The 72,089-nt window shown below is 38.7% G+C and overlaps 1 protein-coding gene across 1 annotated transcript; it reads left to right on the forward strand.

Moving 5' to 3' along the window:
- The first annotated feature begins 7,046 nt into the window (after positions 1-7,046).
- LOC140237967 (uncharacterized) lies at positions 7,047-53,357 on the forward strand. Its single transcript, XM_072317898.1, has 2 exons — positions 7,047-7,596; positions 53,062-53,357. Exons 1-2 carry the CDS (start codon positions 7,047-7,049, stop codon positions 53,355-53,357), a joined length of 846 nt encoding a protein of 281 aa, XP_072173999.1.
- The last annotated feature ends 18,732 nt before the right edge of the window (positions 53,358-72,089 follow it).

The following is a 72,089-nucleotide window of genomic DNA, read 5'->3' on the forward strand; positions in this document are numbered from 1 at the left end:
TCGAACAAAAGGTTTATAAAAATGCAAAGTTTACATTTAATGATTACATTTTTGCAGCATCATAACTTTATATAATATCAAAATTAATTAATACTAAATATTTTCATTTTTTTGTTCTTTTTGTTTTCGTTTGCAATCACAGAGTAGCATGACATAGTGTTCTTTGCACAATTGAAGCAAATCAAATAAAAAATGCGTTTGCTAGACATATTCACGATTAATATTTCTTTGTTACTTTTTCCCATTTGAGTGCTGAAAATTGCTATCACATTTATCTTGGTTTTGATGTAAACATAACTTCCTAAGAAATAATGTCTGTCTTTGATAAGCAATTTTTGCACATTTTGCACATTTTGCACCAGTTTTTCGCCTCTTTATTCAATATAGACTAGAGGAACAGTGATGTATCTACGTAATATGATTGAAACGTTCTTATCTTGTTGGTATTAGTTTGGATCGCCATCCAGTCTCTCCCTGATTGCACGTTCTACTGGTCTGTTTTATCCTTGTCGCTCATGACAATGATTTCTCTGCTATGCGATATGTTATAAATTCAAGTTGAAATTCAAATTCAAATTCAAATTCAAATGATTTCATTTCCATATAAAGTAATACAAAGCAATACACATAGCGCTTTCATGAGTACATGATATTTTAAGGAACTTTGAATCACATAAGTTTCAATAAAACATAGATACAATTATAATGATATCAACTTTGATTTTAGATGAATAAATAAGAAGCAAACACAATTTCATTTTCAACTCTATATCATGGATAAGAGGAATTCATAAGAGAAGCGTAGCTTGTAGAATTTGTGAATTACTCTGGAAGATGAGGGCATCTCAAGATCCGTCAAGGACTCCATGTATGAACATTTTGATATCATGACGTCAGGCGAAACAAACAGAAAGAAAGGACTATGACAAGGACAAGAACGAAAGCAGGGACGGAACAGGCAGGAAAACAAACTAAAGCGGCAATAAGCGGCAGTATTCACTCTATTCCGACGGCAATTCAAAATATTTGTTATCTTTTCATTCTATGTATTTCATTTGTTACTGCATGTGAAAAATAGTACAGAAATAAGACCAACTCAAATCAATTAAAACCAAACCAAGACCAAAACCAAAACCAAAACAAAACCAAAACCAAAATTATACCTAGAACAAGACTGTATTGAATCAAACAAAACTAGGATAAGCCAGGTCAAATGGAACCACACCTAATCAAACCAAACAAAACCAAACTAAACTAAACCAACCAAACCAACCCAATCAAACAAAACTAGACCAAACCAACTGTACCTATCCAAGACAAGCCAACCAAAACCAAGCCAAACCCAGCTAAAGTAAGTAAGCCAAGACAAACCGACTCAACTCAACTCAAACCAAACTAAACCAAACTAAACTTATCTAAACCAAACCAATATCTTTAACGCTCTCGGCTGGCCTTGATAGCCTACATACTTTATTTTATTTGAATTCTATCTAATTATTCATTGTTCTTATCATAGAGACCAATGATGTTGTAGGTCTCTAAGATGGAATTCGTTACTCCACACAATGGATATTATTTGTTTTTTCTCGCGCCATAGGAAAACGAAGGCCTACACTCGCTATGAGTAACTATGGTAATAAGGAAACAACAAATTATTTTAACGCCCCGTTCATTGTCTTCACACGCATTATTTGCTCTTCCATTAACAAACTGGTGGAATATTTTGATCACGGCAGTGAATCGAAAGTATACAGAAAAATCTAGCAGGTAAACAGTCATATGAGTTAGAAGAACAAGCAAGGAATGTAATATTTTAATGATACGGGCTCAAATAGGGCACAGTATGATGCTTGGTATAGACGAAGACTTCCATGTATTATGACGTGTTACCTTTGTCAACATACTGTAACCTACACGCTCTATAAACCCCCACCACTTCCGTTTGGCAGATCCTACCAGTACCTTTTCCTTTTTTGTTTAAAATGCCTATTTCTGCTTGCTGTAAGCCTGCTCGGTTTCAGAAAATTGAGAAAAACAAAACCTGACAATGGCAATGGCTGAAGAAACAATGAAGAAAATGAAAGGACTGTCGAAAACAGTTGACCCTTCGCTGGGAATCTTTTAAAATAGACACAATTGATAAAAATAAACAAGTTCAGACGATGGTGAACAAAACGAAGTAATTCTGGAAGAATGCAGTAATTTCACGACTGTTGGCGCGCTATTCTTCCCCTCGTTCCGCTTTAGCTCGCAGGGATTTCCTCATTAACTTTTCGGAATGCCTTGACGTCAAAAACACTGAAAAATATGATGAATAAAGAGAAGATTGGTGGCCATGCATGAAATTGTGTTTGTACGGATGGATAGTTGATTCACCCGCTACCTATCCAGAAAAGTGTGGTTTTTAATCTTTTCCATGCAGCGTTTTTCGTTCATCAAAGGCGACTCCTTCAACGAAAAATTGCTGATTTATTTTCCGGGATTATTTGTATATTCTAACGGGGGAGCGAGGATGGGGGGTGGAGAAAAAAAGAAGACGAAACCTAGTGTACTTTTCGGTGAAGGGTTCAGGCAAGGGGATAAAGAAGGAAGAAACAAGAGATTGTTTTGATCGAGATTGGATGTGTATGAGGATAGATGGAGCCGGGTGACATCTTAGGATTCTTGCCTGTCCATCCCCATCAGGCCGGGAGGAAAAGTGCAGTTGGGGTGTCACCGCCACACGCTGGACCGTATGATGGGAAAGATGAAGGAATGAGAAGGAGGGGGGGGGGGGGGGGAGGGAGGGTACGGGATGAGGGGGGAAGCGGTTGAGGGACTTTATAGGGGCTGTCTTCCAGAATTCCTGCAGAGAGGCGGGGAGAAGCGAGGGAAAGGATGGATTTGGGCTGAGAGAAAGGAGTGCTCTGGCGAGTCTCAAGGAACGCGACTTCGCAGCTCGCTTGCCTCCTCACCTGCCTTTAGAGGGAATTCTGAACCTGGAATTGATGAAATAGAATAAAAAAAATATTTTAGCTTTATATTTACTCTCTAAACAGAGTGAAAATTTTCACACTTGAAGGAGTGAATGACAAAAAAGACTGAGCTTCGAGCGAAATTGGAGTGAATTTTGATTGAAAAATAATGTTCATTTTCAATAATGTTGGAGTGACCTCAGGGATCATTCCAAAATCTTCAAGTAATCCCTGAGGTAACTCCAAAATTCGTGAAAATAAACATTTTCACTCAAAATTCACTCCAATTTCGCTCGAAGCTCAGTCTTTTCCATTATTCACTCCTTCATGAGTGAACGTTTTCACTCTTCTTTTTTAGAGAGTAAATATAAAGCTAAAATAGGGCGAAGGGGGGGGGGGCATGATGAAGCCCCAACGCAGTCCAACTCTGTACGACTTAATTGTTCCGCAGTTTGTACCACTGATACACTATTGCATAAGAAAGGGAGAGAAATATACTCAAAAGTTATTTTTACAATTAACGCATCTCTGTCACTTTGCCGCCTTTAGAGTATACAACTAACTGCTCATTGTTTTTTTGTTTGTTTGTTTTTTTCATTTTTACATATCCTAAAAGTTGTATTGCTCTGACTTAGTTTTCAGGGTACACAAAGCTTTATCTGTTGGAACATGTACGCTTTGCAAAGCTCTACAAGTAAGCGTTTGGAATCAACGATTGTATTACACGTATGTCCCATATCAAGTAGGCCTACAGATTTTAAAGTCTTGAGCTGGAATTAATCAATTTTCGATTATTTTTTTCTCATTGTGAAACAGGTTGGGTAAAATGATAAGTATAGTCACTCGCTGCACGCTAATATTGTAATCTCTGCAGTATGGAGCTGAGAGAACTTGTGTTCTAAAAGACAACAACACGACGTTTGATCTCATGAATGATTTGAAAACATTCCTGAACATAATATTATTCAAAGAAACATGTGTAGACAATTCATGTCTGTAATCTTCTGCTTAAAGCCCTTTTCAAAGTTACCTAAATCTACCCAATTGAAAAGTTAACACATTTCTTTTTTCATCATTATTGCTGCTACAGAGATCTTAGATTCTTAGATATCTTAGATTGAAACAAAATAATGAAAGCTAGCCAAAATAAAATCTTCCAAATGTTGTATATATAATCTGACTGTCTGACTGTAGAGTTCGTTTGTACGTTTTGTGTAAGCGTACAGTAAAGATTACAGTTGTAAAAAGACGTTCACAAGAAATCGCTGGAAAATCGAAGGATTAATCTTTCATTGATTTGCCATGCTTGATTTTATGCTGATGCTGCTGCTATATGAGGAAAAAGGCATGGTGCTGACGAGCCTAATTTCATCTTCTTTAGACTTAGAGTTCAAGTACACGGAAATTTGTCTTCACAGATAATCCGATAAGATGTATATGTATGCACACATCCACAAGTACATGGCCTATGTGACATTATTGCTATAGGCTACAAATATGCATCATAATTCATGTACACATATTATAGTATGTATTATGAATGCATGTATTTATATATACATCCGAAATTCATAAATGAGTTGAATTGATCTGAAATTGTTATTGTTGCATTTCAATTTTTTCTTCATTTTTCAACCAAACATATAACAACACACACTTCACTCTATTTTTGGAATAAACGAAATGATTTAAATGATACATTGTGAAATAAACAGAGTATTCAATAATAGCGAAACATGATAGTTAAACATTCTGATAAATCATGAAATGAATTGAATTGTTTTACGTGGGCGCTATCGAAACGACGAGTGCTTTGAAAGCAAGCAACCACACAAAGCTTCATGGATCAATACTGCCTGCCATTCCACTGCAATGGCGCGCAATGCACTCCACTGTGTCGATCATCAGACGATTTAAGATCCGAAGGAATATATTACGTTCTATCACAAGCCCCCTTTCTTTACAGACTTATTGTCATTAGAAAACAACTACATAAACAAATTTTGTACTCTTGCCATTCGAATTGTAAGTTATTATCAGTTACAGTAATACTTAGCGGAATGAAGCCGTACAGGCATATGAAAGTCTTCTGTTATATCACTTGAATTTCTTACTGTTATTGAAAACATTATATTTTAGTGATTAATTAAACATCAAAGAGATAATGAGATGTACATCGTTGTTGTTGAGTCAGTCAGTAACCACGTTTTTCCACCACTTGTCAAGAATGCAAATAACTTGTATACGTTGTCACGCAGTAAATAACTTGTCATACGCTTATTCATTTTTTTCCATTTTTCCATTACATGTATTTCCATATTATTGTTCTTTTCTCGTGATATGTTTGCACATTGCCACTCCTTGTTGAAAATGAAATAAACGAAACGAAACGAAACGAAATGAGTAGACTGTGAAGAGACACCGTCGAATTGGCCGAAGTCACGTGACTGTAAATGATGCGGACACTTCGGAGGCTCATCAGAAACGCATAGTGTAGCGCAGCCTGGAACAGCCTATTCAGCTTGCCAATTTCATATGAAAATTATACATAGTCCTAACTAATTTTATTATGTTTGCACTGTAACCTTTATCTTACGTTTAAAAAATAGGATTGAAATGTCGTAGGTTTTCTGTGCACAGGGGCTGAGGTTAAATCGATCGATTACTATAAGGAATGACATAATATTCGTCGTTGTAATGACAATATTCGCAGTGATATAGAGACATACAGGCACAAACTTTCCCCCCGCCCCCCGAAGTCGGGTTGGCCTTTTCTTCAATTACAACTGCACATAAATGGGGCAATAAAGCAATGGTAATTAAAAACAAAAACAGATCAGTTTCTTAACGCTAGATGAACAACAGGTTTAATGTACAAACAAATATTTCATTAAAAAAGAATGAAAACTGTCTGCAATGGACTGTTGATAAGGTTTGAGATAATCTTCTTACACATCCTTCCAAATTATACAAACCCGACATTAAAAAAAAAAAAAATGCATACAAGCATTTGATAGCTCTGTCTCGAAGAAATTCACACCTCCTTCCATTAAAAAAAAAGTATTTAAAAAAATGACAGAAATGTAAGCATTGCTTTGCGACACAAAAACACTTCCTTTGTTTATATCTGAGGATTCTTGCCAAAGATCTCACGTTTTAGGATCGCAATCTTAATCACTGTCACGCAAAAAACAAACATAAACTCTCACATGGTTACTTACATAACAAATCATTTTCTCTGAGTTAAATGGCAAAGGAAAACAATCACAACTGTAATTAGTTAACTAGAAATAGACTGATGAATACATATCGAATGAAATATAATTCAAGAATGAAAAATGCCTTAAAGAACGAATACGTAGATATGGAATAAACATTGGTACAATTCATAGATGGAAAAAAAGTGTACATTCAAATGATAACAGAAAAGGGGCGTGTCTTAATAGCGGAAACTCACTTCTCACATGCGCGTGCGCATCTCCAATGCATTACGTATTCAAATAAGTTGCGACTTGTCTCCCAGCGATTAAGTCGCGGGACGTACGAGATACAATTATCGCTTTTTTGTAGCTTTGTTCATTTGCTCGAAGTTCGATGTCATTTCTCTCTGGCACGCACACGCACACACACGCGCACATACAAGTAGACAAGGTATGCCTTGTGTGGAATTGAGCATGCGCTCCGTTTCCGTGTATTGTCATCTCTTACTTTGGTTCCCTCCATCTCTCTCTCTCTCATTTTTCTCTTTATCTCTCTCCCCCCAGTCATACTCTCCGTTTTTATCCAAACTCACTGATGTGTGAACAAAGCTGGGTTGGTGTCTAGTAGATCACGTGGTCCATCTCACTCATAACACATTATAATATTTCTCTCTCTGACCTTAACAGCGACAGAAGTTTGCTATTCATCATACGAAGCGCATCCCTTGAGTGAGGAACGGAGAGCCTGTGTATCTGTCTATTAGTCAAACGCATCGGTGAGATAGTGCAGGGAGGAGAATCAGCCGTCAGGCAGCGGCAAAACGGAGTTACAAATCACTTGGCAGTTGCCCCCAACTCAACCAAGAAGTCAAACAAGAGGACCTCGAGACAAATGAGCTCGTATTTCCCACACCCGATGGCTGGTGCCGAATTCCACCACGGTGGTGGGTCAAATTACCCTCAGCAGTCTGTAGGGAGCTACGCTTTGACGGCCGAGGGACCCCCGCATTCCTCCCATCGGCACCAGCACTACCAGGCGGGCAACCCCGTAGCTAGCCCGCCGGCAAGCTACGCCTACCCGTACACGACGGAGGACAGTCTTCACTCGCTGCAAAACGGCTACTACACCATGGAAGGGGCAACTGGGATGGATGCTACTTCCGCCATCAACCACCACCATGCAGCATCGGTCAACTCGTCCTGCGGCTATACAGTAGACTCTTGCTACCAAACATCGCCGCCAGGTATTGGGGCACTGCCTCGAAGAAAGACCCCGACCAACACCCCTCCTATTACCCTACCGGACTGTGCTTCGAACGCCAGCCCGCCGAGTAACATTAATAACAATAACAACAACCACCATGGCACGATAAAAAGCTCGGGAAAGGGGCAAAGCAACGAACAAATTTATCCGTGGATGCGTCGGATTCATTCAACAACAGGTAGGTCAAGTGAGTCTCAATTCTATTTTCTTCCTTCCAATTAACTAATTGAACGCTATCTCCTAAATTGCACCTACGAGATTTGGACGATCATGATACAAGGAACTACAAACTTTTGTCATAACAGTAAAAAGAGCAGTACAGTCCCAGCTAGCTGTGCCATCATGCATGAACCTTTGACCCCGATTGCAGCTATTAATCAATACCATCATCTGATGGGATGCCAAGGATTACAGATAGGGGGAAAATGCCACATCAAAAAAAGTTTTGGCAATTAGCTAAAGAGCCACAAAGACTGAACTTGAGTCCCTATTCAATCTCTGTACACTCCTTACACTCTGGATCGGCCTATTCAAAGAGCACGCCGTGGCGTTTTCCATACGTATTGTATCTCGTGCCGCCATCCAGGCATAGCGGGCTTGTCGTGGGGTTGTTACTGTGTCAATATCTCGTCCATCATTTTTTCTCTTTTTTTTTTCACGACGTCTGTCTATCCCCCTCTTTTTGCGGTAAATATTGGTATCTAATTCGTACTCATCGCTCTTTAACTTTTTTTCTTTCTTTCTTGTCTCTCCTTTACGTTTGCAAATCAATGAACGTCGGATGAAGAGAGGGAGGGAGATTTGAAAAAAAAAAGTTTTGAGCGTTCTTGTCAGTAATAAAAGCAATACCGTCCTTTTTTGGGACATCGCCGCTCCAAGCTAGCCCTCGAGCGGGTATTGTCAGCGGCAAGTTCTGCACTCAAAGGCCCCTTTATGCCTACGCTAACGAATTTTCGACTTTTTGAAAAGCTTATTATACGAGACACATTAGGGGCCGGGATCTACTCCAGGGCGGTAATATCTGGCATAATTTAGAAACGCCGCACAATGGGCGGAACAATAATTATTAAATATTGACTCTGAAACCCGCACACTACCAGACACAGACACTGTGGCACACACATACACAGTTGCACGTACTTTCAAATGATACTGTGTCTAGGTGCAATTGTGAAAAGAGGAGAAAGAAATAACGAAACTTGGCATCAAGAAGTTCATCTTTGTAACCCAGGGGTTTAGGAGAATGGTGTAAACGTGACAGAGGGGCTGAAACGGATAGATAGATAGACAGAGAGAGAGAGAGAGAGAGAGAAAGAGAGAGAGATAAAGAGGGAGAGAGAGAGAGAGACTAGATATAGAACATTCTATGAATTTAGGAACGAAAAGTAACTAGGAGGCATTAGATAATTATGTGTACTATGTAGACCATCACATGAACAGCATCCCTAAACCAATTAATTAGATTTACACGGAGCACCGCAAATGACAGACTTGAGGGTAACAAAACTTATGAAACATTTAAAACATTGCATTGCTTCGAAGCTCAAAATATGGCAATTTGTTCCTTTACATTGAATGAATGTAATGACTGATATATAGGCCTATCGGTATTATGTGCAAATAAATGTGTAAGTGGTGTGCATGATACAAGTTCTTTTGAATGAATTTTATTGTAATGAATTATAAAGTGAATAATATTATGCGTCCGTTAGTTTCCGGGAACAACTGCTGAACGCAATATTGCTGGATTGTTTCTCCGACAGACAATGAAATGTATTTTTAACCTTATTCTATCAATCACGATTCCCTTTATGTGTATGACAGAGGAAAACATTAATTTCGAGTGGCATTCATGTCATGTTTTAGGTAGTTAAAGGTGTGATTACGATCTACTTAAAGGCGTATACACTTTTGTAACGATTATAACGATTTGCCCTTTAATGATTCCCAAATGTTTATGTCGAATTGTTCTGTTTCTAAACGTTCTTCTCCCTCTACCGTCGTGAAATGTGGTCATATACAGTGTAAAACGATGATGACATTAAAACTTGAGAAGATGATCAAGAAATTAATATGAGATACTGTGCAGAGTGGGTTGATTCCTAAATCAGGTACATAAACCACTCGTAGCACATTAAGCGACTTACATTCACTTCCATTTTACGGGGACAATCTCAACTACGGTCGAACACTGTGTCCTTTTGTGTGTTTTGTTTTCTTCCACGTTGTAAAGAATGCATCCTTATTGATAAACCTAGCTATCCACTGTCAAATGATATTGAATTGCAAACGTGAGAGAAATGCCTCAATTCTTCGGGGCCCCGGGCAGCAGAGAAGCTTGTATTTTGTTGTTGGATAGACAGTCAACATTCGTGTCACACGCGTTGGTTCCTTATCTCTCACACTCGTACGAATGGAGCGCGCGAATCGAATCTCGGGTTGTTTTTCATTTTCCTTTTCGTTGTGATTTCACGAACAAATGTGTTCCATTTCCCCGTGGACGGGAATAAGATTCGTGCTTCACAAATAAATAACGGCCTGACATTTGAAGAAGAAAACCGACGCTCTTGAAAACATTTTCGAAAACACTGTATGCGAAAATGTATGGCGCAGAACTGCAGAAGAAAGGCGATTCTGCATGTGTACAGTGGGAATATGGTTATCCGTGCATGCAATGCGTGTCTTCCACACTATTGTATGTATATAGGTATGGCGTCTAGTTCATTTCATTTCTTACTTTAATAGGAGCACAAGAAAGAATTATTACACCATCTTATTAATATGTTACGCTCTTTGCAGTTTAAGATATTGCTACTAATGCGTATCAGTGTAACACAATAAGAAGACGGCCTGGTCAGGTGCACTGTTGTTGTTCACTAGGAATTTGTAGTGCTGTGGACTCTCCTGTAAACGATTATTACACCCAAACAGAGAGCTTTTGGTAACTTACCTTCAATAATACGACACGAATGTCTTTACACAAAGCGAAATTCGTTTATCTTTAACGTCGCTTAATTGCTGCTACAGAAGTTTCACCAAGGTTTGCTGCGCTGCAGTCGCCAGCGGTACGCCGTGGCGTAGCACGCCGACAGTTCGGCGTAGACTGCTGCGGCGGGTACGATGCTGGCATGATGCCACGGACCGTTGTGGCAGCAATGTCGCTTGCTCTGGAGTCGCTCGTCGCGCTTCAACTAAACGGCTTTGACTCATCCGAAGCAAATTAATTGTGACGCGTATGGATGGAATGGCAATTTAATGTAGACCACGCAGGGACAAATGAAACCAATTTCGTTCTCGATTCTAAAAACCTCTAAGGAACTCCTAACAGTTTTAGTGGGATTGTGCTAGCACTGAGTGCTACGGTATCCTGTCGTTTGTTTTCATCTCAAAATCACATTGATGCGAATGATTTTTTTCATTCGTGTCAAATTAAGATTGTAAACACTGCGCCAAGGCCATTTTTTGTTCAGTTTCCGAGATGTTTGTAAAGCATTTCCTTTTCATGGCTTACGTTAACCTCAACTAGAGCTGAACCGGTTATGAAAGCGTGTCTTTTGAATCACAATTCATTCATTATAATGTGACAAGTAGACCTTATACAGACAAACCAAATTTAATATAACACTTCTAGATAAAGAGAAAAAGGAGAGAAAAACAAAAACAACAACAGAGAGTGACACAGTAAATATACATTATTGCTTCTCACCAAAGGTGTTTTTGATTATTAATTTATTCATGTACTTCTTTTAGATCTTGACAGCAGTGGGGAATATAAAAACTGGATGATTAAACGAGAGGAAACGGGCAAGTATAATAACCCACTATTAACCCACATTTTGTTGTATGGCGAGCTATCCTATCCAAGCATGCACGGCGGATGATGGGAGAGAATAGGCGAGTCAGTCCGGAGCATCGGCTAATTAAATTTGCGCGAATTACGATAGCCGTTTAGGTTATGTTCCCGGGATATTACTCCGGCTGTATCATTACCCCCGTATGTCGGTGCTCCGCTTCGGGCGGGGATCTCGTAGATCGCGCCAGGCGCTGGAGGCGAGAGAAAGCGTATCGATGGTGACCGGCCAAAATGGATTTACATTGAAAAAAGAAAAGGAAAAAAAAAGTGATGTTGAATTATTCGTTCATGTCACCTAGAAATAACACTTGCGCAAATCTATGCGCAAGCACACTCTTGCGCTTTTGTTACTAGTTACTACCCATGCAAAGCAATATAAAATAACCTTGTGTGGAATCATTACAGTTCTACAAGGTGTTGACTGTTTCCTTTTTTTGTGTGTGTAATTTTTTTTTTTTCATTTGTCTCTGTTTTGTTGTGTTCTTTCTAACGACCTCCTCCTGAAATAGTTACTACATTCATAATTGCGCTCCATTGCCTTTCTGGTTGCCGCCGCTCAATCCTGCGAAACTGGTAAATCCAGCGTGAGCCGCCAAAAGAGTGGCGCGCTCGCCCCCAATAATGGGTGTGCGCGATTAACATTTTGGACATCATTTACCGTCGGGTCGGTGAGCAGCGGGTGGATTTAGGCTGCCCAGTAGCACGTGCCGCGAGAACAATCAGAGAATTTTAACTGAAGTCACTAAGTGCTTGCCAGAACACAAAACCTAGGCAAAAAAGTCGGCAGTAAAAATGCAAACTACCTTTTTCACTATTTGTTCGACAGCATAACGGTATCTATGCAGAAACTCACCGCCATAAGTTCAGGATGCTTTTTGTCCCGTCCAATATTTCTTCCGTCTCAACTAAAATTACGCACACACAAACACACAAAGATACAAAAGCTTTCCTTAAAAGATGTGTTCAATTAATCAACACGTTGGTCGTGGAATGAACTTCCTCCTCAGGAAATGGGGGGGGGGGGGGTGGTTGTCTAGCAGTGAATACGCATCTTTCATATTATGACGTATCCATCTTGCTTTTAATTCACGTCAGACAATGAAAAAAAAATCCATGGTTTGTTGTGGTTTTTCATTTCTTATTCAATTTGAAATTCACTTGATTTCAATTGAATTTTTGAAAAGTAAACTCACATTCTCAGTTTTTACCAGACTATTTGGCCTTAGGCAGCTGAATTTTTAAGGTTGCCACTGAAACCCAATGTTACCGCTATATAAACCAAAAACATGGAGTTACGGAGTTAAAATATCAATTCTGAACTTCAACATGAAGAATTTCGTTGTGTGTGTGAAAATTTTAAACAGCATGAAATGCATTCACCGTTAATGTGTCAGATGTTCCAAAATCAATATAGCATCATTCATATCATACTTCATGGGCCCCGTGTGATTGGGATGAAGGGAAATAGACAGAAACAAAGTTGAATAAGTATTAAATGCTATACCCGGTTGTAAAGTACACATTTTAGAATAAGCAATAAAAAAGGTCTTCTTGTAACTTAATGGGGCCTACGTGTAGAATCCGACTGGTTTCTATTTCAGTACAATTGCGTACTGCCATTTCTTTTAATTATAGTGACGCAATGTCATGAATATGTATCAACAATGTTGAACTTTCAAAAATGTCTTTTTTTTTTGTTTTTGTTTAATTCCTGTTTAACAAAGATTGACAATGCAGGGAGGACAATACTAGCTTGAATCCCATAATCTGAAATGTGCATACGATAATACACTGTTGCATTTGAAGAATTTGCTTTTTCGTTTCTCGTTACTCTGTATTGTGCTTTTTGTCAATTGAAAACAACGGCTCTCTTGTGTCTAAAAAGTGCTAAAAAATTACATATTTCTTTTGTCCATTTTCCTTGATGAAAAAAATATCTAAATAATAGTTCGAACAGATGAGGATGACATATTCCTGAGGTCTGCGAATATTTTGAAACATGTGCTTGTGTGATGATGCATTCTAAATGACACCATTTCTAAGACTCCATTCAAATTTGCGTTGACGGTCATTAGCCAGCGTCGGCGCGCTTAAGGGAGACGGCCATGTTAATCGGACATGACGAAAACTGATGCATATTCAAATTAATGATAATTGATCGGACAAGACACATGGTTTTTGTACGTTCCTTTTTTTCATTCGTGGCGAAGACTAAACCTAACTAACATCACCACGCGTTATGCCGCGGTTTAATGGCTCCAGACAAGTGATTCACATTGATTTTTATATTATTGTTATCATCATTACAATGGTCATTATTATAATCGTTTGCCCGCTGTTGTTGTTATTGTTATATTTATCGTACTTATTGCTATTTGTGTCACGTCACTATATGTTTGATACTTCCCTTTTCATTGGTACTAAGTATTCTAAGTACTATATTATCTGTATTGCCATGATTATTAACGTCATGAGTAAAGTATAGTATAGTAAAGTAAATATAGTAAGTATAGTATAGTATTGTTGTCATTGTAGTCTCTTAATCATGGACATTTATCAATATCCCTATGTTGATTTTGATGTTTTAATGCTTTTGATAGTATCTCCAATTATTATTTGTTTAAGCTTTTAAAGTTATTACTTCAGTGAAGAGTCACTTTACGTATTCCTCGACACTAATCATCTCTCAACCATTAGGCCTACCGTTGAAATCAAATTTAAGAGATAACTTCAATGTGATGAACAAAAGTTCTATGATTATATTTTAAGTTCTACAGTGACAACGTAATAGTTGATCTTTCGAAGCTATTCGTAAAATGGTATCCCCTCTCTTTTTTAAGTCTACTTTAAATAGCTCTCACTTTTTTTTTCGTTCAGAGGTATATAAATTGAAGCTTAAATTATTAAATTGTGATAATTAGTATGTACTAACAAACACACAAACTATATAATCTTAGGTATACAGAGAGAGAGAGAGAGAGAGAGAGAGACTAACAGAAACAGACATGTACATTATGCAGCCAGAGAAACATACAAACCGACCGACAGACAGACACCTGACAGAGAGGACAGATGAATTTTTTTTTTTTTTATCGTATAGGCAATGGGCCATCGGAAGTTATTTATCCAAAAGAGTAAATTCCTTCTCGTTAACTAATGGTCATAGAAATGAGAGAAATAGAGCGGGAGAGGGAGGGAGAGAGAGAGAGAGAGAGATGAACGAACTAGCAAATGACTCTTGAAAGCAGTGTAATGACCAGTTGACAATGTCCAAAGCTATTGTACTCAGTTTAAGAACCAAATAGTCGACATGACAGGTCAAATCATTGGGTTTTATATTGAGAGGTGATTGAAATCATTTGCTCTTTATTCGTTTATTTATACGTTTGTATGATTTTCAAAATGTACAAGAGGCACCAGTTTGGAATTTAAAAATATATATATGTGTGATCGGAAATCAGCGAAATTAACAAAACGCTTTTGTATCAGATTGTTGAGCAGTGCAGTGCCTAAGAAGCCAATATTCAGGGATTTTTTTGATAATTCAAGATTTGTAGGTCTCTACGGATACCGAAATTATGTATTCTCATTCTATAAATCGCCAAACTGTAGGTATTGCTATATCAATATACGTCCCCCTGCGTTTCCTTGCCATTGTTTTACAGCATTTTTTCCGTAAACATTTTATGACATGTTTCAAAACTACTATTTGAATTGCAATACCCTGAGTCATTCTCTTTTATTTTGATCCAAAGTGGAATGTTTCTAGAGTTTGAACCACTGAACTGAGTTTCTATTGAACAAAACAAAATGAACTTCCTCTGTATGGTGGTTCTTCCATGTCTGGTACGGTATGAAGCAATAGTTCTGTTTATAATGGACTCCTCAACGCTCTGAATGCCACATTGATTTCTTATCCATAAATCTGTGTGTGAAATTTGTGCACATTTGACTTATTGGCACAAAAAAGGATTAATAAAGGGTCCAGTCATGTGTCCTTTTGTTATGTAACTATACCTCTCAGCAACCTATCCTACTCGAACACTTGTTGCGTACTGTTGAAATTCGCTTGACGAAAGTTGTTGTACGCATGTCAATGTATCGCCAAGTCGAATAATTCTCATAAAAATCCTGGGGCATAGCCACGGGTGACTGTTTAAAAAAAGAGAGAGAGAGAGAGAGAGAGAGAAAATAGTATGCGTGATATTTGTTATCATAATCTAGAATGAAACAAAGATTTATATGAATAGTAACAAAATTTAAATTATTTATGATATATTTATAATGGTCCATCTATGATATTATGCATTTTCAAAGTACGACAATGGCATAAGCCATCAAAGGCATCCCCAAGCTTTCATATTATGTGAGAGTAGAAATTTCTGGCATCAATCATGTAGTGATAAGAAATCACGGGTAAAGACACACATACATACACACACACACACACAAAAAAAATGATCAAGATCAAGATTCAAAAACTTTAAGACATTAAAAAAAATATGCCACTCTAGAAGATTTACAGATTTACAAAACCTCTTAGTATCAATGTTATCGCCGTCGTTAACATTATTATTATCATTTAAATATATTTTTATTCTTCTTCTTCTTAATATTGATATTATTATTATTATTATTATTATTATTATTATTATTATTATTATTATTATTATTGTTATTATTATTATCATTATTGTTATTATTATTGTTATTATTATTATTATTATTATTATTATTATTATTATTATTATTATTAATATTAATATTATTATTATTATTATTATTATCATTATTATCATCATCACCGTCATCATCATCATCACCATCATCATCAATGACCTTCATCAATGATAATATTATCGTCTATATTATCATATTCAGGTTCATCATTATCATTACATGTATTACTAAGATTCCGCTGAACAGTATACTGTGTCAATTGCAATACATTTGTCATGAACAGCTTTGCCTCAAGTTAAGAAGATTGAGAAGGGGGACAACCATATCCAGAGAATTTGGGAAATGGGGTCACTAGTGTTTGGCCAGTGACAAGATCGCACCTGTCTGGCCTCAAATCAATTTTCAATGACCAGCGAACGATGAAGCGATCACGCCATTTGATTTATGAACGACGGAGTGATCAGGACACAATTTATAAGGGAGTCGGATTCGGAAGAAAAATCGAAAAGTTGGAGCATGTGTTCCGACAACCTGGCCCTAATTGTTCGCGGAAAACCGCGAGGGAGCAATACTTGTAACCTTCGATATCTTTGGACGTGATACAATACTTAAACGCTATTCGCATAGCTTGACACAGGGATACTATTGAATCAGCTTGACAATACAGTCTGAAGAAACAAATCTGGATAAAGCATTGCCTCAAAGAAAGAACAACGAAACAGACATTTTTTTAAATGTTGTGAATTTGAAAACATGATCTTTATGAATTTGTGTTTGTGAGTGTCCCTTTGTTTGTGTGGTTTTACACCGCTACATCACCACTACATCTTGTGCCTGACAACACGTCTGAATAGGAGTATGTGGCCAGTACTATTGGTGTTTCAGTTATGCTGTTGTTCATTTTTATGTTTATTCGTGTTTCATATTTCCACTTTATTACGGTATGAAGAGGTATCCGCTGTAGTCTTACATACCTTCTCCACATTGTGTTCACTCCGGTAGTGGTGAACTTGATAATCATCAAGATACGTGCACACATAACAGCACACGCACACAATAGTCTGTAAAAGCCTGTCGTCTGTTATGGATTGGAATATCACCATTTTCTATTTTAGCATAATCATCCGATAGGCCTATATAATAATAATAATAAAAAAGAATGGTTTCAGTTGCGAATTACGTCTGCGTAATATGCCCGACACAACGGAAGGTACGTCTGTTACTGCGGGGAAAACAGTGTTCTTGAATTTGGAGGGAATCTGAACAAAAATTGAACATTTGAGAAAATTGCAATGGTTTCGTACTTCCACTTTCAACTTTTCACTATTTGAAAACCGAGGCGAGGTTACATTTAATAATAATGAACAAAAGAATGAAGGAATGAATGTGTGTGTATGCGGATGCGTAATTAGGCTATACTATGTGAATGTGTGTGAGAGAGAGTGAAGGAAAGATGAGAGAAAGATAGAGAAAGAGAGGGAGAAAAAATAAAAAAGAAGGAGTAGCAGAATCAATGTTCTGCACGGAATTGTTAGGAACAGATAACCGCCACCCCTCATCTCTCCCTGGCACTATTGTGTCTTTATACTCTACACCCACAATCTATTATATAGGTAAAGACTCACAATGTGCTTCTGGAAGTGTTTGACCTGCCTTTATTGTGATATACATTTGTCAGTGAAATAATGTCTTTCAGACGCAAGGTTTCACATTATGCTGTCGTCCGGTGACTTTTGGAAAAAAAAAAAAAAGAGAGATAATAATGCAGATGTCGATTATCTGGGGTCTTCCTCCACCTGAATCAGAATGCCGTATTGTGAGCAAAACTGCTGAATTCGCGTGGCCGTTTAATTACGATTAGAGGAAGCTTTTGCCCCCAAACTGTTAGGATACCCTTTCCCAGCGTGTTCTGTGGTTTGGTTCGTTTGGTTGTAGCTATAAATGCTTTTTTTTTTTCCATTTACGTTGCTCACTTGCAGTCTTAACAGTCTCATGCAAAGCAGAAAAGAGGGATTTCGAAAAAGGTCAGTGACTTGGCAGTAAAAATAAAATAGTATCAGACTGGGGAATAGAGAAGCATGCATTACTTTTTATTTAACAAGGAGAGAGAGAGAGAGAGGGGCAGGGGGCGGAGAAACTACAATAAATATCTCAAACATTCTATTCATCTCCGATTTCTTCAAATTTTCCACATTATCCTTAAATTCAACACAGGAATATTCTATAACCATCAAACAATTTTTCATAAACATTAAGGGAATATGGGCGCTGTATTCAGCGTATTTTGTCAAATGTCTTATACCTCGTTAGAAGGCTTAGCTGTAGCATGCTATTTTGTTTTACCTTTGATTTACTTGTGATTTAAATAAATAAAGATGAATATCATTCCGAATTTGAGTAAGGAAATCGTATGTTTAAGATATATGTTCAGTCGATTTAAGTCAGCTAAGAGCATAGTCAAGTTAAGAGCATAGACTTTCCTGCTCTTTTTTCGTCTTCTGATAACCACACCAAAAAGAAAGAAAGAAATGTGTATATACACAGATATTCCAATATACTGACCAACAGAATAAAGAGAATATCGTTTTTGGTGATAATATGGTTGGGAAAACACCAGTGTTCGAACGTGATGGTGAAATGAGGTGGAAATATCAACGCCCTTATAATGAGTTGTTTTCAATGCTCTGATTAGTACGCATAACTGAATGAGGAAATGGTTTATTGTTTCCTCCGTTTTCACCATTCTTTTAGTCAAAATTGCATCTGCAGTAAACAAAGGTGGTGCGACTATTGTTTGCGTTCTGCCCGACCCAGTAACATAATTAATTTACGCAATACGCAGATATCATTACGCCACGTAAAGCGGTCTTCTCGTCCCGTAATGTTTTGTAGCTGGCGAACTCGGTGTGTTTTACGTATACGCGTCAATAAATCGAGTGCAATATACGCACAGGCGAGTGGAAGACTTCATGTGGCCGTGTTCATCAGTTTTTCGGTTTACAGATTAGGCATTGGTCGATGTGAATGTTATCCACAGTTTGATATTACAGGTCATTATTATACGTTTACATTTGATGTCAAATACATGCCATTTGTAATGACTAGGTATTATTACATTACACACAGTCATTGCAATTGATGTGTTGCGAGAGGAACTGTTTTTCCCATGTACACTTGGCTACATTATGTAATTCCACAAATACTGCAGAAATAGTACACTTAATACTCTCTTTTTCTCTCTTTCGTTTGTTTACTGTGGGGAATTTTCGTAAGTTATAACCCTGATAACAAAGGGGTTGGGAAATTGACAATTTTGTCTTGTCAAAACCAAAACATTTGGAAGACAAATTACGGGCGCCTTTCGTTTAATCAAATTCAATGCATTAAACATCACTTATCTGGCGTACTAACCAGTGTTAACCATTTATTACCAACATTGTCATTTTCTCTCGGAACATGCATATATATGGGTGTAGGCCTATATATTCACTAGATATTTTCCCATGAAGCGCTTTCTGAGGGAGTGTGCATGTATCAGCCACTAGACCGCGAGAATTATGGGCTTATGAAAATGGGCGGGAAGTTTTAGGCATTTTAGACATTTTTACCTCCAGAGAGACCTAGCTTTATATAAAGAAGCGCTCGAATAAGAAGTTGACGGTGAGCCACAGAGTAACAAACTTCGGGTCAAACTTGCTGAATAATTTCGTCCCTCCTCCCTTTTTTTAATCACAACGATTCCCTTAATGGGTAGGTCCTACCCCTTAATATGGGTCTCTCGTGTTGCATTGTCGATTGTAACACCAGTGACTGGATCAAAACACATACCTGCAAATGTGCATTTTTGGGGGTACCAATAACAAATCGCTCGCATACTCTCTCTCTCTCTTTCATGTCTAAATGATCGTATGAATGTGAGCACGAAAAGAGAGAAAAAAAAAACTAAACTGTTTTCAGTTAAGATGTAATGATTGACACATTCACCCCTCACAGGCCCTTCCCCCCCCCATTTTTTTTTTTTTTTTATTCTCAATGAGCTGAGCATGTGGCAAAAGTGATTGCTCCTGATCACTTCAAAATAGTTTTCGTTCATCAACAGATAATGCCAAAATTGATGTTGCAATTAATCACACACACACACACACACACACCCACACACACGCACACAAACACACACACACAAACACACCACACACACAAATATACACATACATACACTTGTAATATTAAATGCACTGACGCATTGTAAAGGAATAATCATTTGTACTTGATACATATATAAGTGCATGCGTGCATACGACCTACATCGAAGCGCGTGCATTGACAGGGGATGGATAGAAGTAACGGGGCACGAAAAGGAAGAAACGAGATTTTCATGTTCATTCATTACGTGAAGATGTCTCGAGCTAGCTGTAATCAAAAGCCAAGTTTCGGGGGCGCTGATAGCAACCCGTACCAGCCGAACACTGGCTAAACGCAGGGGGTACCAAAAAAAGAAAAGGAAAAAAAAAGCAAGCAAATCCTCTGAACGAACACCAACCATAGGGCATAATCAACTTTATCAAAACCTTATTTCATTCAAATTGGCCGCAGATACGGCTATAAATCAATGTCTTCGGATAATCTTTTAATGGTATCCGCGAGGTTCGCTCCTTGTGCCATCACGTCGCCGAACGGTGCCGAGGCGCGCGGCGTTTCCCTTTAGTCCCACAGCTTCGAACGCGAGTGGTGTGGCTATACATATCACGCACATGAATGTATCAATAATGTATCGGCGGATAGGATAAATATCAGGGAAGAGAGGGGTTATTGCCATTTGTGTGAGTATGCGTCATGATGTGTCTTGTCATCCATTTGTTATTAGTTTTCTCTCTTAGCTTTCGGTGTGCTCCTTATCCCCTATGCTGCTCGATCGTTAATAATTATCATTGTTTGAGGCAATTTCTATACACAGGAGAGCGAAACAGAATGCATTTTTACCTGAAATAATAATGCATATTATTTCAAGATGTCTCATTCACTGATGTCTAGTCCAGTAAAACTATTAGTCCACTATTAATCTTAATGCTCTTTTACTACAGGGGCCGGGTGTATGAGGATGTGTGAGTATGTGTGTGTGTGTGGGGGGGGGGGGATAGACAGGGAATAGGGTAAGGTAAAGGGTCAATGCCCCCTACCCCCCCCCCCCCCCCCACACACACACACAAAGAGACACACGTCTTTCGATGCGAAGAATCTCGAGGGGAACTCTAAAAAATCATGGGTTTCCTTTGTCTATTAATATAGCTTTTTTAAAATGCGTTTGTGTGTGTGTGGGGGGGGGGGGGGTCGGTCTGCAGCTCCATGCCCCCCCCCCCTTCCACTGCCTCTGTATTACACGCCATATCATCAACATCTGTGCACTTGTAATTCTCAAACTGACACGGGGGGGGGGGGGGCAAGAGATTTGTCCTGTTAAAACATTTCTGTTTTATGGTTTCCCAATTTTTTGCTGATCGAAACAGGTAATCCTCCTTACTGACTGCTGTTACACAATCTGAGATAGTTGATAAGATGTTTCCAGAAGGTAAAAACTCAAACTATGTGGGCTTTCTGAATTGCGGGAATTGGTCGGCATTAATGCATATTGATAGTTTGCACTGTTTTTACATAATTTGTGAAGGTATACAGAAGTTTCATTTCATAATTTCATAAATTTTTGTAAGTTTGTAGATAGAAAGGCATCTGTTTACCCCACAAAAATCATCTGATATATTTTCGAAATCACACTTCGGGGGAGAAATCGACAATTCGTGACAATGGACCAGCTTGAATTCCTACAAGACGTACTAAATCAATAGGATGATTGCTGCGTCGCAGAGTCATAAATATGATTTCATAGCGAATGATTCCCTTCATTGATGGCCGCTGTTCCGTGCGCCTAACTGTTATTCTTCGGATATTGATCCGGGGCCTGCCGCTGAAAGCCCGTGAGTTTCACGCTACGCCGCGCAAGAGGAGCGCCCAACCATCCGGCGTGGTATTCACCGCACAATACGGAGATTCTCCGGCGCGAGGTCAGGTGTCAAAGCCAAGCTCGATAGGGGAAAAAAGGAGAGAGAGATGGAACCAAGAAAGACAGCGATAGAGAGACAGGGAAAGAGAGACTGAGAGGGATAGACAGAGGTAAAGAAAGAGACGGGAAAGGAAGACATGGAGAGAGAGAAGGAGAGAACGGGAGGGAAAGGTGAGACCTTTTAAACTAAACCGAAATGCAACGGACGACACTTAACTTTTGTAAGCCAATAACTATGTCTTGCCCCTGATGGCGTCAGCGCCAAATTGAATAGCAGTTGTGCGATTATGATTCCACGTTTGTTGTCACAAATAATGGAACATGTTTAGCAATGATAGTAGTAGCAAAGAGCTTGTGTCTGAAGCTACTTGGCATCTGATGGAATATCACTCGACTGTTATAATGCTTTTTTTTTTAACTAGCATCAAATCATTTGCGGGACTTGTGGAGGAAATTATGTACTTGTAAATCTCTCGTTGTCAGAGGTTTAGGAAAGATGACCAAGTGATAACAACAGAACTTAAAAGACGAGGAGCTGTGTTGCACAAATTACTTTGTGTGTATAACACCTGCGTGTGCTATTTAATGGTGAGCAATGGCTGTAATTGCGTTATTACGCTTATACGTATTGAAAATATATACATAATATTCAAGCGACAAAGGAAAGAATTACTCAACTTTTAATCTGTAACTTCGGTACTTGGCAAGGTATATGATATATTACTTATTGAGACGTAAACATCTTTTTCCACGACACAACACAATTCATTGAATTATTATAAAATAACATAGGTACATAATATGATATGGTTCATGACTTATGAATTACATGTTACTGGGAACCACCTTCAGCCCAGGTCTAAATTATTACGAGAAAATAAAGATATAAATATATGATGCATATATATATATATATATATGTATATATATATATATATATATATATATATATATATATATATACTCATTTATGACTGGCTCGGAATACCTCAAACCATTCACATTAAGGAGTACAATATTAAAAGTTAGTTTCATTTCTTTTAATAATTCAGAGCTAATTTTTCCCCAGAGCTAAGTTCTTCTCAGTGAAATATGTAGTTTGTCAAACACCGAGGTTACAGATAAAAGTTATGTAATTGTTTCATTGCCGCTTGAATAAAAAGACAGCTCGCTTTTGCCCTATCATTTGCCTACAATGTCATCCATAGGTTGAATCGTAGTGTATGTGGGTTAAGAAAGAAGAGTCATACATTACATGCAAGCACCACTGTCGGTGAATATGTAAGCATAGCATAAACAAACGCGAAGGACAGTGTCTCATACATCACCGTGTCGTGATCTTATTTGTTGCCGATCATCTCGGTACATATCAATATTTTCATGCGATTATTTGTTAAATAAATAGCGCCATAGTTTGGGAGAAATTAATCATCGGGTTTTTTTTTTTTCGGCGTAATGAGATATCGATGGCTGCACATACAAACACATGTTAGTGGACCACAATTACACCGCATCGCCCGTGCCCATTAATAACCTCTCGTGCTCAGAATATAAATGCGACATCAATATTCTAATTCACACAGAGTTGGGGTCGCCTCCGCTTTCTAGTCTGGTCCCTCACCCCACCCCTCCCCTTCCTCGCCCCTTCCTCACCCCTTCCCCACCCCTTCCACCATCCCCTTCCCGTTCTGGTGCTGAGTAATGGCTGTCTGATGTTTGTTTTGTTTGTTAGTCTGTCTCTCTTTGTGTTGTTCAGACTTCATCATGAAAATGATTTAGTATAAAGAGTAGCCACACTGCAATCTCTAGATATTATTCTTACCAGGAAATCATTAAAGTGTTCTTCAAGAATCATCAAAGTTTTTAGAATGGCTGAATATCATATGATATAATGTAAAATACATATTGCGTCACCCAATAGACGGCGAAATTTTTGAAACGTTATGCTTCACACCATAATTATTATTACAGTTTTGTGTATTGCGCAAAACAGTATAAAAAGTTCAAGTGTGCTGCTTTTGTAAAATGATATCTTGCATCAAATTGTCAAATCAGTTGACCATGAACGTAAATTCACCTCAATATCAAATAAATAGCTCACAATAATTACACTAAATGTAAGCAGCATTGCCAAGACCGTGTTTGTGTCAGTGTTATCAGATGTAATGAGCACAAGTAGCTCGGCGCCACTGGAGTCCTATTGTGTCGGGTAAAATCCTGGTTAGAAGTGAAGTGAATAAAGTTTGTTAATAGTAGGTATTTCACTTTGATTTGTCTCCCTTACAGTGTTTTTCTCGTGTAATGTTTGACAAAAAAAAAACACAACAACAACAACACTGAGAAGCGAAGGTACACATTAAAACCCTTTGGATGGTAAGGTTGCAGACCTATAATTACTGAATACAAAATTGTCATAGAAAAATACTGTGAGTATTATCCGTACATACTGTGTTAATGCTTTGAAAGTACAAAAGAATGAAAATTAATGGTATGCTATGACCTGTAAGTACTTTGTAAGTACCTGTAATGTCCATCTGAATGGAGCTGTTGTTGTGCCTGTAGGTATAAGAAAGAGAAAGTGTATCGAACCGGATTTTGAACTCAAAACTTTTTTCTATTTTTTGTGATATTAGCAAAATGTAAACAGTATGATGTATTTGACTACCCAAGATCGCACTTAGTGAAATTACAGAGAATAATTTTAATTAACGAAATCTCAAAGTAAATATTAAATTATAGGTCTATATATTAATTGTCGCCATTCATATTCACCTTTATCATGTCTATGATCGAGAAACCTAAGTTTGTATGTAATTAATCAGGGGACACAATGAAGAATACTTCTTGTGAGTATGTAAAATCCATTCAGTATCTTTGCTATATCATAATCATCAAGAAAGTGTTTCTGCTACTTACAGATTCTCTCTTTTTTTTAAAAAGTTAGTCATTTTAAGGCCAAAAGCAGTCACAAAGCACGCGGGCATATTCTCATAAAGCAATTGTAGGCATAACATATGCTACCGAAATACAAACACAGGTGCATTGGACATAAATGTATGTACAAATCGCGTTGGGTATTTCCATCGGCGACAAAGTCGTTGCCGGAGTGCTTCAACATATCCCATCATGATCGATAATTTAGTTGATGATTACAATTGAAAAACAACAGCAGCAACAACAAAGCGCTTTGAGAACCTTGATATAATAACTTCTCTTATGGGGTATATAAGATCCTAACATATTATATTCACTTAATTCATACTTGGATTGATGAAAATAAAGAGAGGAAATTAAAAAATTCATTCTTTCTATATTCATCTGTCTCTCTCTCTCTCAAATTCCTCCTCCCTCTCTTTCTCATTGTCTTCCTATCTCTCTCTCTCTCATCTCTCCCTCTCATTCTCTGTCTCTCTCAGTCTGTCTGTCTGTCTGTCTGTCTGTCTCTCTCCCTCAATCTCTTTCTCTCAGTGTCTCACTGACTGTTTGATAATTGCTATCCGAGGCAGCGGTAAACGACATCATGCATTAAGTTGCTTCGTGAAGACGAGTATTAGCGGGATGGGAAATGAAGGGGCATCTTGCAAGCAATTTCGGCGGGTTATGATTTCCGTCACACACACGCACACACGCACACACACACACACAAATACAAGGCACACTTAAAGATGCGTAAATACACTAGCACGCGCTCACGCACCAACGCACACACACACACACTCACATACACGCACAGTTCGGGGAGAGAGATAGAGAGAGAGAGAGAGAAAAAAAAAAGAGGGAGATATGATCTGCTTATAGGAGACATATACACGTGTACTGCGAATGATATCTGTGTCGCCTAAAATACGCCAGCTAGAAATAGATATGTATCTCCTAAATGGAGGACGCGTCCTTTTCTCCACCAGGCGTAATAACAGAGCAGTTAGCAGATATTTCGCCGAAAATTGCAGAAGAGCCCTCAATTCCGTCCCGATGGTGTCTGTGCCTTTCTTTTTCACGTATATCCATGTCTTGTTCTGTACCCAAGACACGCTTTACTCTCTCCCCCCACTAAGCTCATGATCTTATAACGAGTAAATAAAATGTAAGTCTTGATTGTCCGTGGCAGCGGAAAAGCCACAACCGAAGCCTATAGCCGAGTGGATATGGGCTCGTCTTATTAAGAGAGTTCGTGTTAATATTTCCGTTTGACTCGATCTGATGCATGTTTCATCCGTTGTCAGCTTACATTTCGGATTGTGTTCTTCCCAACACGTTTCTACATGAGGTATAACAGTCAACACTACAGCCAGTGCGACCCCAAGTGGACTTCCCACCTACATTACCGAATGGTTTCTTTCTGAGCTCATTCACCTAAGTATTTACTCCTATGTCAGGACAAACTTGTGCATGAAAACATGGCGACAACTCGCTACGTAAATGCACTTGATGAATACACCAAGATATTTCTGCACAGTGTTTGGAATTGTGTGGTACATTGATTAACTGAATATTTGTTAGCAAATACTCATGTACCCTGCAAGTTATCAATCATCAGGGCGTTTCTCCTTTTATCCTGTCCACCAACATACAACGAATATAATATAATATAATACACCATATATGATATATAATATATGATATGTGATATATAATGTATAATATATGATATATAACGTATAATGTATAGTATATAATATGTAATATGTAATATATATTATGTAATATATAATGTATAATATATAATATGTAGTATATAATATATGTTATATAATATATAATATATAACATATAATGTATAATATATAATATATAATATATAATACATTATATATTATATATTATATATAATTATGATATATGATATATAACATATTATATATGATATATAAAATCTGTCTGTCTGTCTGTGTCTCTCTATATGTATAATTTAATTTCATTGTCTCGTTTATTTTTTCCTTTTTCGTCCAAAGTCATCTATGTAAAGAAGCGAGTTGACCCCATAGTCCTCTACCACGACCATCTTTCGCTCGCGTTTCTTTTTAGGGGTAATAATCCTTATGTTTTAGCCGGTTATTCACCCATTGAAGAATGAAAGGGATCGTGTCGCATTGACGAAAGAAAAATAAAATATCCGGTTTTGGTGTAGTCTCGAAGGAAAGAAAGAGGACTCCATGGTCTTAACGAGTGCGTCATTAAAGACTTGAAACACTTATATTACTAAGCGTCGCTTTTTTGTAGTACAAAGCTGTCAGGATTAGATATGGAGTAATAAATAAAAAGACAAAACAGACAGGTATACAGATAGAAAGATATATGGATAGATATAGATAGGAAAACATTGTAGGTAAATACATAGGTGGTAAACGAAGAAAAGAGAAGGGTAAAATAGGTAGATGACGAGCAAAGATAGACACTAGGTCCTACAAACAGAGACCAAGCGAGATCTAAAGAGAGTGTTGACCTCTGACCCCGAGATCCATCCATTTCATTTTGCGCAGCGTCGTAAAAACAGTCTCGATGACAGGTATCTTTGTCCAGGTATCAATGAACAGGAAGCCACTGTGAATGTGCCTACCGATGACTGCCTTGGCTTTGCGAGTTTTTTAAAGTCTTTTCAGTGCCATGTCATACTATTGACATTACAAAGCGATGCCAATCAAGAGCAGCTCCCAATATCTTTTATTGTCAATTTTGGTCCCAGCATGTCGAGGGCAAATCGAGTATCATCCGCAAACAGCCATTGCCTCTCATATAGGATGATGTATAAACAACAAAGACAGCTAGGATTACTTGTGTTATATCTCAATCACTACATATGCCACTGCTTCAACATGTATTTAGACGGAATGAAAATATGGATGAATACACGTAAACATTATATCCCTTGCAAAAGGTTTGATTGTGAATCGATTATCTGTATCGTCTTACCCTATTTCGGGAATGATATTATTAAAGGTTGGATGACATTTGCTCCTGCGGCAATTGCTCCCATGAAATATTTGCATGCAAAGCCAAGCAGAAATTCTACCCTCAGACATAATCCTAACCCTAACCCAGATTCCAGATCCTTACATCAAACTAAACCTAAAACCCTATATCACAACCTTTACCATAAACCTAGGTCCATGGGGAAAATAAGACCCAAGCAAATCTGTCCTACTTTGGCAAAAGGAAGCAAGTGACATTTTTATGGATATTGACTTTTTTTTTTTTTATTAATTTGGCATATTTGAGGCATGCTCTATTTAACTGAAAAATCCAAAAGTTACAATTTCGGCCCATTTCTGAGATATTTGGGTGGCAAAAGGCAGCAAGTGCACAAACTTGCATGAAAAAAAATGGCAAAAGGAAGCAAGTAACCACCTCATGATATGATTGTCACTTGCTTCCCTTTGCCAAATCATTTATATTTACACACAATCTAAAATACTTTGGCAAAAGGAAGCGAGTAACATATACTCGTGATATGATTGTCACATGCTTCCTTTTGCCAGAGTTTTCATATTTGCTACAAATCTATGATACTTTGGCAAAAGGAAGCAAGTTACAAAATAATGAGTTTTTTTTTATGGGAATATCAAAATTCTTCGAATTGTCATAAATGCATCATCACCATATGACTTACATGAATACCGTGATTTTTTCTCATCACAAATTTCCATGTTAATGGGCCTACCCCAAAACATATTTTCTTCATTTGTAACATTTGTACTCGATGTCACTTGCTTCCTTTTGCCAATGGAGGGCAGAATCATCGCAGGAGCAAGATATCGTGTCACCTTTATCAACTGCTTTGTGCTCCACTTTGTAGACAGTGTTAGGTTAGAATAATTATTACCGTTCAAGAAATGTTGGATGAAAAAGAAATTCCTAGATCGTATTCCCCTTTCTGCATTAAAAGAAAAAGTCTGAATTGCCTATATACATTTTAGGTACCCCATATCTGTAGGAATGTATGCAACCGAGTGTACAATATTGGGGACCTTCTGAAAAGTCTAGGTGTACTAATTTCAGATTTTGTTTTGATAGATTGGTAGTTGTCATGACCATATCCATCTATCTATCTTTCCATATGCACTTGTGCTATCATATGATTTACTATTTCTAACATTCATTGTATTTATATTTACAATTTGCCATTTGTAGTTTAACACACACATAATTACTGATGCACATTAATGTTAAGATAGGAGTGCAGTGTATGTATGAATGACAAGTTGAAGTGTGCCAACATTCATTTTTTTTTTTATATTGGGACAGTAGCAGAACTTTATTGCATATATATATGTATATATATATATATATATATATATATATATATATATATATATATATATATACCTATAAAATGCATACGAGTGTGTGTGCGTATGTGCGTATTGTCAGAAGTGCTGCGACTGTATTCATTTCTGTAAAAAAAAAAAGAATGTTAATCTCGAGGAGAAAACTGAAGGATGAGTTATCTACCCGGAGTGGAAAATAAATTTTCTTTTTAACATCTTCGATCAATGTTTAGGCGGTATTGCCATTAGTACTAGTTCCACAAATTGTATACATTTGACTTCTAGTTCTGCCTCCCGTGTAGGCAATCACAGAGCACTGACGCGCAATCGTCTTTTTCACCAAGGGCGTAAATCTTCCCCGAGCAACATTTTATGCAGATACCCCCAAAGTGACGCAGAGTCTAGCTGTCATGCCTAAATGTAACCACTTTCGCTAATTCAGTAAGCATGCCGAACACATAGAAGTAGAACAAGAACAGAAAACAAGAGAGTGAGAGAAAGAGAGAGAGAGAGAGAGAGGGAGTTCGAGAGAGGGAGAGAGAGAGAGAGGAGAGAGCGGGAAAGACAGACAGAGGTAACATGCAATTCGTTAGGCACATCTGGCTATTTGTGCTCATCAACATTACTTAAATTTCGTGTGTGTCGGATATGTTCTCTCTCTCTCTCTTTTTTTTTTTTCTAATGGTAAAGCCCGCCCGGAATCTACGATGGTTTGCGACAAAGTAAAAGAATTATTTTAGTAAGTGTTTGTAGATCTGAGTGTTCATTTGCGAGGTCAGGTAGGAAATATGTATATATGTATGTATGTATATATATATATATATATATATATATATATATATATATATATATATATATATACATACTGACATCAAAGGACTTAACCACAACATGGCGGGGCGGTGCAAGGACAGTAAATCTATTGACAGCAAATCTTGCACATATAGACGTGGCTGGTGTTGGGTAGCACCCCTTTAATCATCGAGCTTTCGGGCGAAAAGCCCTTCTTCAGAATCTACACAGTCAATGACAACAACGTATAAATAAAATCAACCTATAGGTATAAAATCATACTAAACTCAACTAGCCTCATATACTATACATTTCAAAATATACTCAACATAAAACATACCTCAATTCAGCGCATTTTGTAACAAAAAACAAATCAGCATACTATTACTAAATACTGTACAATCTCAGAACAAAACTTACTATGTTGGTGCTTAGTGTGGGCTTGTAGTGTTGTCTGTGTGGAGTTTATGGTCGGGTGTATCTTATATGTATTTGTGTATATGGGGGGGGGGGGCGTTCCTGTACTAAGGCTCGTTCTCAATAATCAGTTAAAAACTACCAATACTCAAAAATTGTCACCATCCAACAATTCAGAAAAATGTCCAAATTACCATTACAATTTCTACATATTAATACACCTCTTATAATACCTACAAACATACATATCCGCATACATAATATAATTCGTACACATAAATCTATTTATCCAAATACTTACATACCTACAACCACGTTACTTTAACTACAATTCAACTTTCCCAAAAATACATATACTATTATTACATTACCTATTATATATATATCTACCTACATTTACATCAATCACTAATTCTATCTAACTAAAAATTATTCTAACCTTCTCAAACAATAACATATTTATCATATACTAACATTCAATTAATATTCTAATAATCTAAAAAATAACATATTTTTATACACTAACATTCAATTAATCTCTTCTCATCTATCTCTATATAATACACCTTCATACATCTATTCAATACTTTCCAATAATTCAAATAATCAACTGCAACACATAATATATATACAAACATACAAACATTTATTTCTACAATTACTCATACATATCTAACAATCAGTTATAAAAAAAAATGAGGAGGAGATTGTATTTAGTAATAGTATGCTGATTTGTTTTTTGTTACAAAATGTGCTGAATTGAGGTATGTTTTATGTTGAGTATATTTTGAAATGTATAGTATATGAGGCTAGTTGAGTTTAGTATGATTTTATACCTATAGGTTGATTTTATTTATACGTTGTTGTCATTGACTGTAAAGATCCTGAAGAAGGGCTTTCCGCCCGAAAGCTCGATGATTAAAGGGGTGCTACCCAACACCAGCCACGTCTATATGTGCAAGATTTGCTGTCAATATATATATATATATCTATATATATATATATATATATATATATATATATATATATATATATATATAAAACATATTCTTATAAGACGAATATAAAAACAATCATTTATTGTAGTGATGTACTTATGATATCTCATTGAATATCGGTAACCGTTGGTAACTGGTGAAATGAATATTTGAACAGATTGATTTGTACTGTCTTGAAGTTTATAGTTGTAGGATATTTTGTCTGTGTTCGTTCAGTGTATATTATTGGTATGATAAATTGGAAAGGGAATACTTGTGTAGGCTTTTTTTTTTCGGGGTGGGGCGCAAAAGAGAATCTTAGAGGTGTGTATTATTGATAATCAATTAACATAATCCCTGTGAATTTGCTGATTGATTTTTTTTTTTTTGTATCATCGGTTATTGTTTTGCGTGCACTTTTACCATTATTTTCATACAGGGGCCCTGTTTTATCGTTATAACTGATCCAGAAGTCAAGCATAATTCTGACCCACTTAAAATCGATTATAAATAACGTTCGATCAACTCCAAGTCTCCGCTTTATGAAGAGACCTTTAATGTCTGTTGATGATACGGACTTATAATTGATTGTAAAGTTATGATTGATTTATGGACTTACTCATGATTTGGGGGAATTATGATTGATATTTGGGACTCACAATTAATTATAAGTTTCGATAAAAAGGGATCCTGAAGAATCTGGCTGCACAGAATGATTAAGATCATCATCGGTACTTACGTTTATCATCACCCAAAATATCTTTATAATCGTGTGCTTCGTAATCCTCCCCAGTCATTCTCCAACTGACTTCTCACGTCTTGTGGAACGGTATATTTCTCCGAATCAATGCCTAGAAAGTCATTTGTTTGTTGCCATGGTGATCCATTAATTTTCGTAAGAAAAGTTTGACTGTTGGGGGGGGGGGGGGGGTGGTGTAATGATATGCGCTTGAGTTGTATTTGCACGTGTTTTTTCTTAAGGCTGAATTCTATGGTCTACTGGTAGCGCGTGGAAAACATATTTGGCCCCGCCACCCGGCAACCGTGAAAGTGAGAACTATTACCCGCCGACAAGCTGTTGATTACATGATAATTGATTTTTTTCCCTCCCCTTTCAACTGGCCCGGCACCACTTTGATAAAGCAGAGAAGCGATATGTTGCTTTACAAAAGTATGCTCTACCGAAAACAGACGTTATCCGTTCCATTGCTCTTGTCCATACTGTGTTGAATGATTACATTTTGCGGGTAGAAAAGAGCGGTAGATAGGCCCTACTATATGTATTGTACTCATTTGATTTATGTTATGAAGAGATACATCCCAAAACGGGTTAACTCCCTTCATGTCAATTTGCAATATTTTAATTTGGCTTTTAAACTTGGCAAAAACAAAGGGAATAAGAAGAAAATATGATATATTTTTAATCATAACTTCAAGAATATTTCTTGTTATGCAACAAGTGAGCTATCGTTGGAATGGCTTAATTTTGCTTTGTCTGATGATGGAATTACTTTACATGTTATAGAAAATGGCGCTCAACCAGTTTTTCGATCAGACTTGTCATATATATATATATATATATATATGTAACGCCCGTGTTTCGTTGCAAGCGCGACAGCTAACAGCGCACTTGCTTTCCTGTGTGTATAGTCGTAGCCTGCTTGTGGGTAAGGGGACGCAGGGGGCGTTCACTCAACAAAAGGAAGAAGAGGGGGGGGGGGGTGACGATGCAAGAACGGGTCCCTAACCTCGCGAGATATGACACCTGTATAGAGAGCAGGGGGAGAACACATCTGGCTTGATCAACACAGTTCTGCAAAGTCTTTATTCACATTCAACATGATACATAATACTTTCAATTTACAAAAACCAACAATCACAAGTTTCACATACACTATGTACACTGACATTACATACAACGCATTATCCAAACTACCCCTTAGTACTATTAACTACATGTTACTCTATCACCAGGTTTATGTCCTATTACATTTACTATTTCTCATTAACTCAAACTTCATTTCTGTACACATTGACTTAACTTATCTCTATATGTATACATTACATACACGCTCTCAACTACACTCACCAGAATACTGTACATTGGTAAAAGCCCCGATGCAGAACCCTGCCATGGATTAAGCACTTTGTAAACTCACAAACTAAAATAAAAGCTAAGGCGAGAAGACGCTGGGCTCCCCAGCGTATAAAAAGCCAAAAAAAGTATACAAAAGAAGTGTTAACCAGCGTGTGCGCTGAACATATACTATACAAAAAGTTAGCTCCTCTTTTCGCCTCTTCCAGGCCTAGAGAAAAGGAGATGGGGAGAGACTCCCCCCATTAAGACTTTGAAACAAAAGAGCTACCAGCACATCTTTCCGGCCTCCACAGAGGTAAAGAAACTTGACAATGGCTCTCCGCCGTAGTGCGGTCTTAAAAAGCCGTGGTCAGCCGGCACAGTCTACTCGCGCAGACCCCATTCATACTATAACATACAAACGCACACCCTGTCCACTGCCTTGTGTACAAAACTTGCTTTAACAAATAAGCGGGCCTGAGCAGGAAAACTACCTCTTTTATATGCTAGTGACTAACACGGGGCACAGATAACACATACACACACACACATACACACACACCCACAACACACAAGCAATCACACACAGTCACACACACACGCACACACACACACACAGATGCTACCCTCTACATAACATGATATTGTATGGTATGCTAAGAAAAGCCACGAGTTCCTTCACATGCAATGTAAGTTCAGGATTAAACGAAGAGCTATCCATTATATACAGCATGTACTTTGATTTTGACACTCTACATAAGCCTACATTGAATATTGCGACGGACCTATCTCATAAAATATTCATCGACATATAAATGAATTAAGCTGTCGATAATATAACAGCATTATCATAATCGCTAACGCTTAACTTACCAATATATGATTACCGCCACAGTATCTCGCAACTGAGCCAGTTACCAAATGCAAATTTGTTAAAGATAACTCCAGGTCAATCCCTAACTCCTTGAATATATCAAGGCTATAGAAAAGTGAGAATAATGTATATATCTCATCGGTTGTTTTCAACAACTGGAATAAACTACTATTGCAGGACAGCGACCAGAAGTTAACTGCATTAGTAAAATCATAACTTCATATATTATAACTTGATATAACGAATTCTCAACCATATCTATAATCTGGTAATCCTGTGATTATCAAAACACAACATACTCATTAATGGCATGTCAATGTGTGAAACATACAGAGATAGCAAGAGAGTATATGAAGTAGAATAATTCTTACCTGTATAGAGAGCAGGGGGAGAACACATCTGGCTTGATCAACACAGTTCTGCAAAGTGGAGAACTTGTGCTGACCCACGCCGGATGATGTTCATTCAGCTCTCAGGTAAGAAAGGGATTTGTTTACAAAACAAACGCCGGGTGCTAAGGTGGTCGCCTGGTGGCCTTTTCATCAGGAAACAAAAGAGTTTACCAAGGAGGGAACTTGAACTCAGACTAGAGCAACTGTATGTTCTCCAACATACCCGTGTTACATCCTCCCCATCATTATTGAATGACGTCCTCGTCATGAACAAATTAAAAATTGAAATTATATCAAATGCAATACATAAAATCAATAATTTTACTGATCACATCTGCAGATAGAGCAGGGTGATCGTCTTTGAACAATGTGAATACATGTACATGCTTTTGTATCGAGCACTTAACATAGTATCCAATGAATACTGATAAAGATTGCAATTGCAAAAAGAGGAATATTTAGAAACCAAATATGAAAATTTTGTGTATACCCCTGATTTTGCTCCCCAAACGTTAACCTATTTCACCCTTCTTATGCCAATCTATCTTTCCTTCTTCCATCTCCCTCCCCTCTACTGAAAAAGTCGCCGTCCTCGGAGACTTAACCATTAAATATATGAATCACTAAATATTTACATTTGGAGTTGTCAAACTTTTAACAAAGTTGCAAGCAGCACGAAAAGCGTCCTGCATTGCTGTGAGTTGGTTTATATTTCCCAGGCTCGTGTATTGCAGACGCTCCACAGGCTGTCTTTGCCTGCGGCTGCGTACCCTCAGTTGACTGTCCTCGTCTACCTGGTCTGCGCTGGAAACAGTCGTGTTACCGTGTTGTGACGTCTCGCTCGCTGCCTCGGCGGTTGGCTGGCTAGTGACGACCCCCGGAGTGTGCTGGTCGTCGTCTTCGGCTGGCATGTTGATCACCACGTCCTGCCCGTCATCCATCGGAGCCTGTCGTCCCTCGCCGTCGTCAGCGGGAATGGTGGACTGGCCGTCACATGTCTCCTGGTCCTCTGTCGCTGGATGGGGCTGAGTGGTTTCGGTGGTAGGCTGCAGTCCATCTGATTGAACTGGGATGTCCGGGACATTTCGCTGCTCTATGGGTTGAGTGTTGCGTACACCACCATAGACGAAGGTCTGGCCCACCTCCTCCACGTCAGTCTCCGGCGTCTCCATCTCACGGATATCGTCTGAGGATGTCAGAATCTCGGCTGGTAGAGGAAGCTCCGCAGTATCATGGCACTCAGTCGGGAGAAAGTTGCATCGAGTCAGGAGGTTGCGGTGTAGAGTGCGTTCAGTCTCAGCACCCTCTCGCTGAACAACATAGACAAGTTCACTCACTTTTTTGGTGACCACGTACGGATGAGGCTCCCACTTGTCCGACAGCTTGTGCTTTCCTTGAAATGCGACCCGTTTCACCAGTACTCGGTCGCCTGGGTGCAGAGGGTCGTCACGGGATCGTCGGTCGTAGAATGCCTTTTGTCGGTCGCTGGCTTTCTTCGCCAATGCACTGGTGCGTGCATAGGCAGAGGCTAAGTTATCACGAAGATTCTGCACGAATCCGTCGTGGTCAAGGTCGTCGTCGATTGTAGTCCGGTCTAGTAGTAGGTCGATTGGTAGTCGTGGGTGTCGTCCAAACATGAGGAAGAATGGGGCATACCCCGTCGACTCATGCTTGGTACAATTGTAGGCATGGGTCAGGGTCTCGACGTGGCTCTTCCAGTCTCTCTTCTCCTCGGGATCAAGGGAGCGTATGAGTTGGATGAGGGTCCTATTAAAGCGTTCGGTCATCCCATTTCCCTGTGGATGATAGGAAGTGGTTCGGGACTTGGTAATACCGGCCAGCTTACATAGCTCCCTCACGACGCCACTTTCGAAGCTTCTCCCCTGGTCAGACAGCAGCCTCTCTGGAAATCCAAAGTTACATATATACTTCGACCACAGTACCTGAGCAACCGTTGATGCCTTCTGGTCGCGTGTCGGGTAGGCCTTAGAGAAGCGTGTAAAATGGTCGGTTAGAACCAACACATTCTCAATCCCACCCTTTGACTTCTCGAGAGTCAGGAAGTCCATTGACACCAGTTCCAGTGGCCGACTCGTCTGGATGGTGGTGAGGGGAGCCCTATGGCTTGCCTTCGCAGATCGTCTGAGACTGCAACGTTCACAAGAACTGCACCACTCCTTCACAGTCTCCTCCATCTTAGGCCAGTAGAATCGCTCCCTTAGGAGGTCCAGCGTGCGCTCTGGTCCCACATGACCCATCCTGTCATGGAGTTCCTGCATCGCCATTGGTCGAAGTGTTGTGGGCAGCACCAGCTGAGTGACATCTCTCCCTTCCTTCGCTATCGTCCTGACAAGGAGGCCATCGCGTAGGGATAGACGCTCCCACTGCCATAACAAGTTCTTGACCTGGCTGGGAAGTTGAGCTCGATGACGCCTAGGTGGCTTGGTTGACTCCCTGATGTACTCGATCACAGCCGCCATGCCGTCATCATCTGATTGCGCCCTCTGGAGTTCCTGTACGCTCATTGATGGCAGGGCCTCGAAGTGCGGTTGAGGAACTTTGACCTGTTGGGCAATTTGGGCAGTGGGGACAGCAGGTTCAACGTTACTATCATCACCTGGGCGGGATGGGGAGAGGTCCTTCTTGTCGGGGGCTGGCAACCGAGAAAGCGCGTCTGCGTTGGCGTTAGCCTTCCCAGACCGGTAGACCACCTGGAAGTCATAGTTGGCCAATTCAGCTGCCCAGCGTTGACCTGTCGCGTCTAGTTTGGCAGAGGAGGTGGCATACTTCAGCGGGTTGTTGTCTGTGAATACAACGAACTTGTTACCGTACAAGAAGTCCTTGAACTTGTCTGTGACCGCCCACTTCAGTGCCAGGTACTCGAGCTTGTGGGCTGGATACCTCGTCTCTGCTGGGCTGAGGCCTCTGCTGCCATATGCGATGACCCTCTGTACGCCATCTTGTTTCTGGGAGAGAACGGCTCCGAGTCCCAGTCCAGACGCATCTGTCTCTAGGGTGAACGGCAACGAGTAGTCTGCGTACCCGAGGATCGGCGCAGAAGTGAGCCTCTTCTTCAACTCAGCGAACGCAGCTTCACACTCATCAGACCATTCATAGGGAACCGGCGCAGCTGTCTTCTTCCCTCTCTTCTTCCTTGGGTCGCCGCTTGTCAGACGGTACAGCGGGGCCGCGATCTCAGAGTACGACTTGACATACCTGCGATAGTACCCGCAGAATCCGAGGAACTGCTGCACTTCCTTCTTGTTACGTGGTCGTGGCCAATCAGCTACCTTCGCCAGCTTCTCCGGGTCAGTCGCTACTCCCTTTGCGGAGACAATGTGCCCAAGGTAGCCAACCTCTCTCTGCAGTATACGGCACTTGGAAGGTTTGAGTTTCAGGCCGTGCTGCCTCAGTCTGTCAAACACTGTCTGCAAACGTTCCAGGTGCTCGTCGAGTGTCGTGGAGAAGACGATGACGTCATCGAGGTAGATGAGGACGGAATTCATGTTCAGGTCCCCCAGGCAGGTCATCATTAACCTCTGAAATGTGGCAGGGGCATTCTGAAGCCCAAATGGCATCCGGTTGCACTCGAAGAGGCCCATCGGAGTCGTGAATGCCGTCTTTGCCTTGTCGTGCTCGTCGACCTCCACCTGCCAGTAGCCAGAAGTAAGGTCCAACGTGCTGAAGTATTTGGCCTTACCAAGCGAGTCCAAGGCTTCCTCGATCCTGGGGAGTGGGTATGCATCTCTCACCGTCTTGCCATTCAGTTTTCGGTAGTCTATGCAGAAGCGTAGACTTCCATCCTTCTTCTTGGCGATGACAATGGGGGAGGCATATGGGCTGCTGCTTGGTCGTATAACACCGGCATCATTCATCTCCTTCAACATGTCTTTCACGTCCTGGTAGGGGGCTGGCGGGATCCTCCGGTAGGGGAGGCGGAAAGGGACGGGGTCGACGAGGGGAATCTGGTGGGTAATCGACGTCGTATGGCCGTAGTCCGTCGAATGGTGGGAAAAGACATCGCCATTTCTCTCGAGGAATTGCTGGAGCTTTCTGTGCTCGTCATCCCTCAGGTGCGATAGGTCAATGTCTTTTAGATGTGTCGCGGTCTGTGTGTGGCACCGGGCTTGATGTCTGCTGGTTTGCTGCTGCTCTTTTGGCGACTCCATGCTGTGGATCTCCTTCACAGCCCTGAGTATGGCCAGTGAGGTAGCTGAAGTAAGGGTGATGGGCACGCCGCCAATATTTCTGACTGTCACAAAAACGACACCTCCACTTACCGGCGACAGTGTGTGAAGACAGGTCAGGTTTCCATTAGCTGAGGTTGGTTCTACCAGAGCACAGCAGTCTGGAACCGGAGTCCTTCCGCGCACGCAGCCCTTCACAGTTCTCTGCTCCCCTGGTACCAGCTGGAGAGGTCGCCCATGCATAGTCACGCGTCCAATGAAGTCTCCCTTCCCACTTACATCTGCCATCCCCAGACGCATGAGGGCTGCTTTCCAGATGGAGTCCCTCTCCCCTACAGCATGTAGGAAAGACTCTCTTCCGTGTATCCTCACGCAGTCCTCCTCCAACGCTCTGATAACATTGGTTCCGACCAGCAAAGGGACGTCACGCTTGTACTTCGTCGTGGCTGTCACCAGTGTCGGTACCTTTGTGTACTCGAAGCCTAAGATGGATAAGCTGGAGTCGATTACCCCTAGTACACGCACCTCGTGGTCGTCGGCACCAATGACGGATAAATCAGCAGCTCTAAGGGGTTGTCTGCACAGGCCAGGGTGAGTACGCCACAGCTCCTCAGATACGGTTGTGACCTGCGAACCCGAGTCGATGAGTGCGTTGACCTCTTTGCCGTTAATCGTCACCAGAGTCTCGTTGGCTGGTCCCACGACACCCAGGTCATTTGTCCTCGTCGTAGGGGTATGAGTCGTTGAAGTCGTGTTATTTGGGTGGGTTGTGATTTTGTCAGTCTTTGTCAAGTCAGGGGGGTCAAGGTCAGTCTTATTAACGCCCACAGCCACCGCTGTGGGCCTTACCCGTTTAAAGGATGGGCAGGCACGTGAGAAGGGCAACTCCTTGCGAAATGTCCCTCCAGTCCGCAGATGAAGCAGGTAGTCGACCTCTGCGGGGGAGGGGGAGGGGGGCGTGGCATGGACTGCGGAGAAGGTTGTTGCGGCGCTCTAGTTTCCAGCGCCGTCATCCGTCTCTCCAGGTCCGCCATTCTAGACAGGTGGGTCTGCTGGTCCTTCCGCACGTCTTTCAGCACCGCTAGAATCTCCCTCATCGCCGGATCTCCACTCTGCCTGTTGCTTTCTGCCACCTTCCCTTGCTGGATGTTGACACCCCGGCGAGCCTGATGGCCAAGATGACGCCTGGTTGCCCTTTCTCTGGCGAGGTGACGGAGTTCGTCCTTCAGGGCTCGAAACGTCATGAGTCGCGGCCGCATGGGTGACAGTCTCGCCCGGACCTCTTCATCCCGCAGGCCCCTCATAAACTGTGTGGTCAGTTTCGCGTCTCTGTCCGCCATTGGTGTGCCGTCGTAAAGTGTCTCCTCTATATTACACAATATACCCTCAAGTGCGATAGCAAAAGAGCCAGCTTCCTCGTGTTGTCGCTGGGTCCTCTCATAAAACTGCGCCATTGGGTCGCCATGGCAACTCCCATCTGCGTATTCAAGTCTCAGTTCATGGAAAGCGGCTTCTGGAGTACGCTCACTAGGGGGAATGTTCAGAACAAGACGCCGCGCTTCCCCGCTTAGATTCCGTATGATGGTGGCGAATGCGAAACTCGTGGGCTGGGGTGCGGCAGCCAGCAAATAGTCCATGTCCCGAATCCAATCGTCCACGCTGATTTTTCCATCACGCTGGCCGGAGAAAATGGGGACGTTCCTCACCTGCTGGGCTGCCATGGATGTCGGGGGGTTCGCCACCTGCCTAGCCGCAGCCATGCCGTCGATGTTGGCGTCTTCTCGGGGGCTAGCAGGCACTCGTCCGTATCCACTCATATCAACTGCCATTTCTGGTACCACGATCTCGATGTACTGTAGATAAACAAAAAGGATCCTGCCGACTACGCCAGTTTCGTGTAACGCCCGTGTTTCGTTGCAAGCGCGACAGCTAACAGCGCACTTGCTTTCCTGTGTGTATAGTCGTAGCCTGCTTGTGGGTAAGGGGACGCAGGGGGCGTTCACTCAACAAAAGGAAGAAGAGGGGGGGGGGGTGACGATGCAAGAACGGGTCCCTAACCTCGCGAGATATGACACCTGTATAGAGAGCAGGGGGAGAACACATCTGGCTTGATCAACACAGTTCTGCAAAGTCTTTATTCACATTCAACATGATACATAATACTTTCAATTTACAAAAACCAACAATCACAAGTTTCACATACACTATGTACACTGACATTACATACAACGCATTATCCAAACTACCCCTTAGTACTATTAACTACATGTTACTCTATCACCAGGTTTATGTCCTATTACATTTACTATTTCTCATTAACTCAAACTTCATTTCTGTACACATTGACTTAACTTATCTCTATATGTATACATTACATACACGCTCTCAACTACACTCACCAGAATACTGTACATTGGTAAAAGCCCCGATGCAGAACCCTGCCATGGATTAAGCACTTTGTAAACTCACAAACTAAAATAAAAGCTAAGGCGAGAAGACGCTGGGCTCCCCAGCGTATAAAAAGCCAAAAAAAGTATACAAAAGAAGTGTTAACCAGCGTGTGCGCTGAACATATACTATACAAAAAGTTAGCTCCTCTTTTCGCCTCTTCCAGGCCTAGAGAAAAGGAGATGGGGAGAGACTCCCCCCATTAAGACTTTGAAACAAAAGAGCTACCAGCACATCTTTCCGGCCTCCACAGAGGTAAAGAAACTTGACAATGGCTCTCCGCCGTAGTGCGGTCTTAAAAAGCCGTGGTCAGCCGGCACAGTCTACTCGCGCAGACCCCATTCATACTATAACATACAAACGCACACCCTGTCCACTGCCTTGTGTACAAAACTTGCTTTAACAAATAAGCGGGCCTGAGCAGGAAAACTACCTCTTTTATATGCTAGTGACTAACACGGGGCACAGATAACACATACACACACACACATACACACACACCCACAACACACAAGCAATCACACACAGTCACACACACACGCACACACACACACACAGATGCTACCCTCTACATAACATGATATTGTATGGTATGCTAAGAAAAGCCACGAGTTCCTTCACATGCAATGTAAGTTCAGGATTAAACGAAGAGCTATCCATTATATACAGCATGTACTTTGATTTTGACACTCTACATAAGCCTACATTGAATATTGCGACGGACCTATCTCATAAAATATTCATCGACATATAAATGAATTAAGCTGTCGATAATATAACAGCATTATCATAATCGCTAACGCTTAACTTACCAATATATGATTACCGCCACAGTATCTCGCAACTGAGCCAGTTACCAAATGCAAATTTGTTAAAGATAACTCCAGGTCAATCCCTAACTCCTTGAATATATCAAGGCTATAGAAAAGTGAGAATAATGTATATATCTCATCGGTTGTTTTCAACAACTGGAATAAACTACTATTGCAGGACAGCGACCAGAAGTTAACTGCATTAGTAAAATCATAACTTCATATATTATAACTTGATATAACGAATTCTCAACCATATCTATAATCTGGTAATCCTGTGATTATCAAAACACAACATACTCATTAATGGCATGTCAATGTGTGAAACATACAGAGATAGCAAGAGAGTATATGAAGTAGAATAATTCTTACCTGTATAGAGAGCAGGGGGAGAACACATCTGGCTTGATCAACACAGTTCTGCAAAGTGGAGAACTTGTGCTGACCCACGCCGGATGATGTTCATTCAGCTCTCAGGTAAGAAAGGGATTTGTTTACAAAACAAACGCCGGGTGCTAAGGTGGTCGCCTGGTGGCCTTTTCATCAGGAAACAAAAGAGTTTACCAAGGAGGGAACTTGAACTCAGACTAGAGCAACTGTATGTTCTCCAACATACCCGTGTTACATATATATATATATATATGAGTTTATATTAATAGTAAATGCACATAAACTACAAGTCTAGGTAGGTTCCGTGCCATTGGTATATCGATAAGCGAAAAGTGGGTCATTCACGTTTTCAAAATCCGCGCCGCATGAAGTCCCAGAGAGATGAAATGATTCGCTCTGCTAGTCACCCACCGCGCACGAATGAATAGGCAAATAAGGCTATTCATTCAGTTCAGCGAAAACTTCAGTACTTTTCTGTCATTCGACTCGTATTAACATCAATTCCTTACATTATAACGTAAACTGCGCGTAAATACCCCCTTTCTCTTCTCGTTAATCCTAAAACAAAAGACTTATCAAAGTATTGTAATCCAGACTCCTGTAAAGTAACCGCATTATTGTCATGTAACTGTTGTCGTTGATCCATATATCTCTGTTGATATTTTCCGATGCATTTATAGAGAGCAAGGGAATCATATTTTGAACTTAATTATGCTTGAAAAGGACAAAATATCGGAGCTTCAAATAAAACTAAAAGAAAACAAAGACCCATAAGTTGTTCTGAAGTTGTAGAGGTACACTTTTGCTTGCTGGTATAGATTCAAGAGTGTACATGATTAAACGAATTTAGAGAATCAGAAATCCCGGGCAAACCGTTTCAAGATTTAATTAAACAATCAAGCATCCAATCAGAGGCGGGAGAATCGCGTAACCAAATCTAGATGATTCAAATGACACAATGGATCAGACACACCGTCACAAAAAAAAAGTCACCCTGCAGACATACTGAAACGAATCTTGACCTTCCCATAGTTATAAAAATTCCAACATCTTCGAGGGTGAAGAAATCTTAATGGTGATTATTATTTAAAGAAAAAAGTAATTGCTTTATGCAAGCCTCTCAGAGATCATACTGATATCTAAAAAATGTAAGTAATTGTACATAGTACTTAAAAACATGCGTTTGGAACTGAGCGACATGGTTGTCGTTCGTGGTGCTAACATACGTGTGGTCACTGACGAATTATTTGAATAGCAATGACTGCAAAAGGTCACATTGTTCCGTATAGGAAGAAGTTATATTTTCACTTGTCAGACAATGTGAACATGCACTATATAGAAAAAAGAGAAACAGAACGAAATCAGTACCAATATCATACTTCTCAAATATAGTGGCTAGTAATAGGCAATATTATTATTATTATTATTATTATTATTATTATTATTATCATTAGTAGTAGTAGTAGTAGTAGTAGTAGTAGTAGTAGTAGTAGCATATACATTGTAGTAGTAATATTAGTAGTAGTAGCAGTAGTTAGTAGTAATCATAGTTATAATAAAGATGATAATAATGATAAGGATTATTATAATACTAATAATAGACATTGAGTAGTAATAGTAGTATTAATGATGATGATGATAACAATAATAATAATAAGATGAAGAAGAGGAGAAGAAAAAGAATAATAACGATAATGGTAATAATGAAAGTAATGCTAATAAGAGAAAATAGTCAAAATCTTTATGGGTTACGAAGTTTCTTATGTGCATGTGTTTGGTAATCATGACATAATTCAAAACGATTTTGATTATATAAACATAATTTTGTCGAACGCGTGAATTCATTCATGTTCAGATGCTCCAGGGTGTTACTGAAGAGAGTATTTTTGGCGGACATTTTGATTTATCTATTTATTCTTTTTTTTTCATATGCACAGCAATCTTGTGAATGTGGCTCTTCGATATGAATTCAAGTGTTTATATGAGCATGATTTATGGGCCAGATCATATGGTTTGTTGAAATGAAAACGTTGCTGGCATCTGAGCTACGTAACTGTTAGCAGGGTAGAGATGTCCATAATAGAAATTCTCTAGCAGATAGAGGTACATCGCATGCAGTTTGTGTTCTGCATGAGAGTAATTAGGCGGGAAAATTATTATCAGCGGAAGTCTTATATATCACATCTCACTCTGGAGTAATACATGATATCTATTTAAAGTGCGTTTTCTCATTGCAACTAAAATCTTGCCATGTCCTATAAAATTGATGAAGTCTCATGTAAGTTTTTAGATTTAACAAAATTTGATGAGTTCGATCGTAAAACGATTTAACTCCATTCATGTTTGAGATATTGACATTTAAAGCTGCTAAAAATAGTTAAAATATGCAACGTGTTTCATCATAACTTCAAAAAATAATCCCTGTAATGTAACAAGGAGGTATCGCTGGAAAGGTTTGCTGTATAGCTGATTATTATTTCACAGTGAATTGAAAATGTGAATATGACAAGTTCAAAGTGAACTATACAAGGATGACAATGTGCGAAATTTTAGCAATTATGATATTATGCAACTTAACTCTAATCTGAATACTTATTCATAGTATGGTAGCGATGCTTTTCAGGTTAAAGGTGACACCCTTTATACCAGAAATCAAGCATTTCGTTCAGCAAATTTTGTGTCAGTACAATCATGCGGTGCGCCACTACCCCGTTTCCGCTTTATAAGTCCTGATATTAATGTTAGTTTTGAAATCTTTTTTCTTGTACCCACTCTGCAGGAATCTGCGCTAAAGCGAAATTTGGATTTTTGCTATAATACAATAGCCATCATTCCGGCAAAATTATACACTGCGTTAACCTTTTCTGTGCCAGTGAGTCAAATTTGCACAAAGTTCACACACAAACCTATGAACAGTCATTTAATGTGGCAAACAAGAGGACGTGGTCCGTATCGAAGTAATATGCATATCTAACCTCAACGGCATCCATGTTTAAAAGAATAATGATTATGATATTAATGATAATGATAATGATTGTAGTAATGATAATAATGGAAATGATAATGCTGATTATAATTATTGTTATCGTTATCATCATTTTAATAAAATGTGTATACGTAAACGCACCCAAATCTTATCTATATCTGTATTAGATTTATATCTATATTCATATTATAATATGCGTTTCCCTCCAAACTTCACGAATCGTAATCATGACTTTCATATTTGTTGATAGTTGCATCTCTTAATGTGGATGCTACGTGATAATGATATTTGTTTGTTTGTTTGTCTGATATTCATTTTTCAACATAACATCATACATAAATCAAATTTATTTTTAGTAATATAGAAGAAAGCGTCCATATACAATGAACATGATTCGAAGAAAGTAAATAAATGTATCGTATACATAAATTAAATTAAAAAAAAACACTTATTACCACATTGGCAAATAGTTAATAAAAGATAAAAAGACATGCAGAAGGACTGCCACTATAAGCTGTTGCTTGAACACGTGGCAGTCCATATTAAGACCTTCAGGGAGGGTGGGGGGGGGGGGAACAGGACAGGATTGGAGCATAATATATTATATATACGTTATGTTTAGCAGAATGGGGAAAGAGAATTGAACATGTACAACACATTGGGTTGAAGGCCCCCTATATTTTAGCGCGTAAATACTAATAGAATAATATGGTAAATTATGATTATGACGATAACAGGGCAATACTGATAGAAATGATGATAATAACGATGATATTGATGGTGGCGATACTAAAATTAACCACATGTGCACAGCTACCTAGTAGAATATCTTTGACCTTCATAAAAAAAAAAAGAAGCGAGTTGACAGGAGAACATGGGATCTTTCTTGTTTTGTTTGTTTCGTTTGTCTTTCAACAACATTTTACAAGTAAATCATGCACATAACAAAAACAAAAATCTTGTTATGTGATTGAAAAAATGCTACCTCTCCCTCTGCACGTGCAGCCCACCAATTATTCTCTATAAGTGGTCCAATGATTGAACTCAACACATAATGGCAAGTGTAAAGTACAGCTTTTACTAGTCTGAACGATCAAAAGGGGAGGTCGTTTATTCTTTTTCTATCATCTTCCTTGAATGCCAAAGCTGTTGGTCCATAATGGTGACAGATTTCATAACAAAAACTTGTCTTATGAAGTTTAGACTACCTCATTGTTGGTAGAGCATCCAACATTCCTGTGCATTTAACTGATTTAGCATCTTCACGTCATACAAGAGCTCATCTTGCTGCCCCCATTATATTTATTATAATTTCATATAAATGTGTTATATACACTGTCATTACTTGACTTGACTGTTCAGTCGACCAGAACTACGTATGATCAGAATTTTGCAATGATGAATTTACGACATCTTCGCTATTGTTGTTATTGCACTTATTGTTATCTTTTGTTTGTTTGTTTGATTTATTTTTCTTTCAACATAATTTATAAATAAATCAAGTTTGTCTTCCAAATTGGTGCAGTCACAGTCAACTATAATCAATAAATTCCATGAAACGTTTACTTTTGGACTTTTTCTTTTTAATTTAGCTCTCCAATGTGCTAGTAATTAGGGAAGCCCCCCCCCCCCCCACCCACGCCTTGATTGTTAGCTGCTTTGGTTCAGTGGATGACACCGCGGACTATCAATCTTTATAGGTTCCTGGATCAAGTCCCCTTAGGCAAGGCTCGTTATTCTCAGCGCGTCTACGTCCTTATAGGAAGGGGGACGTGAAGACCTTGGCTGCTTTTAAGCATCCACTTCTTTAATAGCAGCCACATGAAACAAATATTTCATGATACTTCCTCCCACACATTCATTAACTTACATTAATACATACATACGTACATACACACATACATACATACACACATACATGCGTACATTATGTACACACATACTTTTGAAATTATGTACTTCTGAATTGCTCAAAAGACATGAAAATTTGTGGCTTCTGTACTGTAAATTTGTGGTGTCTCTGCTTACAATTCAACGATGAAGATTAGACGCAATGGCCGCCTACCGTCTATGTCCTCAATGTCGTTCATGTTAGTGTGGTTGAATAATCACCTTGCATTTCATTTTTAAATACTTAATGCTAGAAGAAAAATTGGAAATCAAACTTGTGAGATACATCATACGTATATGCATAATAAACGTATTTTGTGTGTGTGTGTGTGTGTGTGTGTGTGAGTGTATCGCACACGTCCTCTTTCTTGTTATACTTACCTAAAAATCAAATTCTCGTGTTCCATGTGGAGAGCCGCCTTTTGCCACTAAATCAGACAACCAGGGAGTAGAATAAAAGGTATAAGAGAAAAAGTATAAGAGAAAAACGAAGCCTCCATCACAAGACATACCCGATGCAAGACAGCTGAAAAGGGGGTTAGAATGTATGTTGGGCCAGAGGAGCAATCTATTCGTTAATTCATCATAGTTCCTCCCAATCGACGCAAAAAAGTGCGTTTCCCTTCTTGCCATCTCACGATTTCCGAGTCAGACCAATCTATTTTCCAATTTCTTCGGATGACGAATATAGCATCAGTACAGGAATTTTGTCAGTTAAACAATCTCCCTCTCGCACTTTTCACTTGGTTTTGTCTTTTTTCTTTTGAACAGTATTGTTGGAATGCCACAATCACAATGCATCTTTGATTCTTTCTTTTTTTCCAGTTAGCGTGACGAGAATTTCACTTTCATTGATTTTATGATACAGTTGCTATACACTTGCACTTTTCTTCAAACTTTTCATTTGATATATAGACTACTGACTGCATCACTTACTTAGAAATAAATTTCTGTCCCGCGGTAATACACGCTATTATTTCAAACCTATTTCATATACCGCTCTCTTGATTTCGCAATCAAAATTTGCACGCATAATAGCATAATAGCATAATATGCATATTATGCAACAATATTTATTGATATTAATGCGTTCGCCACTTAAAGGGACATTCCAGACGATTTTCATAATTTCACATCATGCAGTACATAAATCAACAACTCCATGTATAGGTTTGGGGAATTTATTGTGGTTCTTGAGCAGAGAAACAATACTTTTAAAAACCTTAAACAAATTACACTGAACAAGGATGATGACATAGGAGGTTCACATATTTCAGAAATGTAGCAGTGTAATTCCATTACAATACCGCTTGCTTGCGACTTCACCTGTGTATAATCTATGCATGCCTTCTTCTTTTGTTCTGCTTCCTTGAGCCCCAACTCATGCATTCTTATGGTGACTCTGCCATGTCATCATCCTTGTTCATTGCAATTTGTCCTAAATTTTGAAAATATTCTTATTCTTCATCCCAGTTATCACAAATTCTGAAATTTTGTCCTCAGTATAACTAATTTATAGTTGTTCAAATGTAAAAATCTGAAAATCATCCGGAGGTCTCCTTTAAAGCCAAACGTTTGATGTTGCTGTCTTTATAGTGTACTTTCCTATAGCTCTTGTTTATACTCGAAAATGTTTGACAGATGATGTTATGTTAGTTATATCATCATAAGCATTTTTTTTGGGGGGGGGGGGATTAATTTTTTTTTCTCACTGCGATGAATAACGTTGTCATGTTTTAACATGGAGGGGCATTTGCATGATATTCACTTAATGTTCCTCAGAACGCAGGCTTATAGCCTATTGAACATCGTGATGTCAAACCAAAGGTTCTCGCGTTAAGATTCTGCCAGCAGGAAAAGAAAAACATATTCCATGTAACTGTATGTATTTATTTTAAGCACGATGCAGCGTAAATCAGTAAGGGAAAACGCCACCACACGTTCAGAGCTCGACGCCAGCGGAGCGGGGCTACTCTGCAGGTCGGAGCCGCGTCACACGCTCAACGACGCGGTGGCGTATAGCGACGACACAATGGTCCATACCCCGTTCATGTTCTGCGATATAATTAACTGCTTGAGCTATCGCCAACCTTCCGCCTTTCGCCATCACCATTATTCTCCTAGCAACTGATGACATAATACTCATTAACCTGCCGATATGGATGCAGTAGATTAATACGACTTCACGCAGCAAATCAATCAAGGCGTCAAAATACTGAATTGAGGGGGAAAAAAGGAAGCGGGGGAAAAAGTTCTTTTTAGAATATTATATCTCTCAATACTTCGTGTCGGCATTCTATCTCCAAAGTTATAGTTAATTTTTCTTTTCTTTTTATAGTTTATCCTTGTCTGAATGTTGTTGTTGTTGTCGATGTTTTTTTTTTTTTTTTTTTTTTTGTTAACCGCTGGGAGACAAATTTCAGCGCAGTGGATCAAATTGTGCGTGCAATTCAATGTATACTTCCAATTCGTGTAATGAAATAAAACGAAATAAATGGGCGCCTTGGGTGTCATTATCGAAAACGGAAACTCCCAGAGGACAAACATTTTGAAAATTGATCCGCCTGGTTATGGGACCTGCGCATCGCAGGGAGAGTGGCTCACTCCGCCAAGCATAAGGAAATTGATGTGATTAATGACGAACGGTCTACACCAGCGTTCTGCGAAAAAAAAAAGAAGAAGAAAAACACATACTCGGAAGGGCGACATGTAGGTTAAGAGGAAAGTGGTCAAGTATGGATATGTGTCAAGCTAAAGGTTCATGGTTGTCAAAAAAGATGGAACAGAAGCTGGAATCAACGCTACGTTAATTTTCGTTGGAAAATACCTGACTCCTCAACTTGAATCACAAACTCTCTCAAACTGGAAATAAGTGCATTCGTCGATTTCTTCGCTTTCATCGTATTTTTATTCGTGATTATTACACACACTGGACTGTGAATTTATTATCTAGCTTTTTTGTTCTGATGCATATTCTGTTAATTCATGTATGATTTTTTTTTTAATGGAAAATGCAGAAATGAATTCAAACCGAAATGGACACTGAAACAAGTGATGTTCCCACAGGAAACCAACTTTAATGAGTTTAAATTCAGAGGGGAGGGGGATAAATCACTTCCATCACTGTCCATAATGATGAGTTGATATTTTGAATTTTGCTCTGTTTTGATAGAGTTTTGATAACTGAAATAACGATACAAAGGGTACAAGTAATGAATGACTCAACCAATTACGTAATATTCTGGTGAAAGGATGAATGAATATCTTTAAAAAAAAAAAAAATCCAGAAACGATTTTGACTATTTCCAAGTTTGTTTTGCTATGATGACAGTTTGACGTACATGCAGCGCTGGCAGACGCCTGGACTGCTGTGATGCTCCTTTTTTTTTTTTCCATTTTAATTCTGAAAGTTTTTTGGTCACGATACATTTAATAGAGATTGAATCCAAACTCAATGACGATCATCACTTTGCATGCGCTTTTTGGGACACATGAAACATTTTCTATACTAACCTGAGGACAGTTTCACTATTGAAGCTTTAAAACCAATCCTACTTCCAGTTCAACTGACCTTAGGAACAATTTTATGATCAATCATTCCTCAGAAGTTAAGAACGGTTTCATCAAACCATTCGGGAACAATATCTTCACAATTTTATCACGTTCTAGAACACATCTTGGATGTTTATGTATCCTTCCCAACTAGATCTGATCTGAATCTGTCCCAACTTTGGCCCCATTTGTTTGGCCCGATGTAGTTCCTGTTTTCGTGAAACAGGGCCCTGGATTGGTGTGGGCATGAGTAATATACACATAATCTGTTCCTGCTGGTCATATTCATAATTTTCATGGGTCCATTGTGGTGTAGTAGTTGAAGGTTTAGACTTTTTCAACAGAAGATTCTTGGTTCGTATCCTGTCCAGCATCCTAAGACAAGATGTACGTGTTACCCGCATAACATTGAAACCTCAACCATGGGAAACCTATGAGCTCGCACATAACCTATTATCCCTAAACGTTTTGCTAACTATCCAAAGTTATTTTCACACCTGTGACTCACTTTTTACATGCGTACTCCCAAAATAACTTGCTACTTTATTGATTCATGATTTACCTGATCGCGTGCTTCATACACAGCGATGGAATTGGTTAGTGGAACCTGGCATGATAACAAAATAATGCGCGATGTGTCTGTACTACTATCTTTATGTTTGCCTTATATGTTTGATGTATTAAAACATGTCCCTGCTCCTCGGTGGTGCTCAGTGCTTACGCAAGGACGTGAAACTTTTGGCCGTGTCTTCTACATAGAAATGAAAAATTGATAGAACCTACAAGTCATATGAAGAATAATGTCGTCTCACTTCCACTTCTCACTTCCTCGACATATTAGCTGTGGCCCGATGGCCCTTGGCCACTAAAATTGATGTCGGGCCACCCAATTTCCAACAAGATTATCTGCTGGTGGCCCGATGGAGCAATTATGATTCAATATGGGTTGTTATTTTTCCTGTTATTTCGGGCAGATACATTTCTTTTTCGGTCTACCAAAATGTCAGATGTGTAGATTTTAGTGGCCCAAACAAGAAAAAAGTTCATGTTGAGCCCTATAATGCATTCAAAGATATAGAGGAGGGGGGGGGGGGGGGTAGGGAGAGATTAGAGAAAGGGAGAAAACTTTGTGTCCGTATTTTGTGAATATAGTAGAGATTGAAAACGGAAATCATTACGCATTATTGATTATACTATATACACTAACATGCAAAGTATTTTTTGTTTCCATTTTATAATAGCGTCATAGTGATTTGGCAAATCTTTCGCTGTTCTGCTTTTTAAAAACAAAAGTTTAATAATTCAGCAACAACTGACGTTCTTTTTGAATAGGTATTGCAGCTTGGTGACGTTATTTCCAGAGTAAGCCTACTTATTGCTGCTCTAGTCTGTTGTCATAGGATTTGCCATGGCATTTATCATGATATCACTCGAGTCCTCGTGTCTTCATTGTTTTCATCTTTTTTGTCTCCCCAACTCTCCCTATTTATCTATCTCTCCATCTGTCTATCTATCTATTTTTCTATCTGTCTATCTATCCATCTGTCTGTCTATCCATCTTTTTATCTATATATCTTTCTTTCTGTTCATCTATCTTCCTATTTATTTTTATGTCTATCTGTCTATCTATCTTCATGATTATCTATCTACCTACCCTTCTTTCTATCCATTTATCTTTCTATTTATTTTTTCTATCTGTCTATCTATCTATCTATCTATCTCTATCTATATATCTATCTATTTATCTGTCTGTCTGTCTATCTGCCTTCCTGACTATCTACCTATCAATCCATCTTTCTATCTAACAATCTATCTTTTCATCTGTCTATCTATCCATCTATCTATCTATCTATCTATCTATCTATCCATCTATCTATCTATCTATCTATCTATCTATCTATCTATCTATCTATCTATCTATCTATCTATCTATCTATCTATCTATCTATCTCTCATGACAACCGGGACCTTCCATCGATCATGACATCCCTAACAGCGGCGGCAGTGAACGGAACGGAGCCGAGCAAGCGGTCGCGCACGGCGTACACCCGCTACCAGACCCTGGAGCTAGAGAAGGAGTTCCACTTCAACCGCTACCTAACGAGACGGCGGCGCATCGAGATCGCACACGCTCTGGGGCTGACGGAGCGACAGATCAAGATCTGGTTCCAGAACAGACGGATGAAGTGGAAAAAGGAGCACAACGTAAAGAGCATCTCCCAACTCATTAGCCAGGAGGCTGCGGCGAACCTGGCCGGAGCGACGGTGACGCCGCCGGCGACCATGCGCTGATAGCACGCCCCCTCACCACGGAGGAAGAATAAAGAACTGGTTAAAGCTGGGACCCTCCGAATACCGCCCTGGCAGTTGGATTCGGATTTTTTCCTCTTCTATCTGGAGAAAAAACCAACAACAACTGTCATAGCGGTGAGTGCCACGGACTTCATTCAAAAGACAGTGGACACAAACATAAACATTTGCACTTGTATTATATTGTTGATAAGACAAACAAACATTTTCTCTTCTTCATGATTATTGTGATTATAGTCAATGGATACCCTGTCCTCATGTTCGTGTAATGAGAGTATTAATATCAAGAGTAGATATCGTGTGTGGAGTAGCTTGACGTTAACAATGAGCGGCAACCTTGGAATGCCGCGCACGGACTAGGCTGGGATGCGAGACAGGCCCCGCTGGGTATTGGGGGACGAGATGGAGTCGGAATCGACCCGTGCATCGTGGTTGAGAGATGAACACGGCGACCAAGCACGTCAGAATGTCTGGCAAAGAGGGAAAAAAAAAGAGCCCTCGGCTTGGGAATAGGGCACGAGGACTCGGTGCACATTATCTCACACGGAGAGTGTGGGAGTCGAGGAGGAGAGAGAGAGAGAAAGAGAGGGAGGGATAAAGTGGAACGGAGGCAGGGAAACAATTCTAAATGAATTATAAGATGTTTCAATAAAACAAATGGCCCATTAAAATGAAACGAAAGGGATGAGGCGATCTAAGCAGTGATGAGTCGACTGAGGCAAACAATCCTCGCCGACCGGCCCCCGAGGCGTGGAGCCGCCGTTCCGCGGGGACCAAGTTGCATCGACCCCTTCAAGCAGCAGCGTCCTGCTCACAACAGTGCAACGCTGAAGATTGGTAAAGCTAGGAGCAGGTCGACCTAGAACGTGGTGTGGCAAACACGATGCTTCTAACACCCTGAACTAGCCAGATGTGAGAAAGAGAGAGAGAAAGAGAGAGAGAGAGAGAGAGAGAGAGAGAGAGATACAGGAGGGGTGGGGGAATGGTGCCTTGCGTTAGCCAAAATGGCTGCTGTTTGATCGATGAGCTTGGTACACGCATATAACGTGTACGAGCGCCAAGCATCTCCGTGTTCTATCCTAGGTGACCGGCTGTCTGAGATTCTGTGCACTGAGTGAGGGAGGTCTCCCCTTAGCATCAGAACCAGTGTGCGCAATGTATACACAACGCTAATTCAGTCCAGACGGTTTCAGTCTTGTTCCCAGTCAAAGTCGTGTATAATACAACACAGAAGGTAAAGACGGTGACTCGACGCATACAAAAATGCATTTCCGAAGTCAGAGCACGTGTTTCATTCACATTACTTTGGGGTCAAATTACTAGCCATGGGAAGAATAGGGATTTACCCCTCAAGAGAACACGAGGCGTAATTAAGCACGCAGAAATGGAGTGGAAGCTAAATGACAATTTTTGTGTATGCCTGTAGAGGCAAAACGGAACCGAAGAAGGACGTGGAATCGGAATGTTCCCTATAATGGTCAATCCCGTTGAGAGAAATGAATTGTATCATTGTAGCCGTATTATATCTAATGCTACTCCTAATACACACACGAGATTCTATAGTTAAATTACCTACTAGTCTCGGTTCGTGCCACGACAGTAGAGTTCACGATTCGATTATCTTTTTTTTTTTCAATCATGCAGTATACTTTGTATGAATTCCTTAAAAAAAAGAGGGATGGTCAGGATTTTGATGTAGGCTATAGGCTTGGATGGTGAGCACTGTACTGTGAAAGTACAGAAAATACACAGAGTTCAACAAAGAGTCGATATTAAGAAAAAACAAAGAAAGAAAAATCGATGATTAATGTTGACAGCCAAAAGAAACAAAGTGGGAAGGTTTACACAAACGTGTCAAATAATATCAAGTTTCTTGTTAGTGATATAACATAATATTTATGATAGCTGCATCATCCAGATCACACATGACTTGATGTAGCATAAATGTCAGTAAAATCTAGTGATAACTTTATAAGCTTTTTTTTTTTAGTTTGGCGAGTCCATTTTCGAGGCATATCAGTCTCTCTTGCTTGATGGAAGTTTAAACGATTTTCAAAGTATCAGATGAACACCGAGATTATTATGAAGCCAGCTTAACCTCGTCTTCAAAAAAAAAAAAAAAATACAGACCTGCAAGAGGCAGTCAAAATGTTTGTTTAAAATGAAGCCAAGCAATCCTACAATAGTGTCCTAACGTTTTGCTGAAGGTCGCAAAACTAAGGTAAAGGTTCAAATAGTGTATAACTTGAATTAAGAAACAGGAACAATGATTATTATAATGATAGTAATAAAATGAGTTTTGAGCTCATTAATGCCAGTAAATTATTTAGATAGGTAGATATTACATTGAATATTCGATCCGTGAAATACATCAATAAACTGTACTCCGTTGCTCAACAAAAGAACGATGAATGAATGAATGAATGAATGAATAGATGGATAAATAAATGAATAGGTAATTCCAAAATTGTAAGAGAAATGACGCAATGATGAAAGTTCGTAATTGTGCAAGTTGTTTTGTTTCACACGAAGAATTCTGAGTCCTCCATACAAGCAAGGTTATACGTATTGTAGAAAATCTAATCCTGCTTGTAAAAATAGTTCAATCAATTTTGTGAATGATATCTTAAACTGAATAGAGCTTTGGGAAGGAGAAACTCGCACGAGTGTCCCCCTGTCTTTTTCATGTTATTATTGAGACGTGTTCAAAAGGAGATAACATAGCATGTTTTCTCATACACATTCGAATTTCATCTTCTGAAGATGGATTTTATTTCATTTTTCTATTTAAAAAAAGGAGGAAAGCAAGAATGCTTTTAAAAACGTATCATATCAGGTACACTGCAAAAAGTCCGGTGTTAAATAGTGAACACCGAGCTGGTGTTAAATTTTCGGTGCTCATTTATGGTGTTAAATTAACACCTACGGGTGTCATTTCCAAATTATAAACTGTTTTTTGAAGAGTTTCTTAGTAACTGCACTTCTTGTTGATTTTTAATTTAAACAAGACGATCAAGAATTTTACATTAAAATATTAGATTTTTGAAAAAATGTGAAAATAAATTTACACCAAAGTAACACCAGCTGGTGTGGTCCCTTATTGAAGCTGGACGGGTGTTAAACCATTGATATTAACACCAGCAAATATCAAATCAACACCATGTGGTGTCATTTTTGAATTAACACCAGTACAGTGTCAAAATAACACCAGGTACAGTGTCAAATTAACACCACGAAGTGTCAGGTGAACACTTTTCAACACCATCACAGTGCATTCTTAACACCTGTGGGTGTGGTCCTTTATTGAAGTTTGATCGGTGTTAGATTTAACACCCGTGGTGTTAAATCTAACACCGATGTTTTTACAGTGTAGAAAGCAAGGTAAATTAGTGTCGATTTGACTCGCTTCGTGTGTTATTTCGCCGAGGAGCGACAGAGTGACATAATTATGTCAGCCATGTCAAACTGAAGTCCGTCATGCTCATGAGTAGGGGAGATGATGAAATAGTTGGTTTTGCATGTTTTGGCGTGATATTTCAGGTATTATTATCACGATTGTTTTTGATAATGTAAACCTGTCTCCCGCCATCATTCCAACACTCTTTTTTTACACATTTAATGTATCAACACGACACCACTCTCTAACTGATTTCTGTTGCCTAAACTAGATAGTGTGTATAGTAATCAGTCTCACAGTTATGTGAATTTAAGGTCACCACTCTGCTTTGGTCGTTTCTGATAATGATCCGCTATGAAATGTTAGACTTAAGTGTAGAGTAAGTTCATAACACACACACACACACACTCTATTTACTATTGGGTTTTGTAACCTTCACAAGTTGACATGGTTTTCGGATTCCAAAGTCAACGCCTTTTTTTTTTTTTTGACGCATATTGTGTGCATGCGTTTATTTTGTAGCCAATACAATGTTAAAGGCGCATCTGAGCGTGTATTGTCCTTTTCATGCATGTGAATTCAGTAAGCCCAGACCAATCTACTGTGTCGGCAAGCTATGAGTCCTATTTGTCCCGCCAGCTCATTATACCGTTGTATGTCGCCTTCTTTTGTCAGTGTTTTTATTATGATTATCATTATAATCACTACAGCTGTCAAATATTGTTTCGGGGTTTCTGAAGCTCAATGTTATAAATTTGATTTAGCGGTCTAAAAAAAGAATACAATTACGAAACAGACGTGATATGCTTTTTATTCTTTGTCGAAGCGGTACATTTGTCAATATTGTAAGATTTACTCGGAGGCTTTTGGAGATGATATCATCTAAGAATCCGATCAAACTAATTTTTCTATAGAGCACGGTTTTTATGAGAGTGCTACTAATTTTCAAAATATTAGCGATCATTTCTGTAATAGGTAAGACAAAATGAAATACAGTAACTAATTTATGCATTAACTTTCTAAATGTCATCACTGATCCAGAACGTGTTTGAGGATATTACCCCATAGGTGCTGATAACAAGATTGGAAACTGTCTGTATGCGGTAAAAGCTATGCGTATTCCCTGATTCAGCAGAAGACTGGAAAGGTATTTGAAAAGCAAACGCAATAACAACAAGTCGGTGTGTCAAACCGACAAGGTGGAAACTGGGAGGTGTGCAACGACCCGATTTGTTATTACTCCAAGTGGCGGCCTTCGAAAAGTGCGCATGGCTACTGCATCATCCACACGCTGTCCTTCATCTTCATGTACTTTATCATTTGATGGCTCGCGCCATCTCGACTACGCGGGCTACTTTAGTGTAGTCATCTCAATAGATCCCCCTCCCCCTTGCTTCTTTGCTTCCTATTTTGTAAATTTGTTGAAGCTGAACCCCACCCCCCCCCTTTAAGGTGAAAGACGGGGGAAAAAAAAGAAAGCTGCTGTGAATACCCGTGTTCATTACGCCAGAGCGATCACTTTTGTCCATGTTTGACAACGAGTGCGGCTCAAATTGTCCCAAATTGCGGGCGACAGTTTAATGGCTGCATCGGTAACGGGAGCCGATTGAAACGGTGTGTAGGGAGGACTATGAAACCCCTTTCCCCGACATCATATCTATGCACCGGCATAGGAGATGCTTGTAAGGCGCTGTTTACACTATCTAGGTGACGGTCAGCTCGTTTCGTTGGGCCACTGTCTGTCAAATTAGCGCATGTGGGACTAAGGAATCTACGTCGACCGTCGGCATAAACGCAAGAACAATTGCTTTATAAATATTTGTCTCTGAACATTTCATTGTTTTCATTCGCTTTCTCATATTGATAGTGTTTCAATGGACTTTAACTTTTCTGTTAAAAAAAAGCATCGTATGCCGTATGGTGTAAGTAATTAGTTTGGCAGACAATCATATAACAATGGACACTTCGTGATTTAACAGCGCTAACAAACTTAAAAGGGCAATAATATTGCACTCCTTAAATGACGTAGGATTCAGTACGTCAATTCATCGTCAGTGACTAATTATTGTGGTGTCATTCTATAGCAACAGCTTACTGGCATTTGTAAGATTAGGTAGTGGGGTCTATTCAGTTTACTTTTCGTAAAATAGCAAAGCATCCGACTAGCTCGACATTTCTTTAGCCGGAAATATACATAGAAATATTGCACGCTTAAAGCATAAGAAGTTCACAATCTCCAGTGTGAAATGTTCTGATTCTATGTTTGTCGAAAAGATGTGTATCATAAACTGGGACATCACTATCTGCACGCTACGTCATACGATGATGAAGAACATTGAATTGTATGTAATTAATACAAATATTAATATATGATTGTAATAATTCCGTTGTTAAGAAGGAGAGGTGTCGAAAAACAAGCAACCTAACGAACAAACAAACTGCACGGTTTTGGACCAGAGAGCAAGCAAGCGACTGTTGTTAATGTCACTGGCAGGGGTCTTTATTTTGGCTTAAAGAAATCTATGAAGAGAATCCAAATCCGTCACGTAGCTTGGCGATGAGTGATTTCGGAGCCCGTTCTATACTAGCGAGTTGACAATTCCTGACTAACCACTGTAAACCGAAAATAACATTAAGCATTCCCGCCCACATTGGTTTTGATCGGGCAATTCAATTGTCGAACCAATTTTTGCTGACCTGAAATAACCCACGATTACACAACCCGAGAAAAGCCATGTAAAAGGATTAGTAGTCCTCCCCCCCCCCTTCTCGAAAATTGGGGTTGCATTTATGGTGGCATTAGAGATTCAACGCACGAAACAATGCGATACTCGTCGTCGTCGTTGTTGTCGGAAGTGGTGATGTTTTGGACTTGTTTTCTCTGGAGTGGAAATTCAAATTGAAATGCAATCTCTATTTCCTCCGCTCGCGCTGATTGTCTAGGGACGCGCAGAAATTTGCATTCGCCGCCCCTTTCATTTTTGGTGCTCCGTGATTCAATTTGGACGCAGCCTTTACACGAAGGAAGACACGCCGCATTCCGTTAGCGTGCCCTCAGAGTTTTCGAAGTTTTCTCCCCCATCTCTTGGTGATAGATAACCGCTCTGTAATAAAATTTATTGTTGTTGTTGCTGTCTTCTTCTTTTTTACTGAATCGTTGGTGGTGAGAGAGGGAGAGTAATAGGCTTTTGTTTTGGAGGTCTGGCTATTATGTGTAATGAGCACAGATGTGTGGTGTCGACTTCCAAGCAGAGGCTAATGCTTTCTCTGGAAAGTTACGCCTGAAAATCAACTAAGTATATCTGTGTTTGGCGTCTTTAAAACGATTTCTGCGTAACCTACAGAAACTGCTGTAAGGGCGTATCAAGAATAGGATTTGAAGAAAGGTTGCACCGTCACGTTCATTTTTACATACGCAGAGTGATCATGAGACTGGAAGGCTTAGAAGTACATCATTCCTTGCGATGACTATGCCAAAACTAAACAGTTCTACAGTAAATAATGTTTTAGCAGAGTCGATTTCGACATGACGATATAGGGCTCGATAAAATAAGTCTTTTTCGTCAAATCTTACGCACTCGAGTGTTGATGATATCCTCACTTTGTAATTTGTGTGACTGATTCGTTATAACGATAGCATTGTAATAAATATTTGTATAGTCTTGTAAGATATTGTAAACATTCTTCATCGTATGTTCGTCTTTTTTCTTCTTTTTTTTGTTCGGCGATGATGTTTATTACTTTGAAAAGCTGTGGAATAAAAGAACACAACGTCGACATACAGATTTATCATTGACTCGACTTTTCATCATGTATGCCCTCCGTGTGACCTTTGTATTTGTGGCTGCAAATGATAATTCATTTACCACTCGCCCCCTCCCCCTCCTTAACCCTTAAAGTTATTCAGGTATTATTCATGATAATTATATATGTCATAATGAACCAAACGCCTGTACAGTTAGGCATGATCATGAACACGTTTATAAGAGGGGAACAGGTTTCAAATGCGAATTTTAAGATAATTTCTTGCTGATTAACGGAAGCAATGTTCTTGTTTATCAACTGCAGACTGGTTTAAGGATGATCTCGTAGAAAATCTTCTCGCAATAGTTCAATGAAGAGAGGATAGGTATAATTATGAGATATCATATTAATGCAACACACTCTCAATCGCTACAACACAGTTTGGCCCTCTGGGATGAGACAGTGCTATTTCTATAGCGGTATAAGAAATGGGCATAAACGTTTTATATGTTAGCAGGCGAAAAGCGGAAAATCCGTAGAATCATTAAGTGATGATCAACAATATTACATATTTACCAACCATGGAAATAAACTATACGAAACGATGGTCATCCAGCGCGATTATATATATATATATATATATATATATATATATATATATATATATATATATATATACATACATATATATATTATATATATATTATATATATATATGATTATGTATATCTTCTCTCTCTCTAAATAACTATTTATACACGCACATATACATATTTGTAAATATATGTTATGTTGATTACATTTACATTCAAACATTTTATGTATACATTGAAGTTGACCTGGAAAGACTGTTGTTACAAGAAAAATGATATTAGTGTGTAGCATAAACATAATACCATTATTGATAGATTGTTCCAGACTATCCAAATATAGGAGATGTAACAATCGTGTTTTCAGACAATATCATAAAGCCCTTACCCAGTAAACAGAGTTAAGCAAATTTCCGTATACTAACTTGAGAAGAGACGGTTTCTAGTTCAAGTTCAGTATGGCATTTATTTCCATCCATCCAACAAAAATGGAAACAAGCAACAAAGCATATATTACACAATTATTGTTTTATCATTTTGTGAGAATACATAAGATCATAAAGTATCTAATAAACTAATATGCTATTTCTTAAATTAACCAAAAATAGCAATGTACAATGAATGGGTGACAAAAAGTAAAAATAATAATGGAAAAAGTGGTCCAATGAAAAGCAAAGCTTGAAAAGTCGATCACTCTATACGTGATATATACTGAGTATCATCCAAAATTAAGTCATGTACAGCAGGAAACGTCATGATTATACACAGTAACTATTATAAAACACAAAGAAATACAAATTAAGACAATGCCAACAGTGTTACAACCTACAGATGCTATGAATTCAGCCGTGTGTACCCTGAAAAAAACAACCACAATAGTACATATTACACACGTATGATAAACACTTTCATATATACCTATACACAAAGTTAGACACGATATCATACAAAGAAGAAAGCACAATGACACTAAAACAACAACAACAAAATAGATAAAAAGACGAGAGTGGACTGAAGAGAGGGGAAAGAGCAGAGGAATATAGAAATATAGAAAGCTCTGTATGATAGAACACGCCACTACACAAATGCTATAGTTGGTTTGATTGTCCAATGTTGTTTCTCAAAAGCAAATGCTTTTTAGATATATATTCCAATGCAATGGATTTAACAGATTCTCTTAAACTATCACACATTTTTTCCAAAGATTTGTTCCAGTGTAAACAAATGTATTTTGAGAATGCACTCTTCTCAATAAGGGAAGATGATATTCGTTTGATCGTCGCGTGGGGTAATTAGGGAAGTGGCTATTTCAATAGAATAAATCATGAAATACTTTAGGAAGTTGATTACTGTGAAAACAACTGTAATGAAACATAAACTGGCCATGTTGAAATATATACAAATCATTTATTTTCAGAATTTTAGGGAGAAAAAACAAACAAACAAACAAACATTGATATATGATTGGGAATGGAGGTAAAAAAAACAATTCTAAGTGTTTCTGGTTTTCAGTGAAAGGAGTTTATCTACTTTTCAGTAAAATGAATTTGACAGTGTTATTGTCACTATATGTGAAATTCACGCAATCTGCGGAGTCTTGCGAGAGAGTTGTGTAAAATCAAGAAGAAATTAAGAAGTGCAGTTCATTTCGTGTTCTTCCTCATCAAAATGATTTCATTAAGTTAGAGGTGAAACTAAGGCAAGTTGGTAATTAAAACAAATTGACAGAAAAGGCTGGGATTTCCTTTTTTTCCTTCATTTTGCATGGAATTGATGATGCAGAAAAAGGGAGCGATGAAAAGAGAGAAAGGGGAGGGGACGAAGAAAGAGAGTTAAATAATAAGCAAAAAAATCATGGCTGATTTTAAAATGTGTGTGTGCGTGTGTGTGAGTTGTTGTTGTTGTTGTTGTTGTTGTTGTTGTTCTTGATGTTTTTGAAATTCCTAGTTAGTTAGAAACGCAGTGGTCATTAAGATAAGAGAAATGCAAACTGCAACTGAAGCCAAAAATGTCTATATGTAATTGTTGTAATAACAGAATGGTATCCCCATCTAAACACCTCTTCCCACTTGAACGTACCTTCCATCTTTCTTTTGTTTCAACCTTGTACAGTATAAGCACCCTCCTTACCGATATTTCTCGTTGATAGCTTTCCCAAAAAGGGAGTTCGTTGGCGCGGATGACGTGGAAGAGCGTAAGTGGAAATAGGGAATTTGTGATCAGCTACACTTGCGTCACCCCTCCGGTCCGGGTAATGGTACAAATTGGAGGCGCCTTGCCCTGCGAATCGACGCGATATTACATCGCCGATACAGGTACTGAGTCAAGTTGAGGTCACGCTTGTACGGCAGTATTCATATTGGGTTGTTTACTGGAATGAAAACATTCCCGTTTCATTGGCCCGGAATGTGATAGTCGAACACCTTTCCTAATCGGCGCGGAATATGTCGCTCTGCTGCATATTAATCTGACCGCCTACTGCCTTAACATACCTACCCATCCAAGTGCCCGGGCGTCCCGAGTATAAACGGGAATAGAATCCTACGTGTCAGATTTAGATACTGTAATATTCTCTCTCTCTCTCTTTCTCTCTTCTCCTTTTGTTCTCTCTGCGGAATATATATGTATATATATATTTATATATATATATATATATATATATATATATATATATATATATAATCAATACACACACACATATATATATATACATATAACATGTATATGTTTATATACGTATTACTAGTAGGTAAATTATCTATTGTATATATATATATATATATATATATATATATATATATTCTATTTCTTTTCTACCAAAAGTTAATAGAACTTCAGAAGAAGAAAACTAACCATACAAAAGTGTTTTATTTTTCTACAAAAAAACAACAACATATACATTAATAACCATATGCGTTTGTATTATGTAAGTCTGTATATTGATATGTATATTCAAGATCATGAAAATGTACTAAAAACGCTCAACAACATGCAAAAAGGACACACAAACTTATTCCAATAACGTCATGTACTCTGTAGTTCGTGGTTTTAGTTTTACGATATTAATCCATCCACTAGGACCGATCGTCTAGCCCTCCCGATACCACTCTCTCAAAACACCACAAACATCTATGTACGGACGGGTTTCTCATCGAAATGAAAACGTTAATTCATGGTTTCAGTGTTGCAGTTAACATGTCAAGCACTATGTCAAGACAACAAGGACTGATACATGGAACAGTCTGTTGCTCTCTGACAGGATGGCGGGTTTAAATATGATTTGCAATTCTACTCGGGATTCGATCTGCCATGCCAATGTCATCGAAGTCACCAGATTTTTTATCATGATTATTATACATGTATATATATATGAATTCTCGTTCTAAGGGCAAAAGGATAACACTAGTGTATCATTCATATGTGTGTGTGTGTGTGTGTGTGTGTGCGCGCGCGCGAGCGAGAGTTCGGATGTATGTGAATGTATGTGTGTATGTATACTTATGCACTTTACCTATTACATAAACTAGAAGGTTTGAATGTACTGTATATATCACATTGCTCAAGACAAGACGGATAACTAATATCCTTATGTTAATTCCCTAAAGGAAAATCAGTCTTTTTAAAAGAACGTGTTGAGAATTGAGTTGGCTTATATGGGTGCAAACATAGAATGCAACTTTTCCAAAAGTAATGATATACATGTGTAGTTCAATTTTAGTTCAGGTCAATTTATTGTCATATTTCCACTGAGCTCACTCGTACTTATATGGAAGGCAAAGATCAGCTGCCACACATTCAGAAGTTATTAAACACGTGTTAAATGACAAGGAAAGTTAATAACGATAAGTATTTGAGAACTAGAATCTGAGAGTCAACCATTCAATAGGTAGCTTAGCGCTGAGGTTGAATGCAAGATAGCCGCTGCCATGTTGAGAGAGCGAGGAGTAAAATATGAGGGATAACAGCAAATATCTATTCATTTATTTATGTTTTCATTCAAAATACAAGGCAGGCACATTCAGTTTGCTAACTGCTTTACAATGGTTACAATGGCGCCTGTAGGTACCTACATGACCTATACATACAGATAAAAAGTAGGTAGTGATTATATATGTATATATATATATATATATATATATAACTTGTTCTTTCTTCTGTTTCATGTTTCATTTTGATAATCGATTAGGGAGTGGGAGAGGCAGTTCATATTTAAGGGGAACAATCAATCTCAGTCGGGGGTTCTTTTTTTAACTTTGGGATGAGGTTTGTAAAATTACTTTTCAGTCACTTTACTTAAGGTCAAGCATACAAGTTCCGTCGAGGATTAAATTAACTTCATCGACCGCGACAATATTGAGTTTAGACCGCAAACAGATTAGTCTCTTTTCCTGTTTCTTTCCGCTAACACACACACGCACACCCTCACACGCACGCATGTGGATAAATGGTTGAGTTCAATAGCAATCGACAAAATCATCTTGTTCAGTCGTTCCCCTTTTTACTATACTGTGTTTTATGACATTCTTTATTCGAATTTAGTTCGATATCAGCATCGTATTAACAATGAAAAGAATTCAAACAAACAAGGAGACTTGTACAATATCCTACAATTCAGTATGCAACAGTCTTACAATACACAATTAGACATAAGTCTTACAATGGCAACAGTCTTACAATACACAATTAGACATAAGTCTTACAATGTAAAATTTTCCTTCATCAACTTTTAAAAAAACCACACAACTATTTACATCTGCTTGAAAAGACGCCAAAGCACCCACATATACATATGCGAGCTTGCACGAGTGCACATACATACACACACACACTTTATGTACACAATCATGTTTCAACATTCTTTTTCATCGTTTAATGATAATTGAATGGTTAGTATTAACTGATTATCTACAGGTAATTGCATTTTTGTCCATACTCCAGTAAATGTTAATTACATGAAATAGTATGAATAACTTAAATTGATTTATGTTTTATGTTCAACATTTTTTTTTTTCATGAGAATAACATCATGTAGGTGTCAAAAGTATAGTAGTTAATAAATTCATTTGCTCTGCCTCTAAATGAGAGGGGAAAATACAACTGAAGTGCACAGGTTGTTACTTGTACAATTTCTTGTAAGAGCAGTGAGGAAACGTCTTACATCACACTCAACGTGTGCAACGTATTTATTTTTTATAATACTGAACGTGCAAATGTCCCATACCCCGTGTATCTATATATTTTGAATAAATGCCGTTGAAAATAAAGTTGGGTAAATGATATATTACTCTGTTAGTTGAAAGCTTACAGTAAAAAAAAAGGGGGGGGATAAACATGATTACTAATGTATTTCAAGTCTTTCCCTATGAACATGTACCATAACATAACATAACATAACATAACATAACATAACATAACATAATGTTTAAGTGTAACAACTATAATATTTCGTTGTTTAACATAACATAACATAACATAACATAACATAACATAACATAACATAACCTAATGTTTTAAGTGTAACAACTATAATGTTTCGTTGTTTTAAGACTTACGCAAAGTTGTCATATGAATACATAAAGAGGAAAAGAAAGAATTAAACAGCTGGACAATAGAATATAAAGTACTCTAGGCCGAACAGAGAATTCATTACTTCTGGGTAGGTTATGGCATTGCTATAAAGTGACAGTGAGGTCAATAGCATTTTCCCCTAACGGTCCTTGTCATTAAAACATCTTTCCATGTCTCGCTTGAATCTGCTTTCAAGAATAGTTGTTGATAAAATCATACATTTTCGATTTTCACACCACATCCCTTTCCGTCCCCTTTCTACCGCTCTCCCGTCACCCCTTTCATTTCGCCTTGTCTTTGCTCTTCCTTTCGCTATTTATTTCTTCCCACCGTGAGTATATGGGCACTGAAGATGTACGTAGGCACACTCTAAAGAAAGAAAATGGTACATTTTAACGGGGATGGCTAGTTACTGATCAGTGGAAATGCTGGGGGATGATTGTTCCCATTCTTGTTGGATTCATTTAAGAGTACATTATATATCTATTGTTGTGTGAAAATTATTTGCTTCAGAATGGTCTCAAATTTAAGTAATGTGCAGTTTAATGTTTCCAGGTAGGCATGCCTGTACAGTGACGGGGCGATTAAACTGCACATTACTTGAATATGACACCATTCTGAAGCAAATAATTTTCACACAACAATAGATATACGATGTACTCTTAAATGAATCCCACAAGGATTGGAACAATCATCCCCCAGCATTCCCACTGATTCCCACTGATCAGTAACTAGCCATCCCCTTTAAATGTTGTCACTCCTCGAACCTTTTGTAAATGTTAAATTTAACACTAAAAAAGTTGGACTTACCATTTCATATTTCAAAGTGTGGATAGAAGTAGCGTGTATGAGGCCCGACAATATTTATAAACCGGAAGCAAGGAGACCATGATCCTCCTTATTGAGTAGCCCAGTGTTGGATGATGCATCGTTTTTCTTTGCAGTCCGTTTGACCTCTGGCCACCAAAACCACACCAAGATCTCTGCAGCTCAATCCACGATATCTTGTCAACGCAGTATTGCAGGCCATAATTTATGACAGGGCAAGGTAGCACCCGCCTAAACATTACAGGCTTTTCAAAGTTCAGAGTTCAGATTTATTTTCATTTCCATCAAATAAACAGAGAAAATTATATACAATGTATAAGCAAAGCATAATTATTTGTAATAGTTGCAAAAAACGTAAATTTACGAAATACATATGATAATGAGTGACAAATATGAAGAAAATATAATTGTAGTTTTTTTTTATATTTACATAATTATGCATAGTACAAATTAGATAAGGATGGGAATGGAAATGGAGGGTCCTACTAAAAAAGCAAAGCTTGTACGATATGAGGACCCTCAGAAAATACATGAGAGAACAACTAATGAATTAATGAAACTACAAACAGATATGAAACAAAATCAGAGGAACAGGTTTTTGACGAGGCTGAAAAACATCGGTTTAACTCCTGTCCTCCAAACTTAAGAGCTTGAAGATGTTATTTCTCGTACATGTGAATTTTGCTAATTATTATAAACACCTCTGAAACGTCATAAAGCTCTTAAATGTGCAAATGCACGCCATTCTCAAGGTGACGTAATAATGATTATAGAGTAAAATGACACTCACTTATCAAAATTGGATTTGAAGTAACAAATTTATCGAATACTAAATGTTCTTGTGTTTTCATGAAAATGATATTAGTAGCAACCACATAACCACTAATTATGCAAATTAGGTAAGGTAATATCCTGGTCCAGTTCTTCTCATTAGTTTGAACACAAAATAATCTGCAATAATCCGTCTTATTCATCTATTGATTTAATCATATATTCAATTATTTATTTTTATTTACTTATTAATTTATTCAATAATTTAGTTATCTATTGATGTATCAATGTGTTTCTACATTCATCTATTCATTTACTTTCGCAGTCAAATTCTGTTGCGGCTCCAGCAAGGGGCTTATCGGAACATTAGCGTTACTGCATGAAAGCAAAAGGTACTAAGTATCATTCAAAACAATGTTAATACTTACTTACACAGTTAGATTTAGAACAACACAAAAAGTCTCTTGTGTAAAGTATCACAAAGTATTACAACAATCGTCAATGAATGATTTTCTGTCTAGGTGCAGTGACGGTATTGTTTCTTCAAGTACTCTGTGGTCATATATGCATTACAGCATTTACCAGCATACCAAAGCATTTCATGAGCCGTGTATCTCAGCTTCACCCCTCACCTTCAATGTCAACACACAAAAATCATTTGTGTACCTGGTATAGGCAATGATGGGAGGACTGTAGGAATGACTACATTCACAGATTGGAAAAAGGGCAGTCAGAACGGCGAAAGCGTAAACAAACATTGCCATCCTTAATATATACCGTACTGGATGACGCAGACACAACTTACAGGAGTCATGGCGAAAATATGCGCGCTCATCAATTAATAGGCTACAACTGTGATGCGGACAGGGGATAAATAAACATGGTAGATTCAAGCAAAGCTGTTCGAGCATTGGAAGGCTAGTTAATCATATGGAATATACTCATGATTCTGTTGTGTTTGGTGTGTTTTGTGTGTGTGTGTGTGTGTGTGTGTGTTTTCATGCAATCTTGTGATTCTCCAGGCAAATTCAACAATTCAAGCACCTTGCTCACTCGAGGGTATGTAGTATATAACGCTGAAGGTTCTCTCCATACACACACGACACATCAGAATTACACAATCTATTAAACATTCATTTTAAAGACATACAGCAGTCTACTAAAGAAACGACTTGTAAAGATATGAAATGCTGAAAATTTCTACGGATTTTGTGACCAAAGCAATATAGTAGTAAACAATGAGTTACGAATATCTAGGGGCATATAAATATGAATAATTGTGAAAAGAACATAAAACTGACATCTAACAATGTCAGAGCTGTATAAAGGGTCAACAATCAGACTGATTTAAACTTAAAATCAAACATGCCTGATGTGGTAAAATATTCAATATTACGACAAACAAGTTGCAATAACATCTTTAACCCCATCGGTACCTTTCATGTGTTAGTTGTTATGGAAAGGTAGAACAGATTTATACATATACAGAAAAGAAATGGAAGTAAAAGTAGATTCATGAAAATATAGATAATAATGAATAAATGAATGAAATATATACACATATAAACGTAATCTCATCAGCAAAACTATGACAAACCCTTGACACCAAACGCCAATAGTCACTGCAAAGTTCATTCTTGTTTAATAAAAAAAAAAGAAAGCTGCGACCTATTACGGGTATGTCATTGGCAGTATATAAATCAAATGCCAAATGCAAATGCAAAATTTTAGCATACACCTATCAAATGCGTAGTGATTTGACAACCAAAAGTATAAAGGCAAGGAAATGGTCGCTGGAAAAAGAAAAGATGAGTTTGCGCCTGTGCTGCCAAAACTTCTCCTAACTCCGAAGAGATGATACATGAATAAAAAGATACCCAAACAGTTACTCACGTCTTTCAGTGGTTGTATTGTTGATACACAAGTTATAAATAGACAAAACGTTATGTTTTACACTTTATTTATCAAACATAAAGTTTTTAATGATGTAGTAGTGTCTTTGGTCATGACAAAACCCATTGTATAAACTGTACAAACGGAAGAAGATAGTACAAGTATAGAAATTATCATTATCATTATGCCTTATATCATATCATCATATGTTATTATCAGTACGATATGTCTCAAAGGGGGAAAGACGAAATTCCCGTGGTTGCTGAAGTACAAAATCATTAAAAAAAAAACGATATTAATTGTGAAAAAAAAAGATTGACATGTTTCACTATCATACAGAGTTCAATTAGTGAAGATATGTTTCATACATTCCAATTACTGCTGATAATAGAATTCTACGCAGAATGGAAATATCCACGTGCGGTGTTTCCAGAATGTATTCCAACGAAACTCGCCTAGATGCGCCCCTATCACGGATCAGTCCGCGAGGGAAAGGGCAAGAAGTTATAGAGGGGAGGGGGTCGGGGGAAGGGGGCATGGGGAAAGAGAAAGCATAGAAGATTAAACCTATGAATACAAGACAAGGATGACTCCAATGCCAGTCGATGATACCAACTCAAAATGCACGCTGGCCGACATCAATATTCACCGCGTGCGTGACGTGATTTACCATCTCAAAGCCGCTCTTATTAAATTTTCGCAATTACCCACTGCGCGTCCACGCACGAGTCTCTATGGCCAGGATGCGCCGAAAATCATTTACATTTCTGCATTGTCTGAAATTATCCTTCTCCTCACAGTGTGGAGGCAGGGAGGGAGTAAGTGATTGATGGCGTGAGGACGGCAGACTTACGCGCTTTCACAGACAGAAAATAAAGACAAAAGGTAGAAAAAAGCAGCAGAGAGCGCGAGGATCCCTAGCGTTCTCTGCTGCCATTTTTAAGGGGCTTAGCAGAAGAAAGGGCGACTAATTCTCCGGCTTGGCCTCCGCGTCTGTTCTCGCCCGCTCAGAGCGTCAGGCCATCGCGACGCCGCCGTAGTTTAAGTCGCGAAAGCGGTCGGAACTCTCTCCTCGTCTATTGGAAAACGTGCACGGAGCGTTGCTCCCTGCCTGGGCGCTATCTCACCGAAGAGTTGGAATAAAGGTAGGTATGGTATTAGGATGATAACATTCAAATGAAATACATAATATACCGCCTTCGCGATGGGAAAGAGAAGCACAATGCATTCCTCAAAAGAGATGATCATGAAAGTCATTCACACTTCTCCGTCCATGTCAGTTACACCACGTTGATGATCCCGTGGTTAAACCATACAATAACGATTTTACAAGGGTAAAACTCAACAGAAGATTCGATACACAGACAAAGGTACGGCAGATATGAGTGGAGACCTTCTTTCCTATGGGTTTCCTACCGTTAGTCCAAATACTTACATACTTAAATACATAGAGAATGCAGTTAAAAAGGCAGATTTTGTTTCAGTTATGAAAAAAAAACCAAAACAGAAGGAACGATCCTCCTACAAAATTATGAAGATAAAAGAGAAAAAGAAGAAGAAGAAGAAGAAGAAGAAGAATGAAAAGATGAGAGAGAGAGAGAGAGAGAGCACGTGTTCGATTTTTATTTTCTTATTGTTTATTTTTTTATTTAATTTTGATTTTTTGGGTTTTTTTTTTCTTCCGACAAGAGTGATAAGCTTCGAGCGCAGAGCGGTATTTTGAGAGATGGCGTTAATCACGTCTGATTTGGACTAGCTCATGGGGGGAATAGGAAACACTTCATAATAATCACCCCGAGCGATATAACCCGATAATAACGGTATGGAGATCCCAGATTCCCTTGAATAAACCTGTCCTCTCGCACCGCCAACACGGAGTCCCGTTCATGAACGAATTCATTAAAAAGAAAGAAGAAGAAGAAA

This window comes from Diadema setosum, chromosome 14, assembly GCF_964275005.1.
Source record: "Diadema setosum chromosome 14, eeDiaSeto1, whole genome shotgun sequence".
Lineage (NCBI taxonomy): Eukaryota > Metazoa > Echinodermata > Echinoidea > Diadematoida > Diadematidae > Diadema > Diadema setosum.

Excerpts from the sequence above, each read along its gene's own strand:
- LOC140237967 (XM_072317898.1), top strand. The coding sequence starts at position 7,047 with ATGAGCTCGTATTTCCCACACCCGATGGCTGGTGCCGAATTCCACCAC. Across the intron at positions 7,597-53,061 it reads TCGGATTCATTCAACAACAG|CGGCGGCAGTGAACGGAACG; the intron begins GTAGGTCAAGTG and ends CATCCCTAACAG.